At 38.3% G+C, this 72,089-nt stretch overlaps 1 protein-coding gene across 2 annotated transcripts; it reads right to left on the reverse strand.

Annotated features, from left to right (window-relative positions):
* Positions 1–30,122: 30,122 nt before the first annotated feature.
* On the reverse strand, positions 30,123–59,913 carry LOC125246145 (cytolytic toxin-alpha-like). Of its 2 annotated transcripts, XM_048157009.1 has the most exons (6): positions 59,873–59,913; positions 48,283–48,375; positions 46,355–48,079; positions 31,764–31,871; positions 31,303–31,431; positions 30,123–31,207 (listed from the first exon to the last, which is right to left on the reverse strand). In XM_048157009.1, exons 2-6 carry the CDS (start codon positions 48,371–48,373, stop codon positions 30,930–30,932), a joined length of 2,331 nt encoding a protein of 776 aa, XP_048012966.1. In that variant the 5' UTR covers positions 48,374–48,375; positions 59,873–59,913; the 3' UTR covers positions 30,123–30,929. The 2 variants fall into 2 exon arrangements, with proteins under 2 accessions (XP_048012966.1, XP_048012964.1); XM_048157007.1 differs by lacking the exon at positions 59,873–59,913 and having other exon boundaries at positions 48,283–48,452.
* Positions 59,914–72,089: the final 12,176 nt, after the last annotated feature.

A 72,089-nucleotide genomic window follows, 5' to 3' on the forward strand; every position in this document is an offset into this window, starting at 1 on the left:
TGTTGAGATGGGTCCAACAAATGAAGAGATTTAATTATAGCTAGAAGTGTTAGATGGAAACTAATGCAAAGTTCTCAAGCTTTAGCAGTAGAAATGTGTTAGAACTTGAAGAATGTGTTGCAGTCTGCAAGAGGTGTTGCAAGGCAGGCTGCAACCAAACTTTCTATTTTATGCTTTGCAGCTTGAGCTCGCTGCAACAGGAAACTGAATTTATAAGGGCTGTACTTCTATGTACAGATAAGGAACTCTGTTATATATATTGGAAAACATGCATCAGAAGTTTGCCGCACCTCGGGCGAAGATTTTCTTGCTGTTATGTTTTTATTCTGAATTGTGTCATTAAAACAAAGCCATTGTATTTGGTGATTCGTAAAACTTCTCTACAACAAGCCTCAGAGTGAATTAACCTATTATCAAAACCTGAATTTAAATGAATTCCAACAAGCCTCAAGAGCACTGGATCCTGACAGAGCTGATGTGGACTCCACCTTGAAATCTCTAATTATCGTGCAATGTTCTCAGTCCAAACAATCAGAAGGTAAGGCCAAATCTTTTAATGCTGAAAAAGAATTGTAGATATATGTGTTTGATAGATTAGTGATTGAGGGGAGTAATAAATACAACAATATCCATAATGGAACCAAGTGAAGACACTATATGAAAAACATCAACAGATTCTAAATGAGTCTGAGCTTGTATCAGTTTTATTAATATTACATAGGCTACTTCGATGGCATATATCATGTTTTAGTGCAAGTTAAAGAGCAACAAAAACTTTTTCCACAGTTCTGTGAACAATTTTTGAGTTTCTGTTATTGACAGAGGTGGGAATGTCTGTGTGTGTTCACCCAGAACACCCTATAAACCACACACACACACACACACACACACACACACACACACTATCAACCACATTCTCACACACACACACACACACTATCAACCACATTCTCTCACACACACCCTGTCAACCACATTCTCACACACACACACACACACACACACACACACACACACACACACTATCAACCACATTCTCACACACACACACACACACACACACACACACTATCAACCACATTCTCTCACACACACCCTGTCAACCACATTCTCACACACACACACGCACACACACACACACACACACACACACACACACTATCAACCACATTCTCACACACACACCCTATCAACCCCAGGTAAAAAGGAAATATATTTAAATTGCGCTTTTAGACATATAATAATAGACTTAATATATTTAAATTATACTATACTAAGTGCATATTAAATAAGGATTTTTTAAGCATCTTTGTAAAATTGATTTATGATGCATTTCAGAAGTAGCCTATTACAATTACAGTTTTTTTTCGATTGCTAAACGACAGTGAGCACAACTGGAGCTACATGTGCAAAACTCTAACTACAGTCTGCACTACCAACAGTCACCTGAGCTAAACAGTTAACACATGACTCAAAACAGGCTCAGTGCAGCCAAACACTATGCACAACCCTCACTGAGATAACACACACTGTCACTCAGAACACACTGAGAGTAAAAACACTAGCATCAAACACCAACACAGAAAATACAAACTTTTCATCTTTACAGTTTGAACAATTTCAGTGACTTCATACAAAGTAATATTTTCTTCAAAGAAAAGAGTGACATTCTTTCACATGATTTATTTACATTTTTAGAACATAACAGTTCTTTAAGGTAAATGAAAATGAGCAGTTTGCTTCAATAGTCTGTAGTAATTTACGGAATTACAGTAATGAGAAAAAAAAGGTAGAAACTAAAAGTACATACTGTAATTCGAACTAATAATTGAGGGGCTAATCCTGCAAAATTACAATCAGCAGTGTTTGAAAGGCACAAGGCTGAAATCTATTCTGTTTTGAACGTGTGGGTCACAGTTTTGACAGCAGTGTGTTAGCATTTGAACAAAGTGCTGTAAATCCACAGTGTTGTGCAGGTTGTGGTTAAAGTCATGGGATAAGTGTGTAGAGTTTTGAAAACTGTGTTCAAGCAATGAAAAACGAACTGTTGGTAGTAGAGTTTGGTCCACATGACTGTTGTTTACTGCTGTAATATATGTAAATTATACTATACTGTGCATATTAAATAAGGATTTTTAAGACTGTAGTTAGAGTTTTGCCTATTACAATTAACATAGTAGACAACATCCTTCTGAGTAGTATAACCTTTTACAAGTACAAATAAGTAAATCTGAACTACATATTACAGATTTTCTCAATTGCTTAAACACTATAACCAGGCTTTTGAACTAAAATTTCAAAACCATAACGCCATTTATCAAAAAGCACACCCATATCCCTAAACTAAAAACACCATTCCCCTGTTTTGACACATGAATCAGATTTGTCACTGCAAAACTCTATACACAAATCCCTTCATTTCTCATTGCCTACACCATGTGGTCATTTAGAAAGCACTAGCATTCAATATTGTTCACTCAAGTCAGCGTAGCTTGAGCTCAATTAGCACACAGTTACCCATGTGGAAACACTAAGAGTCAAAATTTATCACACACCAATCAGAACCTTCAATAGAGAGATAAAAGAGTCAGTTCATTCAGTTTTGGAATAATGGATCCAGAGAGACGTGATTGAAAAGTTCGAGGACACCAGAGAGGAGGAGGAGGAGGAAGAGGATAAGCAAGAGCGGTAAGGAGTAGAGAAAGAGGTGAAGGAAGAGGAAGAGGAGGAGGACAAGGATGAGGATGAGGGGCAAGGAGACAAGGAGTCTCAGATAAAATTTGTGCCACTAGTTGACCATGTCCTTGTTCATGGTATGACTCTGAGGGAGGCTGGGCAATGAGTTCAGCTAAACATAAGTTGCTTCACCATCGCCTCGGTCATAAGAACCTACAGGGAGGAAAACAGGTAAGTGTACCTCAGTGTACTGTAACTTTTGAGTGCTGGACTCTGTTACAACACATGCATGAAACTGCCTTACATACAGATAGAGTTTCTGTCTGCTTCCATTTTGTAAAAAGGATGTGTTACAGTTACAGTAATCAGTACTTCTATCTCTGTAGGACACAGAGACGATGGAATGGAAGAAGCCTGACGAGACATTTCAGTTGATGTGTGCCAGGGGTGGATCAGGCATGCAAGAGGATTTTACCCCGCTGCCAGTACAGCCTGTGATGTTGATGAGATTCTCTGACCTGTCCCAGCCCAAAGATGTGATGCTGGGGCAGGAAATTTTTTGTTGTTGTTTGGTGTATTGTACAGTACAGTACAGTACATTAAAGGGATAGTTCACCCAACTAAATGAAAATGTGATGTTTATCTGCTTACCCCCAGGGCATCCAAGATGTAGGTGACTTTGTTTCTTCAGTAGAACATGATGATTTTTAACTCCAACCATTGCAGTCTGTCAGTCGTATAATGGGAGTGAATGGGAACTTGGATCAATAAGAGTCGAAAAACGTTGCATAGACAAATCCAAATTAAACCCTGCGGCTCGTGACGACACATTGATGTCCTAAGACACGAAACGATCGGTTTGTGTGAGAAACCGAACAGTATTTATATCATTTTTTACCTCTTAAACACCACTATGTCTAACTGCGTTCAGCACTTGCTTAGTGAGGTCTGATCGTGCTCTGACAATGACAGTGATGTCTCACACTCATTGAAGTATATGCGCGAGACATCACTGCCATTGTCAGAGCGCGATCAGACCTCACTAAGCGAGTGCTGTTCGGTTTCTCGCACAAACCGATCGTTTTGTGTCTTAGGACATCAATGTGTCGTCACGAGCCACAGGGTTTAATTTAGATTTGTCTATGCAAGATTTTTCGACTTTTATTGATCCAAGTTCCCATTCACTCCCATTATTCGGCTGACTGCAACGGTTGGAGTTAAAAATCATCATTTGTGTTCTACTGAAGAAACAAAGTCACCTACATCTTGGATGCGCTGGGGGTAAGCAGATAAACATCACAATTTCATTTTTGGGTGAACTATCCCTTTAAGGAATAAAAATGTGCAAATGTGTATACACATGTTCATCATGTGAAAAGTTCCTTGAGAGGGAGAACCACAAGTAACACAACTTATTACCATTTTTGTTTTTGGTTTTTGTAGTATTGTTTTAAATTTATCACACCGGTGTGTAAGACTATGTTGTAGTGTGTGTGTGTTTTTGAGGGCTTGTGTGTGATGTCTGAGGGTAAAGTTTGGTTTTTCAGCAGGAGTGAATGGTTTTGAGTGCAGAGCTTCATTTTGACCTGAAAATAGTATGTTTGGGGAATTGGGTGAGACGTTACGGATTTGTGTTTACTGTTCTGAGAATATGAGGCATAGTTTCAAGAAATGTGTTTAAGCAATCGAGAAAAACTAATTTCATGGCTATTATGGCTATACTTAATAATAGTTGACAAATGTTTATAATACATTATAAGTTGGTTGCAAATGTTAATTTTTTTTTCAAAATATTAAAATAGTGAAATATTGAATATATTAAAATTCTAAATATATACACGTTTAAAATATATTGCAGTAGGCCTACACATGGTTATAAAGTACATTTAAACCCACTAAAAGCTTAATCATTTTGCTATGTTCTTAAAGTACACTTTAATATTAAATTATACTTTAGGTAAGAGTTTTCTGTAAATACATTAATTTCACTAAAAGTATGCTTGTGTTAGCATATTTTTTTTTTAATTAGCAATGTACTTCTATTATACTTTTTAGAAATATATTAAAAGTATCTCAAAACAAAAATATGCCAAAGAATTCTGTCTCGGTGCTCTTTGGGTGCAAAGGATAGTTCAACTCGTAAAATGAAGGATGGTCCAAGACACTCAAATATTATAGAAAACTTTTTAAAAAGCCTTTATTTCATCATGGCTAAATATTAAAACAGGTGACAAGTACACAGTCTGCACACCTACGCGTTGCGGCTGATTTTGCCTTCACACCCTGACAAAGGAAAAATCAGCCGCAATGAGGTGTGCAGACTTGTCACCTGTTTTTATGTTTTGGCCATGATGAAATAAAGTTCAAGTTCAAAGTTCAAAGATTCAAGTATATTAAAAGTATGCTTGTGTTTAGCATGCAATTCAATGCATTGTTAATGCACTTAAAATAAGAATGCTGGGAATATAAATGTATTATTAACATACTACTTGCAATTCAAGTATATTTTTTAATACATTTAATATTGGGCAATTCCAGCGTTATGGACATGACATTTGGAGTCAAAACTTGAAATATAAACGCTCAAAGAATGCATTTAATAGCAACATATTGAACCTTCTATTTATATATTCATAATCCCTTACTAAAGGAGTCCAGATATTAGAAAAATATCAGTCTATACAATCGTTTTATATTTTAGATGAGGGAAATTTTTGGGTGACAACATATTTTTTTTAGGAATGCTGTGAATTAGGCTACACTGCGCAAACCAAAAGTAATACTGCCCACCGAATGAAGAAGGGTTGGCTCTCCACAGAGAATAAAATAATAATTTTATTTCATTTTTCGTGTTCGCATAAATGAGGAAAAAACAACGTTACGGATGTGACCGTTCTGAAAGCGGCACAGACTGCTTTAAAACTTTCACAGAGACCTCAAGCAGGCATTTAAACCACCAAATATTGAAATCTGGGATACCAGTATGTTAAGACTGCACAATTTATCAACTTTTTATTAAACTTTATACTCTGTATTGCACAAGGTTATGGATGTTGACAAAGCGTGTGCGTTTTTCAAGAATCACTTTAGAGACCATGATTTTCCTTCTCACAGAACTGCTTGCTGAAATACATTGACAAATATTAATGTTTACCATAAAGCAGTTTAAAATCGCGTGTTTTCCCCACAGTCACGTGAAACGATTGACGTACACTATTGTCAATCGCAATCATGTAGGTTTATGTTTTGTGTATGAATGATCACACGGATTTCGGCTAGATTTCATAGTTTAAAGCGGAGTCTTGAGTCGAAATGATCAAACTTTATTTCAAGTCAAAATTATTGCAGTCTCATTATTTTTATTTTGTCAGCTTGATCGCGCATTGTGATCAATAGGCTGTTCATTTTTTAACCAACAGGTAAAGCCGCGACATCCCGAGGGAAGTGTCCTACACTGTAAAAAATTACCGTGATTTTAACAGTAAAAGACTGTAAAAATGCTGCGGTGAAAAACTGTTAATTGGTTTACAGAAAGTTTCCATACTATATACGGTGAATAACTGTAATAGATCTAACGGTACATTTAATGTAATTTTACGGTAAAATACCGTTAAATTCACAGTTTTTGAAAGTGAAAAATAACAATTCATTGTAAAATTTACAGTGAAAAAACGTAAATTGACATTCCCACAATTCCCTGCGTGACACTTCACATTTTATATATTTTCGTTGAAATAACTGTTTCTTCTTAGTTTTTCTCATTTTTTTCTAATCAGTTATGTACATTAGGGTTTTATGTTACATCTAATGTTGTTAAATTAATGTTTATTGCATTTTTAAAATTTCATGCATGTTACCATGATGGTGTTTAGTGTGTGTGTGAATGACACTGTGTGCACCTTCTATATATTAGTATTGTCCTTCTCAGCTTGTGGAAAAGCTGCTTGTGATGAACTTTGATTCATCATGTGACTCTTATCACCACTGTGTTTGGTGACTGTCAGTGTATTATAAAGGTACAAAACAGATATTAGTACTTCATTAGGTTGGTAAATTAACATTATATCAGTTAATGAAATACGTTATTTTACCGTAAATTTTACTGGGATTTTTTTTACAGTGTACTGAAATCCAATGTTAAATATACATATTTAAAATGTAAAATTCACATGTAACTCCGTAAGTATGTTTACGGTTTGATGTCATTTTTACAGTATTATTCTGGTAACCACAGCTGCCGGTATTTTTCCGTAGAAACAACAGGATTTTTTTTACAGTGTATGAGACACAATGATCTTCTATAAGTTGTACTGTATCATATAGGCCTAACTTTTGATGTTCATATTTCGTTCTGTAACTGAAGATCGGTTCATGTGCACCTGATGCGCTTGATCTGCAGCTAATCTGTCACGCGCCGTAGGCTATTAAAGAGCGACATCTATTGTTTAAATTTTGTTATAAGATCGACTGAATTTGAAAGTTGAATCTTATATATATATATATATATATATATATATATATATATATATATATATATATATATATATATATGGCACAAAGAGTATTGCGATTATTGGATATGTTCTGATATATACGGTAAGCCTGAAACAGATCACAGCAATATTAAAAAGCAAGTCATAGGATAATATGAAGCGTCCGTAACGCTTATTATGGTTGTTCAGAGCAAAGTAGTTAAATGAATTGTTGATCCTAATAAGCATCAACATAATTTAGCTGTGCATATAAAGTTTCAAGTTATTTGCATTTATAATTGTTATATGACATAAACTTAATCTTTAAAACGTTACGGACGTGACAGAGCACTGAAGCGTCCTGACCTCTTTATTCCAGCCCTTATAAATTCATCAGGCAGTGCTGTTATGACGAAATGAGTGTATTTATTTCTCAGGCATGCCTCCATCTTTCTACACAATGCTTACTGTTAAAATAAAGTTTAAAAAGGGGGGTCTTTGATCCTTTTTTTGAAAGCATGAAATATGGTTGGTTGAAAATTTTATTTAAGCATTGTTGCTTACCACATATTATACTGTGGATAAACAGGGCAGTTTTCTTACTATTTCTGTTAGAGCACATTCATACAATATATTACAGACCTAAATAAAAAGGGTTTTGATCTTTTGGTAAAAACTTTTTTTTTTTTTTCATGGTAAAGATGACCTTTGTGTGGAATTGCCCTGTTATGTCTTTTTCACCTGGGACCACATACTCACATATACACACCTTATCAACCACATACTCACATATACACACCTTATCAACCACATTTTGCTATGTTCTTAAAGTACACTTTTAAATTATACTTTAGGTAAGAGTTTTCTGTAAATACATTAATTTCACTAAAACTTTGCTTGTGTTAGCATATATATTTTTAATTAGCAATGTACTTCTATTATACTTTTTTTTTTTTTTTTTTTAGAAATATAGGCTATTAAAAGTATCTCAAAAGAAAAATATGCCAAAGAATTCCGTCTCGGTGCTCTTTGGGTGCAAAGGATAGTTCAACTCGTAAAATTAAGGATGGTCCAAGGCACTCAAATATTATAGAAAACTTTTTAAAAAGCCTTTATTTCATCATGGCTAAATATTAAAACAGGTGACAAGTACACAGTCTGCACACCTATGCGTTGCGGCTGATTTTGCCTTCACACCCTGACAAAGGAAAAATCAGCCGCAATGAGGTGTGCAGACTTGTCACCTGTTTTTATATTTTGGCCATGATGAAATAAAGTTGTTTTTTTTTTCTTTTTTCTAAAAGATTCAAGTATATTAAAAGTATGCTTGTGTAGCATATTTCTTAAAAGTGTAATATTTATTACCAATGTACTTGTAGTATATTTTTTTAGAAATATATTAAAATGCAATTCAATACATTGTTAATGCACTTAAAATAAGAATGCTGGGAATATAAATGTATTATTAACATACTACTTGCAATTCAAGTATATTTTTTAATACATTTAATATTGGGCAATTCCAGCGTTATGGACATTGTCACGGCACACACGAAGACAAACAGGGTAGGTCCAATTGCAGGTATTTATTGGGGAAATCCAGAAACGTAATCCATAAGCCAGTCAATAGTCAAGAAATCCAGGTAGACAGTCCAAACAAAATAATAACAGGAACAAAACACAAAGCAAACCAAAACAGAGACTCAGGCAACATGAATGAAGACACCATGACAAAAACAGAGACAAACCAGGTATAAATAGACAGACACTAATTGAACAACACAAAACAGCTGGGTGCAATGAAACAAGGATAATGAGTCCAGGAGGTGAGTTATGGGTAATGTAGTTCGTGGGGTGAAAACCAAAGTCCAGGATGTAAACAGTCAGGGTTGGAGTACCCTCTGGTGGCAGACAAGGGTACTCCCAGTAATGATCGTGACAGACATGACATTTGGAGTCAAAACTTGAAATATAAACGCTCAAAGAATGCATTTAATAGCAACATATTGAACCTTCTATTTATATATTCATAATCCCTTACTAAAGGAGTCCAGATATTAGAAAAATATCAGTCTATACAATCGTTTTATATTTTAGATGAGGGAAATTTTTGGGTGACAACATATTTTTTTTTAGGAATGCTGTGAATTAGGCTACACTGCGCAAACCAAAAGTAATACTGGTCACTGAATGAAGAAGGGTTGGCTCTCCACAGAGAATAAAATAATAATTTTATTTCATTTTTCGTGTTCGCATAAATGAGGAAAAAACAACGTTACGGATGTGACCGGTCTGAAAGCGGCACAGACTGCTTTAAAACTTTCACAGAGACCCAGGGACGTGCACAGGAATTTTGAGGGGCAGTTGCTCTGACCTAAAAAAAAAGGGCACTCCCCTACCTATTTTTCTAATAATTCAACGGCCCGTCGTCAATTATTCCTTACTTGAATCACAGCTTAAATAGTGTTTTGACATCGACAGTGCATTTTACCTCAAACTTGCGTCTAGTTAACTTTCTAAAGTAGCAATCGTTTGTCGGGTCGACATTAACACACTGACAAAATTATATTCAGAATTAAAAATATTTTTATACCACTTTTTAATGTGTGATTGTGTAAAGGTTTTCACGAGATACCAACCTTTCGCGAACTTGCTTCCAACACTCGTTCTCATGGAGGCGCGGTGTGCACGGAGGGGAGGGGCTGTGCGCGCGCGAGTATATGAGACGCAGGGAAATGAAATGCAGCTGAACGTTTGCTCTATGAAAGACATTGACAAAGACGAAAACTAAGGACATTTAATCTATAATTTAATTTTATTTTAGTTAGTTTTGCCAAACACACGTTACAGTTTTGGTTAGTTATCGTTTTTTGTAATGCCTCGTTTTTATTTCAGTTAACGACGATGTTTTTTCCCACCTAGTTTTCGTTTTTTCGTTAACGATTATAACCTTACTCACCTTTCCGACAACGTTAAGTCGTCTCACCCGACAACCGCGACAATCTCCTTCTAGTGCCGCTCATGCAGGCTCAGCTCAGGTGCCGGTCGCGTGCAGCGCTGCAGCCACATAAACAGAGTTTGCCCTTCCCCTACTGACTTTCACTTTCGGACGGGTGCCCGAATATGGAAGTGAATGAGGCTTTGCGATTTTTATTTTATTTATTTATTTATTTTATCTAGGCCTACGTGAAATTCTGCATCCATTGTACGATTTTTTTAATTTATTTTTTCCACCTTGGAAGGGCAACGTGAGTCGAGAAGGGCATATGGGCAGTTGCCCGGGCAACCTGAGCAACCCCCCTGTGCACGTCCCTGCAGAGACCTCAAGCAGGCATTTAAACCACCAAATATTGAAATCTGGGATACCAGTATGTTAAGACTGCACAATTTATCAACTTTTTATTAAACTTTATACTCTGTATTGCACAAGGTTATGGATGTTGACAAAGCGTGTGCGTTTTTCAAGAATCACTTTAGAGACCATGATTTTCCTTCTCACAGAACTGCTTGCTGAAATACATTGACAAATATTAATGTTTACCATAAAGCAGTTTAAAATCGCGTGTTTTCCCCACAGTCACGTGAAACGACTGACGTACACTATTGTCAATCGCAATCATGTAGGTTTATGTTTTGTGTATGAATGATCACACGGATTTCGGCTAGATTTCATAGTTTAAAGCGGAGTCTTGAGTCGAAATGATCAAACTTTATTTCAAGTCAAAATTATTGCAGTCTCATTATTTTTATTTTGTCAGCTTGATCGCGCATTGTGATCAATAGGCTGTTCATTTTTTAACCAACAGGTAAAGCCGCGACATCCCGAGGGAAGTGTCCTATGAGACACAATGATCTTCTATAAGTTGTACTGTATCATATAGGCCTAACTTTTGATGTTCATATTTCGTTCTGTAACTGAAGATCGGTTCATGTGCACCTGATGCGCTTGATCTGCAGCTAATCTGTCACGCGCCGTAGGCTATTAAAGAGCGACATCTATTGTTTAAATTTTGTTATAAATGACTGAATTTGAAAGTTGAATCTTTTATATATATATATATATATATATATATATATATATATATATATATATATATATATATATATGGCACAAAGAGTATTGCGATTATTGGATATGTTCTGATATATACGGTAAGCCTGAAACAGATCACAGCAATATTAAAAAGCAAGTCATAGGATGTAATATGAAGCGTCCGTAACGCTTATTATGGTTGTTCAGAGCAAAGTAGTTAAATGAATTGTTGATCCTAATAAGCATCAACATAATTTAGCTGTGCATATAAAGTTTCAAGTTATTTGCATTTATAATTGTTATATGACATAAACTTAATCTTTAAAACGTTACGGACGTGACAGAGCACTGAAGCGTCCTGACCTCTTTATTCCAGCCCTTATAAATTCATCAGGCAGTGCTGTTATGACGAAATGAGTGTATTTATTTCTCAGGCATGCCTCCATCTTTCTACACAATGCTTACAGTTAAAATAAAGTTTAATTTTTTTGAAAGTATGAAATATGGTTGGTTGAAAATTTAATTTAAGCATTGTTGCTTACCACATATTATACTGTGGATAAACAAGGCAGTTTTCTTACTATTTCTGTTAGAGCACATTAATACAGTATATTACAGACCTAAATGGACAATTTAAAAAGGGTTTTGATCTTTTGGTAAAAACTTTTTTTTTTCATGGTAAAGATGACCTTTGCGTGGAATTGCCCTGTTACTTCTTTTTCACCTGGGACCACATACTCACATATACACACCTTATCAACCACATACTCACATATACACACCTTATCAACCACATACTCACATATACACACCTTATCAACCACATTTTGCTATGTTCTTAAAGTAAACTTTAATATTAAATTATACTTTAGGTAAGAGTTTTCTGTAAATACATTAATTTCACTAAAACTATGCTTGTGTTAGCATGTACAGTACAGTCCAAAAGTTTGGAACCACTAAGATTTTTAATGTTTTTAAAAGAAGTTTCGTCTGCTCACCAAGGCTACATTTATTTAATTAAAAACATACAGTAAAAAACAGTAATATTGTGAAATATTATTACAATTTAAAATAACTGTGTACTATTTAAATATATTTGACAAAGTAATTTATTCCTGTGATGCAAAGCTGAATTTTCAGCATCATTACTCCAGTCTTCAGTGTCACATGATCCTTCAGAAATCATTCTAATATGCTGATTTGCTGCTCAATAAACATTTATGATTATTTTCAATGTTGAAAACAGTTGTGTACTTTTTTTTCAGGATTCCTTGATGAATAGAAAGTTCAAAAGAACAGCATTTATCTGAAATACAAAGCTTCTGTAGCATTATACACTACCGTTCAAAAGTTTGGGGTCAGTAAGAATTTTTATTTTTATTTTTTTGACAAGAAATTAAAGAAATGAATACTTTTATTCAGCAAGGATGCATTAAATCAATCAAAAGTGGCAGTAAAGACATTTATAATGTTACAAAAGATTAGATTTCAGATAAACACTGTTCTTTTGAACTTTCTATTCATCAAATAATCCTAAAAAGAAATTTGTACACAAATATTTTGTACAATTGTACACATTAAATGTTTCTTGAGAAGCAGATCAGCATATTAGAATGATTTCTGAAGGATCATGTGACACTGAAGACTGGAGTAATGATGCTGAAAATTCAGCTTTGCCATCACAGGAATAAATTACTTTGTGAAATATATTCAAATAGAAAACAGTTATTTTAAATTGTAATAATATTTCACAATATTACTGTTTTTACTGTATTTTTTAATTAAATAAATGTAGCCTTGATGAGCAGACGAAACTTCTTTTAAAAACATTAAAAATCTTAGTGGTTCCAAACTTTTGGACTGTACTGTATATATTTTTTTTAATTAGCAATGTACTTCTATTATACTTTTTTTAGAAATATATTAAAAGTATCTCAAAACAAAAATATGCCAAAGAATTGCTGCACAGGATATGAGTTCCGTCTCGGTGCTCTTTGGGTGCAAAGGATAGTTCAACTCGTAAAATGAAGGATGGTCCAAGGCATTCAAATATTATAGAAAACTTTTTAAAAAGCCTTTATTTCATCATGGCTAAATATTAAAACAGGTGACAAGTACACAGTCTGCACACCTACGCGTTGCGGCTGATTTTGCCTTCACACCCTGACAAAGGAAAAATCAGCCGCAATGAGGTGTGCAGACTTGTCACCTGTTTTTATGTTTTGGCCATGATGAAATAAAGTTTTTTTTTTTTCTTTCTTTCTAAAAGATTCAAGTATATTAAAAGAATGCTTGTGTTTAGCATATTTCTTAAAAGTGTAATATTTATTACCAATGTACTTCTAGTACATTTTTTAGAAATATATTAAAATGCAATTCAATACATTGTGCTGGTAATATAAAAGTACTACTTGCAATTCAAGTATATTTTTTAATACATTTAATATTGGGTAATTCCAGCGTTATGAACATGACATTTGGAGTCAAAACTTGAAATATAAACATATTGAACATTCTATTTATATATTCATAATCAAATGGACAATTTAAAAAGGGTTTTGATCTTTTGGTAAAAACTTTTTTTTTTCATGGTAAAGATGACCTTTGCGTGGAATTGCCCTATTACATCTTTTTCACCTGGGACCACATACTCACATATACACACCTTATCAACCACATACTCTAGCAACACCCCAGCAACTGCATAGCAAGTGCCATAGCACCCATACAGGTCCAAATAAAATGTTCTAGTCAAAAACATATATTCTCTTCTGACAAACTCTGGCCTCAGATGACACATAAAACATAACAAATACACAGACTACTGCACTGCCCAGTGAACACTAGAGAGATCATACAACACTGTAACAAAAAATTGGGATTCAGGAATTATTTTGCATCTCAATGTCTACTACATAATACAAAGATAAATACAGCAATGAACTTCTGGGAAAAAAATATTTTAATTTTAATGTAAAGTGATCTTGCAGTAGGTGAAAAGCATGAGAAAATTATATACTTGATATGCACCAAAAAAAGAAAAAAGAAAAAGTAAATTCAGCATCCTCTGCACATTTGGCCAAATTTCATTACAGTATACACTACTATACCAGTATATTGGTCTTCTGACACAAGACTAGGCAGTAATTTCTTAATTCTGCAAAAAATACAGTACACATAAATAATGGCTACAAAGAAATTTGACAGTCACAAGTTTGAGGGTGTACAACATGTGCTCCAGTTTACTGTATACAGAAGAGTGAAATTTCCCTCATCTAAAGTACTGGTACTGAGTACTGTAATTATATGTGTAGGCCATGTAAATGATTCTTTCAGCTCTCTCTCAGATTTTGATTTTGTGTCATCTTTGTTTTGAGAACTGAACAACTGGTTTGGGAAACTGGGCCAACTGAATCACTTATAATGTGTTAGAAATCGAGAAAAAAAAAAAAAAAAAACGTTTATATACCTTACCCTGCTATTAGTTTCTGTGATCGGGATGTAATGCATTAGTTAAGCATTAATTAATGATTAACTTGTTCACAATTAAGCATTAGTTAAGAATGAACACACTAGTAATTAATGATTAACTTTACATTTCAAGGGTCCTGAATTATGCATTAGTTAAGCACATATAAACTAGTAATTAATGATTTACTCGTTCACAATTATTCATTAGCTCTGCATGGACACAATAGTAATTAATGATTAACATATAGTAGGGCATAACAGCCATTATTTACAAATTATTAAACATTTGAAATATACACTTATGCTATAAATAAACAAAAATAACCTAGTAATTAATGATTAACTGAATGTACAGTAAATGCCTTTTAGTCATTATCTACAACTTAATAAGCCATGTATTAATGTGTAGTGATGCAATTATATTTCTGTGCCATTCTATTAAGTTAACTGAACAATAAACTAATTGTTTAATTACTGCTGGTTTTCAGTTATAAATTGCTAAAATAGTATAATAAAGAAAATTTGACCCTCAAAGTGAAAGGTATATCCACATTAATTATGGCACTTATTGAGTGATATTCAAGTTTATTGAGAAGAAGTAGCCAATAATTAAGGCCAAAATGCCATTAATACAGTACTAATAAAGACAATTTGACCCGCTATTCTAAAGTGAAAGCTAAATCCACATTAATTATGGCTCTTATTGAGTGATATTCAACTTTATTGACGAGAATAAGTCAATAATTAAGGCTAAACGGCCATTACTAAGACAATTTTACCCCATATTGTAAAGTAAAAGTTATATCCTCAATGAAGGCACTTATTGAATGGTCTCATTGTTATACAAGTATTAATACATAACTTTTACAGACACAAAACATACTTTTTTTGTACTTTTGGATAAATGGTGAAAGATACAACATGTACGTATTGGCAACATTTAAATGTAAATATATTACGCTTTTACAGCAGAAATATTTAAAATATTTACGAATCTTTTATATCATAAAGATATCTGTATAATTTCCCTTTTACTGTTTTATAGATAAATGTTATATCCCTAAACCCAAACATAACCATTTTATAGAGAACATAATGGACATTAATATTTAGGAAAATGACAATTTAGTAACACTATATTGCATTAGAAGGATGTTTTGAGCCACTAAATCCACTCAAACCTCTAAACCATTTCTTAAAATAATGTAGTTATAAAGAAAAACATAGCAGGCAGAAAAGTGTAACTTAATCACAATAATTTCTTTATTAAGAACATGTCAAAAGCGATACCAGTAGTGGTCCGAATGACGATGTGTTGCAGTCGCAGTCCTCTCTGGTGATATATAATAGCTTTGTATCAGGTACAAGCAGAATTAAGTTATTAATCCACGAAAATGCTATTTTGCTTCGCTTCACTACCCTTCACTTCACTTCACTTCACGGAAATGTATATTCTTTTTAAGGTTTTAAAGTGTAGTTTTGTTTGCCGCTTTGAATTCTTTGAAATGAGTTTGCAGTGAAAGTCATGAACAGAGCAAAATGTTTTTACATTTAATCATTTTTAGTCCTGTCAATATTGTATGTTTCAGTGTCTGAAAACGTAAGTAAATATATGTGTTGTAGAACCACACTTTGCGTAAAAATACATTCTCGTGCGATTACGTTGCAGAATAACTAAAACCAATAGTAACCAGACCATATTCTGGTCAATAAACTTGAATATCACTCAATAAGAGCCATTATTAATGAGGATTTAGCTTTCACTTTAGAATAGGGGGTCAAATTGCTTTAATTAGTGTATTAATGGCATTTTGGCCTTAATTATTGGCTTATTCTGCTCAATAAACTTGTATATCACTCAATAAGTGCCATAATTAATGTGGATATACCTTTCACTTTGGGGGTCAAATTGTCTTTATTGTCAATTTATAACTGAAAACCAGCAGTAATTAAATATAACTACTAGTTTATTGTTTGGTTAGCTTAGTAGAATGGCACAGAAATATAATTACATCGCTACACAAAAATAATATATGGCTTATTAAGTTACTTATTCAATTAATCATTAATTAATAGGTTATTTTTGTTTATTTATAGCATAAGTGTGTATCTTCCAAATGTTTAATAATTTATAAATAATGGTTATTATGCCCTACTATATGTTAATCATTAATTACTATTGCGTCCATGCTGAGCTAATGAATAATTGTGAACGAGTAAATCATTAATTACTAGTTTATATGTGCTTAACTAATGCATAATTCAGGCCCCTGAAATGTAAAGTTAATCATTAATTACAAGTGTGTTCATTCTTAACTAATGCTTAATTGTGAACAAGTTAATCATTAATTAATGCTTAACTAATGCATCATTCTGGACCTTTAAAATAAAGTGTTACCAGATGTTCTTATTAATTTCATGTTATTTCATCGGATGGCAAAAAGATCTTTATCCATGATGAAAGTGCAGTGGGGGGTCAAAGAATCAGCTCGCCAAAAAAATTACTAAATGCATCTCAGACATATTCGGATGGGATTACATTTCTTAGAGGACTTCTGAGGTAGCCGAGAAGCAGTAATTGGAAAAATAATTCATAAGTGAACTTGGCTGCGCTGTATGGCAAGCCGTTTTGATTTTTATTCATTCTCAGCATATGAATTCTTGATATCAACAATTCAATTTTCACTAGTAAAAACTATAATTCTTGATATCTGTAATCGTATTTTCACTATGTCACCATAGGCTGCCATTCAAATTCAATTGTTGATATCAAAAATTGATTTCTTACTAGTTGAAATACCAATTTGACATATAACATTCTACTAGTAGAAATGTGAATTTTTGATATCAAGAATTAATTAATTAATTAGTTGAAAAGTCACTTCTTGATATCAACAACTGAATTGCTTCTAATAAAAATGTTCATTTTTGATCTATGAATTTTTTATGATATCAATATAATTTCAGATATCTAAAATGGCTTTCTTACTAGTAACAATCACATTCATGATATCAGAAACTAACACTGTCACTAGTGACAATCAAAAAATTAATGGTTTGACTCCCAAAGAACCGGTTCATAAGAATCATTTGTTGCAACCATCATGCAACAATGCTAACATTTATATTTTATTCTGTGATAATTCTGGGGTGGCAAATCTTTTTCATAGGGTGGCAGTTGCCACCCCGTTAGATTCGCCCCATTTAAATATATTTTAGATAAATTAAGGTTGAAACAAAATATATTTTCAGATTCAAAAATATATTTAATTGAGCTTCACTGTTTACATATATATTTAAAATATATTTTGGCCAGATAAAATAATTTTTTCCCCGTATCTGTTGGTGTCTAGTCACACTGTCATAACATTTCCTTTTCGTATCATTTTAAAGTGGTGTCTCACCTGGGTCCTTGCGTGTATTCGGTATGTTAAGAAATGAAGTCGTCTGGTAAGGTCTTCAGTTGAAGTATGAAGCCAACTGTGTTCTTTGGTCATATTTATACCACTGTCGCACCCACAAAATTGCACACACACACACACACACACACACAGAGACAGAGGTTTGTTTTGCTATCTTAGTGAGGACATTGCATAGACTACAACTGATTTTATATCAGGTCAATGATATTTTCTATCCCCCTACACCACCCCTACTCCTAAACCTACCCATCACAGAAACATGTGCACATCACTATATTTACAGTTTTTCTCAATTGCTAAAACGCTAAAACCCATTGGCTGAACAAAGTTCTCAGTTGCCTGACCTCATTTAGCTAATTGTGCGGTCTGTTGTCAATACCTTAAACCATTTCACATGGTAAAACACAATTTGCAGATCGCACTTTGCAAACTCTAAACACATTCTCATTCTCAAAACACATTCTGCACTCTAATGCACGTCATCCATACTGGTAAACACAAGTGGCAAGAATCTAATACAAATAGAGAACACATGTCATTGATTGAACACAACCACTCAAAATTGATGTAACCTTTTACAAATGATGTGACACAACCAATATGAGCCAGTTCAGAGAGCAAACAGGTTGTTGAAGGTGGGAAGGAGAAAGTCTGAGAATGGATAGAAGAAACAATGTGAGAGGATGAGGACGAGTCCGTATGTGAGGTGGACGACGATAAGAAAGAGGAGGGCGGCAAGAAAGAGGAAGAAGAGGAGGAGGAGGAGGAGCAGGAGGAGGTGGGCAAGGAAGAAGAGGAGGAGGAGGAGGAGGGCAGGCAAGAAAGAAAGAGGAGGAGGGCAAGAAAGGAAGACGAGGAGGGCAGTAAAGAGGAAGAGGAGGAGGGGGTGAGGAAGAGGAGGAGGGGGCGAGGAAGAAGACGAGTAGGAGGAGGAGGGCAAGAAAGAGTAGGAGGAGGAGGAGGAGGAAGAGGAGGAGGGCAAGAAAGAGGAAGATGAGGAGGAGGAGGAGAAGGAGGGCAAGAAAGAGGAAGACGAGGAGGAGGGGGCAAGAAAGAGGAGGAGGAAGAGGAGGAGGAGGAGGAGGAGGGCAAGAAAGACGAAGATGAGGAGGAGGAGAAGGAGGGCAAGAAAGAGGAAGACAAGGAGGAGGAGGAGGAGGGCAAGAAAGAGTAGGAGGAGGAGGAGGAGGAGGAGGGCAAGAAAGAGGAAGATGAGGAGGAGGAGAAGGAGGGCAAGGAAGAGGAGGAGAAGGAGGGCAAGGAAGAGGAGGAGAAGGAGGGCAAGACAGAGGAAGACGACGAGGAGGAGGAGGAGGGCAAGAAGGAGGAGGAGGGCAAGAAAGAGGAAGATGAGAAGGAGGGCGAGGAAGATGAGAAGGAGGGCGAGGAAGAGGAGGAGGAGGAGGATGGCAAGAAAGAGGAAGATGAGGAGGAGGAGGAGGGCAAGAAAGAGGAAGAGGGCAAGAAAGGAGGAGAAGGAGGAGGAGAAGGATAAGGAGAAGGATGGCAAGAAAGAGGAAGATGAGAAGGAGGGCGAGGAAGATGAGAAGGAGGGCAAGAAAGAGGAGGAGGAGGAGGAGGAGGATGGCAAGAAAGAGGAAGATGAGGAGGAGGAGGGCAAGAAAGAGGAAGAGGGCAAGAAAGGAGGAGAAGGAGAAGGAGGAGGAGAAGGAGAAGGATGGCAAGAAAAAGGAGGAGGAGGGCAAGAAAGAGGAAGATTAGGAGCAGGAGGGCAAGTAAGAGGAGGTGGAGGAGGAGGAGGAGGAGGAGGGCAAGAAAGAGGAAGATGAGGAGGAGGGCAAGAAAGAGGAGGAGGGAGCGAGGAAGAAGACGAGTAGGAGGAGGAGGGCAAGAAAGAGTAGGAGGAGGAGGAAGAGGAGGAGGAGGAGGAGGGCAAGAAAGAGGAAGATTAGGAGGAGGAGGGCAAGAAAGAGGAGGAGGAAGAGGAGGAGGAGGAGAAGGAGGGCAAGAAAGACGAAGATGAGGAGGAGGAGAAGGAGGGCAAGAAAGAGGAAGAGGAAGAGGAGGAGAAGGAGGGCAAGAAAGGGGAAGACGAGGAGGAGGAGGGCAAGAAAGAGGAAGACGAGGAGAAGGAGGGCAAGAAAGAGGAAGACGAGGAGGAGGAGGAAGGCAAGAAAGAGGAGAAGGAGGATGGCAAGAAAGAGGAGGAGGAGGAGGAGGGCAAAAAAGAGGAAGATGAGAAGGATGGCGAGGAAGATGAGAAGGAGGTCAAGAAAGAGGAGGATGCAAGAAAGAGGAAGATGAGGAGGAGGAGGGCAAGAAAGAGGAAGAGGGCAAGAAAGGAGGAGAAGGAGAAGGAGGAGGAGAAGGAGAAGGATGGCAAGAAAAAGGAGGAGGAGGGCAAGAAAGAGGAAGATGAGGAGCAGGAGGGCAAGTAAGAGGAGGTGGAGGAGGAGGAGGAGGGCAAGAAAGAGGAAGATGAGGAGGAGGGCAAGAAAGAGGAAGATGAGAAGGAGGGCAAGAAAGAGGAGGAGGGGGCGAGGAAGAAGACGAGTAGGAGGAGGAGGGCAAGAAAGAGTAGGAGGAGGAGGAAGAGGAGGAGGAGGAGGAGGAGGGCAAGAAAGAGGAAGATGAGGAGGAGGAGGCCAAGAAAGAGGAGGAGGAAGAGGAGGAGGAGGAGGGCAAGAAAGACGAAGATGAGGAGGAGGAGAAGGAGGGCAAGAAAGAGGAAGACAAGGAGGAGGAGGGCAAGAAAGAGTAGGAGGAGGAAGAGGAGGGCAAGAAAGAGGAAGATGAGGAAGATGAGGAGGAGGAGAAAGAGGGCAAGAAAGAGGAAGACGAGGAGAAGGAGGGCAAGAAAGAGGAAGACGAGGAGGAGGAGGAGGAGAAGGAGGGCAAGAAAGAGGAAGACAAGGAGGAGGAGGGCAAGAAAGAGTAGGAGGAGGAGGAAGAGGAGGGCAAGAAAGAGGAAGATGAGGAAGATGAGGAGGAGGAGAAGGAGGGCAAGAAAGAGGAAGACGAGGAGAAGGAGGGCAAGAAAGAGGAAGACGAGGAGGAGGAGGAGGAGGAGGATGGCAAGAAAGAGGAGGTGGTTGAGGGCAAGAAAGAGGAGGAGGAGGGCAAGAAAGAGGAAGATGAGAAGGAGGGCAAGAAAGAGGAGGAGGAGGATGGCAAGAAAGAGGAAGATGAGAAGGAGGGCGAGGAAGATGAGAAGGAGGGCAAGAAAGAGGAAGACGAGGAGCAGGAGGGCAAGAAAGAGGAGGAGGAGGAGGAGGAGGAGGAGGAGGAAGAAAACATGAAGGAGAAATATTACATTTGTTTTGAGATTAAAATGTACTTCTCCCTGAGAACTATGTTTTGAACAATGTGTTTTCTGTTTTTTGGTGTATTGTTTACTGACTGCTTGATAGTGTATATCATTTTGATCACTTTGTTTATATATATAGTGCTTGAAGATGAGGTTTTCTGTTTAATGGTTTCAGAAAATGGAGCAAGGTTTCAGAAATTGTGTTTTAGCAATTGAGAAAAACTAAGAAAAACAATAACTTTTATTGTGAATGAATGACACAGAAAGTGAGCGCCGCACTCTCACTTTATAATCACAGCAGCTGTCAGTCAGTGCAGTGCAAGATCAATGATTTCAGCTCACTTGTAAAAACACACATTTTATTCAATTAATATTACTAATGTGCACAATAAATATTTAATTTTTGAAGCTTTTTTTCACATAAAAGTGTGAAAATGTCAGACACGGGACACAGAGGTAAGTGAAGGTAATATGGCAGGTTTATTGTAAACAGCAAGAGATCAAAGACGAAGGAGAATCCAAGTAAGCAAATGTATTGATGTGAAAGTCTTTGATAATGTCTTATCTTTATACTGAAGTATTTTTTATGCTGTCTTACGTTTGAATAACTAAATTAATGCTATGTCTGACTATTTAAAGGCGCTCTAAGCGATTCTGAGCGGAGTAACTTCTTGTTGACGTTCGAAGTGTTGTCAAACAAAACAGAGGCTAGCTAGACCCTTCCTCCTACTCCTCCTGGCCCTCCCCTCCGTGCTTCCTGAAACAGTCATGAACGCGCATTTAAAATGTAAGTAGCTTGCGTATTGACGCTGCTTTTCGGTTATTGGCTGGAGCATGTTTATTATGTTAAGTGGTCCAGGCTGCACCAGTTTGTTTTTATTGCAGTTTTCGGAGCTTGTGGCGACTACAGAGGCCGCGTTTTTTTACAGTGTGTTCAGGGGACAGGCAGCTCGCGCATAGTGAGGAGATGTTTGCGGTATGTGACAAAAAAAAAATTGGGCCTAAAAACGCGTCAAATCGCTTAGAGCGCCTTTAAGTGACTATATTCTGATTATAAACTAAGTATTACACTAAAGATGCTCAACACACCAGCAAATTCATACATCTCACCAGAAGTTTTCGAGCTGGTTTATATTATTGCGGAAATTCTAAAGAACGCTCCGTGCATATAGTCAATTGTGTGATGAAATCTCTTGAATCTATCAAGTTCTAAGTAGAATTTTACATTCATAATAATGTATTTATGGTTTAATATGGGTTTTATCCGAACCTATATTGTGTGTGAATGTTACATTTAAGTTTAATACGAGTCATGTTGTTAATTGTTTTGTGAGTGTGTTATATGTGTGATTTTATTTAGTTAATACTGTAATGAGATGGTAATTCAGCCTATCGCTGTCTTAATCTGTCTTATTTCTCTTTGAAATAAGCAAACTGAAGGTCAGGTTTTTTTGTTCCTGGATATTCAGTTGATGGCGAGCCCCCCACAGATCTGGACACTAGATTGACTGACTGAGTAGGCCTAAAACAATATATCTGAGTAGGCCTAAAACAATATATCGTGAACTCTGTTTTCTCCAATTTGAGGTGGGATCACTGCTCACTTATTTTTTCTCCTTTTTGTTGACTGAAACGGAGTTAACTAATTTCTTGGATCATTTAAAGGACCATTTTTTTTCCTCTATTGTGCATCCACGCAATAGGATTGAACTTTCTTAAACTGTTTTCCTTCATTTTTTTTTCTAAAGAAAACCGAACAGAAAAAGAACAGAACTATGTGAACTAAGTCTTTATTGACTTTGAGAAATATAACTGATTCACATTGTGATTTTGTGCTTATACAAATTTCATGGATGGATGTGAACAAATTGATTTGACATACATATAGATATATAAGTGTGTTTTATTTAAAAGGTGCACCTATAGTTTTTTTAGTGTAATCTAACTTTTGTACTATTTCATGCCGGTATATTGTTCATCCTATTGTTGTTATCTTTATCTTTGATTGCTCCTCTTGGTTGTTTACAATTTTTCCCTTATTATCTACCATTTCAAATAATAAATAACCAGCTGGCATCAAAAGAAGCTCTGATTATTTTATCTGCACAAGTCTTTAATTACATTAATCACAGGCTCCATAGTCGAACCTAACTGGTCCAAATAACATTCATAGTTGCACTTACTATTTAAATCATTTCAAATAATATTCATTGTGCAAACAGTGGCCTGTTGCATGAAACTGACCCAGTCGAACAAACTCTGAGTTTCAGAGTAGGTTCAGAGCTGACAAATCCAGATAAATCCAAACTGGTTAAGATCAGGATCAGGTGTTGGACAATGCTCAATATAAACTTTCTCTGTCAACTCAGGTTTAATCCAGAGTTTGCGATTAACTCTGAAGCATGTGCACCTGAAAGTGTGACGTGCATCAAACAGCCAATCACACGGAACATGCAGAGTGCAAAGATTCACTTCTCGCGAGAGAGCCACGCAATTCACGTATCTTCTGAAGATTATCGTCATGAAAAATATCATGCAATTAAATGCATTTACAAGGCAGGAATAAACACTGCTGCAGTGAAAGTTTGAGAAGACAGCTGAAAGAAAATATCTGACTATATAAATGCATGTGAATCAAAGAAATAAGCCTAATAACTTTTAATAATTTATATTAGATTCACAAAGAGCTCAAATGAATACATATAAGCTTAATTATTTTAAAAGTTTTATATATCGATGCATGTATTATATTAATATCAATTTTTAAGCAAAGTTAAATATTAATTGTCAAGTAATATAATAGTTATATGAAAATACTATTGTATGAATTATACATTAATTCATATAAAATAAATATAATAAATAATTAGCAGCAAAAGATGAGCAATTTTGTCTCTAAAATGTTTTCACTATAAACTGCTTTAATTTGGAGCGAGAGATACAGGGGGAGTGGCTTTATTGTATCAGATACGTGTCACTTTACTCACAGCTGATTGGTCCAGTTTGGGTTTGTGATCTCTAACCCAGAATAAAACCTGCTCCAGAGCAGGATAGCCATGTAGTGTAAGTTACCAATGAAACCCACTAAAAACCAATCCACCTTCATAAGCCCGAAAAACCAGAGACTGCTCAAACTAATCTTGAACTTACCTGGGTAGAATCTGAAACTGGCTTTGTGCAACAGGCCACAGGTGTTACACTCGCCAGACGGAGAAAGCTTTTTTTTTTTTTTAAACTGATTGGTTCTGATGTAGCGTCTGAAGACCATCTTCCGAGAGCTTGCTGAGGTTGCTGCCCAAATGCTGAAAGAGTGACTGGGAAATGTTTTGCTGTGATGCCTGACTGTCGGAGAATGGATTTGAGGTGTTTTTGGAACCAAAACCATGTAACGGGTCTGTTGGAGTCATCTATGAATAGAAATTCAAAAGGGGATTTAGGCTGAGAGCTTCTAGATGGGAGAGCTCACGGCAGCGCCAATTGATGTGGTACAGCGTGATTTGGAATGACTGTCCGGGAGAGCCCACATAGCCTCTGACGGGAGCAGCTCACGGCATGGAGCAAGTGGGCCCTACCGGCTGACGGTGGGATGAACAAAATTTGAAGCACCTGGAGGGAGAGCTCTCACAACATTCAATGGGAGTTCAATACTCACAGATTTGGATGGGTAAGCCTCACCTGTAGTTGACTTTTGCACATGGGCACATTAAGCGGAGGAGACAACACTGTTGCAGCAGTGAAGGCTGGCTGGCCGGAGCTCCTGAGGGAGCAGAGAAAATAACACTGTTGTGGCAGTGAAGGTGAGGTTAGATGGAGAGCTGAGCTCCTTCGGGAGCAGAGAAGACATAATTTCACTACTTGAGTGGATTGATGGTGTTAATTGAGGCGTATGTGGTGAGCTTGTAGGTTTGAGTGTGTGAGAACAAGCTGGAGCTGAAGAATTCTGATAAGGGTTCATTGAGCTTCTTTGGTGTGGAAGCGATATGACCGAATATAGTTCTTAAAAGCCTCTGGCAACCAGCCACTGAGAGTTTGAATCTGATGCTGGGAAAGGCCTTTTTGAGCAGCTGTGGTTGCTGCACATATGCAAATGAAAGACTGAAAAAGTGATCTGGTGAGATGACGAGCTGGGGTGGAAGATAGGCAGTCTGGTCCTGCGCCGCTAACGGAGGCAGCCTCACATTAGGGTCACGGTTGAAGATGTACTCTGGGGACAAAAAGAGAGCTTGAAACTGGTGACTGGGCCTACGCCGCTAGTGGAGGCAGACTCATGCTAGGAGCTGTAGGTCACTGGTAGGGAAAAGGTTAGAGGCAGCTGAAGGAAGGGAAGGAAGTGTTATCTGGGCCTGTGTCAGTAGCGGAGGCAGTCTCACGCTAGGAGCTGCAGGCCCTGGACAAATGGGGAGTGTTAGAGACAGCAGGATGAATGCCTGAGATGACTGAGCTTGCTGGTTCAGGGGTCAAATCTGTGTTCATTCCCAGCAGCACAGGTCATTCTGTTCTTACAGCAGGAAAGACTGGAGGAGCATCTCAGTTCAGTTTATATGGAGCACGTCCTGAGGCCTGTTCTATGAAGACATTTTCAGTTTCTACTCAGGTAAGTATGAGATTAGTTTGAGCAAACTCTTGTTTTTCAGGCTCCTGTAGGTGGGTTGGTTTTTAGTGGTGTTTATCGTCATGATATCTTACGGCTAACCTGCTCCAGAGCTGGTTCTGTTCTGGGTTAGAGATCGCAGACCAAAACTGGACCAATCAGCTGTGAGTAAAATGACATGTGATGAAATAAAGACACTCCAAATTACAGCAGTTTACAGTGAAAGCTAATTATTTAATATATTTACATTATATGAATTATAATTATTTATAATTCCTATAACACATTCATATAATGATTACATAAATTGGCAAATTAATATTAAACTTTGCATGTATAAATATAATACATATAAAATTAAGCTATTAAAATAACTAAGCTTATGTGCTTTTGAGCTCTTTATGAACCTATATAAATTATTATTTAACGTTCTTGATAAACTCTTAAGATCAGTTTCCTTTCTGAACAAAAAGACTTACTGTAGGCTAATGCTGAACATGATTGAGAACTGGTTGTCAGACATGAACTAAAATAAACCCTTTGAAATGACCTCGTTTCAGGTTTTCAGGTAATCTGCGACACTTGACATCAGACTGAACAACCGAAGCATAATCTGGGCCAAATCCTCATCTGTGTTATCCAGCTAGCTAATATTAACAAATAATACAGACAACAATACAGAACACATCAGAGAAACCAAACGCTTCAGCTGAAAAACATGCAACTTGAATGGCTTCACAGCACTGAGACAAACGGATGAGAGACAGTTCTGTCCTGATCTGAAACTCTTTCACACTGACCCTTCGTGACCGAACATTGTGTCTTTCTCCTATTTCTTGTTTTTTCAATCAATGTTTCCATTTTCTCAAGTCCCCAGAGCTTTTATCTATTAAAGTACTTCATTTCTACCATAGACTACAGCAGTCAGAAGACTTCAGATTCATTCTTCCACGTTTAATGGTGGTTGACAAAACAAGGTTTCTGCCACCTTCTGGATTGGAGTGTGAATCTTTCTCTCTCATATGCTGCATAATATTGCTTCAGTTTCAAGTTTTACACTAATTAAAAGAAAATGACCTTAATAGGTTATATTATATTATTATTGTGTTTCTTTGGTCTGAGTCTGTGCCTCTCAGTTCGTCTCATTTGAGAACTGGGAGGATTTGCCTGAAGTCAGTGGACCGAGACTGCCATCTGCTGGTGACGCACTACATAAATATGGGGCACAGCTCAGTGTTTTTGTAGAATGACATTATTAAAAGCTCATTCTGCTTATAGATGAGCCATGATGACAGAATTGTTGTGGAGGGATGTGACCGGTGGTGTAGCCAGCAGTGTTCGCACAGTGAGGTCTGGTCTGGTCGGTCGCTGAGGTCAGTGTAGGTCTTCACTGCGGTAAAGGGCTGTTGTAGTCTTTAATGAATGCAAGACCACCCTCTGACCTGAATACAGACTTATTAGCTGTAAATAGCATGAACATAGTGACATAAGTGAAACCTTTTTTTTTTTTTTTGGGTCAGGATCCTGGACACTCTTGTCACTTCCAGCAGCCTCAAAACACTAAAAACCATTTCATGATTTAATTGTTTTTATACACTGAATCTTTTTCTGTGTTCACCGCTGACATTTCTGTTTGGTCTTTTGCATTGATAAATCCTGTTAAATCATTATATAGAGCTGTACATTAGAGTGATTTCATTTGGTCACACAACATTTTGTAACACTTTCTACCTCCCTTTTTCTTAATCAATGTCAATGAATTAAAGGTAATGTAGTGATTACTGTATCTCAACTGTATTAATTATCGTATTAATTACTGTATCCACTTCATGAGAGAGTGCAAGCTCTTTTGAGTACTTATAGTTCAAGATTAATTAATCCCCGCTGTTACAAGGAGCGTTTTAGGAAGTCTTTTTTACAAACCGCTTTTATATTGTACAACCAGCGTTATACAAGATGATTGAGTATATTCTAGGACTACTTGGTTGTATATAATCATAATGCTTTGCGAAACTGATACGGGAGGAAAAGTGTTGTTGTGAATGTTGTTTATGTTTTCTATCTATTTATTTATTGTTGTGCTGCTGTGACATGTAAATTTCCCATAAGGGATTAATAAAGTTTATCATCATCATCATCATAAACATGATATTTCAAAAAGATTGTGGTGCTAAACTAGTTTAAACCAGACTAAGGTTTGGACACTTGTCAGGTCAGTGCAGGCGATCAGCTAAACCATCTAGAAACATCAGCAGCTAAACCATTAGTTAAAGGTGCCCTAGATTCAAAAATTGAATTTATCTTGGCATAGTTGAATAACAAGGGTTCAGTACATGGAAATGACATACAGTGAGTCTCAAACTCCATTGTTTCCTCCTTCTTGTGTAAATCTCATTTGTTTAAAAGTCCTCCGAAGAACAGGCGAATCTCAACATAACACCGACTGTTACGTAACAGTCGGGATCATTAATATGTACGCCCCCAATATTTGCATATGCCAGCTCATCTTCAAGGCATTAGACAAGGGCAGCCAGTATTAACGTCTGGATCTGTGCACAGCTGAATCATCAGACTAGGTAAGCAAGCAAGAACAACAGCGAAAAATGGCAGATGGAGCAATAATAACTGACATGATCCATGATAACATGATATTTTTAGTGATATTTGTAAATTGTCTTTCTAAATGTTTCGTTAGCATGTTGCTAATGTACTGTTAAATGTGGTTAAAGTTACCATCGTTTCTTACTGTATTCACGGAGACAAGAGCCGTCGCTATTTTCATTTTTAAACACTTGCAGTCTGTATAATTCATAAACACAACTTTATTCTTTATAAATCTCTCCAACAGTGTAGCATTAGCCATTAGCCACGGAGCACAGCTTCAAACTCATTCAGAATCAATGTAAACATCAAAATAAACACTGTACTTACGCGATTAGACATGCTGCATGATGAACACTTTGTAAAGATCCATTTTGAGGGTTATATTAGCTGTTTGAACTTTTTTTATGTTGTTTAAGGCAAGCGTGAGCTCCGTGGGCGTGGAGCACCAGATTTAAAGGGCCACACACCCTGAATCGGCTAATTTCTAATTATGCCCCAAAATAGGCAGTTATAAAAATGAATTAAAAAAAAATCTATGGGGTATTTTGAGCTGAAACTTCGCAAACACATTCAGGGGACACCTTAGACTTATATTACATCTTTTAAAAAAAAGTTCTAGGGCACCTTTAACAGTTTTCAATGGCTTGTGTGTATAAGTATGTATAAGACCACTAAAGCATGTTGCATATGATAATGTTTATGATTTATAATGTAACATAAAATGTATTATTAAAGGATTAGTTCACTTTCAAATAAAAAAATCCTGATAATTTACTCACCCCCATGTCATCCAAGATGTTCATGTCTTTCTTTCTTCAGTCGAAATGAAATGAAGGTTTTTGATGAAAACATTCCAGGATTATTCTCCTTATAGTGGACTTCAATGGCCTCCAAACGGTTGAAGGTCAAAATTACAGTTTCAGTGCAGCTTCAAAGGGCTTTAAACGATACCAGACAAGGAATAAGAGTCTTATCTATTGAAACGATCGGTCATATACGTTTTAACCATAGACGTTCGTCTTGAACTAGCTCTCTTCTTCTTCTTCTCTATTTTAATTCCGGCAGTGTAAACACTGCTAAGTGTATTACTGCCCTCCACAGGTCAAAGTTTGAACTAAACTGTCATATAGAATTTGCTAGTGCAAGTATATAACAACTGCCAACTGCTGTTGCTGAGTGTTTTACTGTATTTCTGTTTCTGTTTTCAAGTCAAGTGTAATTTTGTATCTGTTCACTTTTGGATTCAGTAAAACTGCACTTGGGTTCACATTCAACTCTCCTTCAGTGGACGTTCATCACAGGTTGGTTGCAGCACAGATTTTTCACACAAAATCAGGATCTAATTGCAGCAGTCTCTATTTGTTAACAAACTCAAAAATAGTAAAACTACTCGATACAATCAGATCTCTCAAAAAGTATGAACAGAACAACACACTTTCTTTGAAGATGGAACAAAGACTAATAGAAAATACTTGATGCAATGAGGAGATCCAGGTCAGATGATTGAATTGATTTTATTGGTTAATAAAATATAATCAAATAATAAATGATAGACATATTGATTTAGAAATGATAAAAATGCTAATTTAATAAAGAAAAATTATGATAAAAGAGTAACACAAACAGTTAGAAATCAACTTCAAAATCCAAGTATTATCTAAGTAAAATGTTAGTAAAAATCTTAATAAAAATCTTAGTAAGATCTTAACAAAATCTGAGTAAAATATTCTTGCCAAAGGAAAAATATCATTTGTCGAGATCTCGCTGAATCAGAATGCCAAAGAGCAAAATTGAGTCATGATCGAGAACATACAGAAAAAGAAGAAGGTTCTTGATCATTGCCTCGGCCATGCAGTTTATTTCTGCAGATGAAAATATCATGTACTTTAACACCACATTATTTGCACATGTCAAAGGAAACACTCAGAATGCATACGTGTGCAGCAGAATGAAAAAACACAGGTCAACAAGGACAGTTCAAGAAAGAAACAATGTACTTTTGTCATAAAAGAATGATACACATAAAACAATAAATGATTTGTTATGATTAAAATATAACTGATTAAATGATTGTTAGTAAAATAAATATTCATCCCAATACTCAATACTATATAAACTAATCCAAACCAAAGAATGAAGCAGATGCAGTGCATTAATCAAACAAGTAACTATGGAAACAAATGCTAACAAACACGTTCTTAAAAGATGGTGTTGTTTTGATCAAAAAGAGTAAATGTTCATTTTAAAATAATTCGAAGCTGGTTATTTTGATGTTTCAATGTTTCATTCTCACCAAACAAAGACTGGATTAAGTAGCCTGATATTTGACCTTAACCTGTAAACCCATAACATGTTGCATAACTGTTCTGTTTGTTCCCATGGTGTATTTTAATTAGATGGCATTGATAAGAAAACCACTGAACACTGTGACATTATCTTGATCCCAGATCCATGAGTTCTTTAGGAGTACCATATAGACTCGATCCCCTTTCTCCAACCGCAGCGTTAAGGCATTGCCTCCGTTCTCTGTATGACATTGACTCTTGTGATGTCCTGTTAATGCTTCTTGCTTTCCATTTCTATACAAGGCCAACCATGTTGGATTTCCAACATGACAATGGTAGGAGAAACTGAAATAATAAACTCCTCGTACCGGTGCTGTGAAAATCCCTGTTAAAGAGTGAGACAGATCTCCATTAACAGCTGTAGACATAAATTATACAAAGTGTGTAGATATTGTTTTCAGCAGTGTGGATTAACAGTACCTGTGGCCGGGTTGTAGGCATCACCAACATTACTGTAGATTTTCTTGTAAATCAGTGTTGTATCTGCGTTTACTGGTCCAAAGAGACCATTTAATCCTAATGCAGCTGAAAATGCCACCTTTGGTTTGTCTAAGAGAACACATACAGTACCTTCTTAAAAATTGAAAATTGGCCCAGTAGCAATGAAAACAATTTATCTATAAACCTTTTTGAGATACATTTACATTAAAAATATATATATTAAGAATATTGGAGTATGTATTACAGGAAAATACTATTTCAGCCTTTCTAATTCAAAATTTCACATTTAATTCAGTGTGATACATGCCATTTCTTTGAAATGGTTCACTATCAGACACTGCTAGGAAATGTCACAAATAATTGCACAATAAATCCTACACCAATTGTTCTTCAGTGAATATGATATTACAGCACATCGGTCTTAAAAACACTAGTCTCACCTCGGTTTTCCTTTTGGAGTTTCTCAATCTGAGCTTCACTGTTAGCAAGTCTGGTTTCCAGAGCTTTCAAGACTTGGTTATCTGTGGCTTCAAGTTCCTTTAGTATGTCTGTGCATATTTTCAAAAGAAAAAATGTTTGTTTTCATCTTTAATATCAAGTAACACACAGATTAATTATAATCAAGTACTTCACATGTACTTTAGTATGTTTGATGTCAAAATAAGTGTATGCCCTATTATTTAAATCATGACAAAAGATTATTAAAACATGATGCTTTATGGTGAAACCTTTTAAAAGTGTTCTTAAGTTGTCCTTTGTCCTGTTTCTGGTTTTGTTTACAGGATCCTGACAGCTGTGCTCACATATTCGGTTTGTGTTTTTGGATCCTGACTTTTCTGTCTAGGATGGTTTCGGTTCCTGAATCAAGATCCGGATGTTCATGCTCCATGTTGTGTCTTTTATTGTGAGCACATGGTTGTTGTTGGCAGAGGCGAACTGACACTAAGTGGGGGCCCCAGGCAAAATTAATCAATGAGGCCCTTCTAAAAGATTTTTTTGTTAAAATATCTTCGTTACCTAGTGACGTAATTATACAACATATAACGTAGTCAAAACACATAGCAGAACAAATTGTGTATTGTTTACAAAATTAAAGTGCTTATTTTTTGCAATGACAGGATAATGAGTCCGGGAAGTGTGTTATGGGAAATGAAGTCCAAAAGTGTGGTGAGGAACAGTCCAGGTTGGAGTGCCCTCTAGTGGCAAATTTGGGCACTCCAACTGGTGCTCATGACAACTAGTTGATATTTATTTATATTGATGTGTAAGAGGCTTGCCCCCTAAATTGATTTTCCAGTGCATTTTTTTTTCTTTATGAATAACTTTATAAAATAGATGTTTCAAAAATAAAATCAATAGAAAAGAAACTTAATGATGGCATACTTTTAAATATTACATTAAAACCATCAGTAGGTGGCAGTAAATCATAGTCTTAATGAGCGAGTCATTCATTCATTCAGTACGAAGCAACTAGCTGTATTTATGAATGAATCATTAAATGAATGACTCTCACGATTCGTTCAAAGCTGCAGAATTGTTCACGAAACACTGATGTGAGCTGTTAATAACAAATAATCGCTAAATTGTAATTTAGACACGTGCATTTTCTGTAAAGTTGCTTTGAAAAGAAAAGAATATTGTGAAACGATTTTGTAAAAGATCTGTATTAATATCCTTAAGTCAATTATCTCAATCACTTGCTGTCCTGTTTCCTCTTTTCCTCATCTTCTTGCTTTCTTTTTCGCTTCTGCCTACCAGACGGATATGTCCTCTTCATGTTTAATAAATGGAATTAGGTATTTTAATGTAAGTAAGTGCTGCGGCATTTTGAAAGCAGCAGCAAAAGCATAAACAACGTAACGAGAGAGGGGACCCCTAAGGGGGATGCAGAGATGTCGCTGCATCACTGCGTGTTATATTGATATTAACATTACTGATTGTTTAAATTATCAGCCCTCGGGGGCCCCCTCAAAATGCGGGGCCCCAGGTAATTGCCTGTCTTGCCTGCCCTATTGCTACGCCTTGTTGTTGGTTCCCTTGTCATGTGTTTGATGTATTGGCGTCTGCGCTGTTTGAGCACATGGCTCATGAGTGTTTGATTGTCATATTTGGTATGAGCACATGGCTTCTCAATATATAAGTTGGCCAAAATTTCTAACCGTCTCATCATGCTAATGCAAAGGCATGTGACAGCGATTGTGGCCATCAAATGAGGACAGGAAACGACCACATCCAGAAATTCTAAAAATATGCTCACTGTCCGCTTGCTGTTTTTAGGGAAATGCTCTTTCAGTACTGAAGAGCACAGGGGGAACTGGTCTATATAGATCAGAGGTCGCGTTAACTGAAAAGTTTCCATCATTGACAGATTTTTTTTTTTTTGCAGTGACGGAAAATCTGAAAGCTGTTCAGTATTTTGACAGATTACACTGAGTGTCTATTGTAACTTGTAACGGTAATTCTCACCCCTGTCCACTTGGTGGTGAGTACACCGCGCGCACCACAAATTTCGAGACGGTGCGCGTGCAACAGCCCATGCACAAGCAGGAAAGAAGAGTCCACTAGGTGGCAATATGCACAGTACTGAGCACAATGTGCAGTCGTTGAAGAAGAGTGTGTAAAGAATGATTCAAAAATAAGAGGAGTAAACTCAAAAGCATGCCTTCTCCATCGTTTTTGATTCCTGTTCTCTTGGTGTATCTTCTGAATTATGTTGCAAAGATGGCTGCACTATTTTTCTTCTCCGATCCTGCCTAGCAAATGTCCGGTTGTCTGGTAATAGTATAGAAAAAATTGCACCGCGCATGTGTCGAACTCTGTCATCCGTGCACATCCTTGGTTTAGTATTCTTTGAAAGACGCGCGGACGCGGAAAGTGAAGTATACCCAGGGCTTTAGTAATATTCAATATTAAAGGATTAGTCCAATTTTAAATAAACTTTTCCTGATAATTTACTCATCCCCATGTCATCCAAGATGTTCATGTCTTTCTTTCTTCAGTCGAAAAGAAATTAAGGTTTTTGATGAAAACATTCCAGGATTATTCTCCATATAGTGGACTTCAGTGGAGCCCAAACGGTTGAAGGTCATAATTACAGTTTCAGTGCAGCTTCAAAGGGCTTTAAACGATACCAGACGAGGAATAAGGGTCTTATCTGGAGAAACGATCTGTCATTTTCTAAAAAAATACAAATGTATATGCTTTATAAAAACAAAATATCACGGAAACCAGAAGTACATTCAAGGCATTCTTCAAAACGCTTACGCTGTATGTCCTCCGCCTTCCCTATTCTACTTACGAAAAAAATTAAACTGGCACCGCGTTCCTTCCGTAAATAGAATAGGAAAGGCATAGGACACACAGTATAAGCGTTTTGAAGAATGTGGAAATGGGAAGTACGTTCAAGGCGAAATTTTGTGTTTATAAAGCATAAACGGTTGTATTTTTTTTCGAAAATGACCGATCGTTTTGCTAGATAAGACCCTTATTCCTCGTCTGGTATCGTTTAAAGCCCTTTGAAGCTGCACTGAAACTGTAATTTTGACCTTCAACCGTCTGGAGTACACTATAAGGAGAAAAATCCTGGAATGTTTTCATCAAAAACCTTAATTTCTTTTCAACTGACGAAAGAAAGACATGAACATCTTGGATGACATGGGGGTGAGTAAATTATAAGGAAAAGTTTATTTAAAAGTGGACTAATCCTTTAAGGTGGATAGGATGGATAGTATGCACATTGGGATGCAGGGATTGTTTACAAGATGTTTTGTCGATGTCTTTCCGCTATTGAAACACTGGTTGAGCGATTACATGAGAGTCATGATACGGATTTTGTTGTACTGTATCTTTCAATATATTTTCTGATGTTCAGTCATGTTTATTTCATTCTCTAACCATAGGCGAAGCATGTGTAAGGCTGTTAACCTTTCCCTGGCAATGGGTAAAAAAATAAAGGGGGCTTGGCCCTATAACCAATCACACATGATTCTGTTGAGCTTACAATAGGTTGTTTGCACATGACGTCACAGCAGCAGCATAAGTGAGTTTGGAGGGCAGGGACTGATTTTTCTATATAGGAATCCTATCAACAACTCAAAATTCGTATGTTTTGCGTCGTTTATGGTTGCTCAAATCGATAAAATCGAGAACCCAGAAGGTGTTTATATTGTTTACATAACTTTTTTATAACTTATATCGTTTTTTAACTTTAAAAGTTGTCAACTTTAATAGCGTTTTGCATCAGCTGATACTGAAATGAATATGGATATCTGCTTACCTTATTTGTTTTTGACTTGGTTAAATATCCACATTCTTCATGGTATCATTTGCAGGGAAGAGAAGCTATTTTATCCCATTGAATGGTAATTTGGTGTTTTCACTTAAGTTTTGTAGTATTCTGTTCACAATGTTGATCTGGTTACCATGAGAACAGTGTCACGCGCTGCTGCTTCAGCCATCATATGATAGAAAATGTCCAAATAAATAAATGTTTAACAAGCTGACAGAAGTCGATTCAACAACAAAGACAACCCTTTCAAAAACACTCAGCTATGTGATTATTTTATTGAGTGATAGGGAGTGGGTTCAGTCAGTGACATTATTAGATTTGATATACGGCGTCTTCCCGTCACCTCCTCAACCTGCAAATAGTGTTGTTTTTGGCGGCCTGTTTTAATTTTAGTTTTAGTCTAGTCTTTGTGTCAAGCTGCCATTTTAGTTTTTATTAGTTTTAGTCACGTTCATACTCTTTTTAGTCTAGTCAAGTTTCAGTTGACTAAAAGTCTGAGCATTTTAGTCTTATTTTAGTCAGAATTATCCATGACTATTTTAGTCTAGTTTTAGTCGACGAAAACTGATGACATTTTAGTCTAAGTTTAGAAAAGGTAGGTATCATTTGATAAAACACTTTTTATTGTTTTAGAAAATATAAATTACAAATTACATTTGGATATTTTCATGCTGAAAAACTGCTGATAAAAGACCTTGCATTCTACATTTAATTATAGTCATCGTCACATGACCAGCATTTACGTGGCGTTTTGTCTCGTTTTCGTCACGTGATAAAGGTTCGTTGACCATGATATTTAGTCTGAATTTTCGTTGACGAAAGCAACACTACCTGCAAAGTCCAGTTTTTTCTTTGAACGATGATGTGAGCTCCTGTTGCAATTCTCGATTCAGCATAAATGACCTACAATGGCGACATTTTTCACAATCACGACAGAAAATCAAAAATACTGTCCTAACTTAACTAGTAGAAAGGCAGTGTGATATAAACAAACCCAGACTAGAACTGAACGCGACATGACGGCAGCTTCACATTCTCTATATCTACCTCCTTGATGGCAGGAAAGTCTTTCAATTCAGTGGAAAATTTTCACTGCTTGCCCTCCACCGGTATTTTGCACGTCACCAGAACCTTGTGATTGCAATTATTGCAATGACCAAGCCATTCAGATTAGTCATCACTGAAACGCCGGAGTTTTGTTCAGTGCGCGAGCTGAACTCTGAATTCTAACTGAATTCTGCACTCTTGCTAATGCTCTCAGTCTCATCATAAACAGATTTGGTGATTGTGCTCTTGAGAGCGTCGAAACTAATGTAAACAGGTTTTCTATTTACAACGTATTTTTGAGCAATGTAGCCAATCACAACCTTAAGGCAGGCATACACTGTGCGATTTTCGTCCGATTTTGAGCCGAATTCTGACTCGTGCGACTCTTTTTTAAAATCGGGCCGATTTTCAGCTTTGTCGTGTGTCGTGCAGTGATCGTGCAGTGTACACGGGGAAACGAGTGGCGATAAACCTCTCCCGACTGGCAATCGCATGGTCGGATGAATTTCTGGCATGTCAGAAATTTGGTCGCCCCTCGTGAGGATATCGCACAGTTGAAGCAGACCTAAACCCTGTGTTTTTCCCCTCACTGCGCCTGTGCGAAAAAAGAAATTAAACCAATCTTCAATGCAGCAAGAAAGAAAATGAAAAGAGGGAGATCTTTAAGTTTTGTAGCTATTAAACTTGTGGCCCGTATGTAGTGGGTGAAAAAATGAGAAGTATTTCGTATTAAACAGGTTGTTTTTGAAGTGAAGCTGCTTTTCATTGACTGATTATTGCAGTCTCCTAACACATAGGCTACTGTTAATAATTTTAATTATATGCCTTTAATTCATTGTATAAATGTCTTTAAATAATTTTCAGTGAGGAGTAATTATAAGCTAATCAAATCTTTTATTATCCTCGCAGCGCGTCAGTTATGCGGTGATGCGCTATAAAATATTGCGGGCCAAATGAATTGTAATATCAATTTAATATTAAATAGGCCTACCCTATACTACTACTACTACTACTACTAATAAAAATAATAATAGGCTAATTATTATTATTATTATTTAATATATGAATTGGAAATGCTAAATCCTCTTGATATCCATAGCTGATGCTTTTGACGATATCTCTGGAAACATATTGTCAATCAGCGCATCCCAGTACGTGGGTTTATCGTGCATATTTCAAACGCATAGTGTGAGCAGTCGAGTCACCTCTCGACCATCGGACCGCATAGTGTGAGCACATAAATCATGCATTTTGGTTCTCCATCGCACGCGATCTACTCGTACAGTGTGAGTTGGTAACCTTGCTGAAATCGCACAGATATCGCACAGTGTATGCTCGCCTTTACTTGATGATATCTTGAACCAGGGGTGGCGCTAGGGGTGGGCTAAGGGGGCTGGAGCCCCGATTGTTTTCCCAAAAGCCCCGAATCTTTCAGGTTTGAGGTTTCTTAACAGTGCTGTCAAAATATAATTTTTTAAAACATATCTCTCTATTAAAATATGTTAAACAATTCAATACCGCTTTTCTACAGTATCCATACACCAATAGCGCTTTCTCTCTTCTCTCCGACAGCGAGTTCACGCACACCGCAGCTGAACACAGACACGCTTCCTGTCACTCACTCAGAGCAGCAGCAGGTCTCGAGACTCTCTTTCGGTCCGGTTGGAGGGATTTTGTTATGATAAAACAGCTGATATGACAACTTTAGCACATTTATCAGCTATAAATTCATTCAGTATTTCCCATTAATGACCCTGTGCTGTCGCCACCGTTTCATAATGAACTGAAAATTTAAAATATACTACTGCCAACGAACTAAAATCGAAACCGTCATACGGCTTTGTGCCTTTATAAAACACTTTATAAAGACAGCGATTAAGTATATATACAGTCTATCTGTGCTGCGTGTTTTAAAGAGAAGTGCACACTTTTGCTCACGCGATCAGCTGGTGATCTGATCAAAATAAAAGCGCAAAGGGTTTATCTTAGAAATTAGTACAAAAGTATTGTAATTTCCCTATTGTGTAAAGTAACTAATAAAAATTGTTACAGTAGGCTACTGTCATATGAATAATTATATAGGCCTAAAACATTATTATATTATTGTAATAATTGTTTGGTATCCTAAAACACAATGTAGACTGAGATTCTATATCACAACTAAAAATATGTTTGAGCCCTCTTTAATGTCCAGGTACAAGTCAAAGCTGTTTCTTTGTTTAATTTGCACACTGTACATGGGTTGAAGCTCTTAATTTTGAGCTTCCAAAGTGCATCAGATTGATGTATTTAACCTTAAAATGTACAATATTTTCTTCCGGGGGAACATGCCCCCAGACCCCCCTAGATGAGGTACACAACCATCATAGTTTTACAGTGGGAAATAATGTACATTCTATGAACTTTACTCAGATTTGGGCTAAGCCCCTAAAGTTTACAATGTCTGGCTCCGCCCCTGCATAGATACAATATAGCCTACATGCGATAAACCTAAAATAAATAAATAAATAATAACGTTAAACAAATGGTGCAGCTTGCAATCTACTCCTCCTTGATTGTCTTGTTAAGATGATACTGAAGTGCGTTCCAAAAGAATAGTTTTTTTTTACCCCATACACCCTTCATGCCTTCGAAGCTCTCACTCCGGAGGGTAAACCCTCTGAAGGGATTAGGGCATAGAGATGAGCCCTTCTGAATGGAACGCAGGGTGTGTTTCAAACCGTGTAGCACGCACACGGCAGAGAGGGAGAGGGAGCGAGAGACCTTGCGTGTGTGTGCTAGTGTGCGTGTGTGCGAAGCGCATGTAAGACAGAGAGTATCCTGATTGGCCTGTTTCGGCAAATCAACCAATTAATTGTCAGTGTGGGCGGGCTTTTATCTCTTCTCCCGAACTAAATTAATGAGTTATGTCTATCTAGAAACAGGAGCACCATGGCAGAGGGAGAGTGCCACAAAAAAAAAAAAAAAGTATAAGACACATTTTACGGCAGACTAGACGAATGTGTACCCCTGTCTTATAAGTGTCAAACATAATGACAGTCTTGCTCGCTGCACTATTTGTAACAGCAACTTCAGCACTGCCCATATGGGTTAAATCACTGCAAAAGACATGTTGAGGTGAGTTGACAAGTTTCATTTCATGTGCATATTATTCAGGCTAGTTGCCAAGGCTACATGAAAACAACAAACTCCTTAGACCTGTTCAAAGTTGCAATGGAAAATAAATAAAAGCAGTTTACATAAATAGTATAAGCAGCTTATATAAATAGTAAAAGTAATCTACATATTTAAACATGATTAACGAATAATTGCATAGGCCTATAGCGTATAGAAATAATATTTTATGCTTTTATATCTTTTAGGGATCACAACATATTAAGGCATAAAAAAGGCATAGGAAACAGGCCTAGGCCTACATGTAGGCTACATTTGGTGTGTATGTAAATAGTTACTTCATTGTTCTGTTATATTCAGCTGTATTTCGGTATACAAGTAAAGTCATGTTCTGTGGTGAAATGTCATATCCTTGTCCTCCTACCTCCCTGAAATAACTTTTTGCAGGTTGGAATGTCTGATATTTATTCACAAACTTATAGGATAAACAAATAGGCCTAGGCTATGCATTTATTTACGCGATCACGAAAGTGAAAGTAAATGCAAGGGCGCATTCAAACGCGATTTCAATACCCTGCATTTTGAAAGCGGCTCCCTGAAGAATACAAATATCTCTCAATATGAAAGCTATCTTAGGCTGGGCAGTGTAGTTGTAACCATCTCTTAGCTCTGTATCAAAGAAAAATTTGGTCTTATTTGCACTTTGAATATTGAGAGAGTGCGATTATGGTTGCACTTATTGTAAAGTGTTACCATAAAAATGAATAACAGTTTTCTCTTAATCTTATTAAGTACAAACAATAAGGTTTCATTTGTTAACATTAGTTAATGCACTGTGAACTATCATGAACTAGTTGATGTTGGTTAATACATTAATGTTAATAAATGAGACCTTATTGTAAAGTGTTAACATTTTAATTTATACTGTTTTTATTATATGATCAGTTTGTGGAAAGGAGTTCAGTTAGGAGGTCTAAAGTTGTAGAAGCTCATAAATCATGTACAGTAAGGTTTGAAGAGACTGAAATCATACAGAAGAGAAGTCAGTCAGTTGAGTTAGTGGCAAAACCTTTTACAGTACTTGAGTATTGTTGTCTTTTACTGCATGTGATAATTCATACTCAGAAAGTAGAACATCTCGGTTACAAAGGTAACCCTCGTTCCCTGAAGGAGGGAACGGAGATGTACATCGGACAGACCGATGAATAGGAATCTCGCTAGAGAGGCCAATCTACTTCGAGTGTAACTAAAACAAGCCAATGCACATTGGCATGCAATCATATGCATCAGCTGCTCTCCTCGCAGGGATGTACGTCTCCGTTCCCTCCTTCAGGGAAAGAGGGTTACCTTTGTAACCGAGACGTTCCCATTCAGTCGGTCACATTCGGCGTACATCGGACAGACCGACGAATAGGAATCCCTACCAAATCGCCACAGGAGCTGCCCTCTTCCAGCGCTCTGTTGTAAGCCACCTGAACCCCCTTGCCTGAGGACGGTGGGACAGGGCTAACAGAGAGAGTCGATCACTGCTGTTCCCAAACCCATTCAGTGAGACTATTGGATAACGCTGGGAAAGCGTAACCTTTCGTTAGAAAAGGAACGCTGCGGAAGCCACATCCTTCCCCGAAGGAGTGGAGAAGTATGTATGGACTAACCTTGTAGGTTGTACAACATATGGAAGAACTGGGGTGACTCCAACTCGATGAGAGATGGGTTCTCCCAGAGGGAAAGACACAGGCTTCGTTTAGGAGCAACCATGGAAAAACCATATGGGATCCCTGTAGGGTCACACATATGGAACCCAGCCTAAATCCGGTTCTCAAGGATGCAACGGAGTATAGGCCTGCCGAAGGGTCACTGAAGTGCTGAAGTGCTCGAAGCACCAGAGCGAGGTCCCAAGAGGGTATGGAGGGAGGTCGAGGAGGATTTAACCGTCTCGCCCCCCTAAGGAACCTGATGACCAGGTTGTGCTGACCAACAGTCTTGCCATCTATGTGGTCGTGGTAAGCAGAGATAGCAGCAGTGTGGACTTTGAGGGTGGAGGGGGACCTATCTGCACAGCCCCCGGGGCCAGCTGTGTGCCAGTGCGTCTGTCCCGAGTGTTCCCTCGGTCAGAGAGTAAAACAACTGGCAGTGAGAGGTTTCTGGTGAGGCAAACAGATCTACCTGAGCCTCTCTGAACTCTCTCCAGATCAGCTGGACCACCTGGGGGTGGAGTCGCCACTCTCCCGGCAGTGCAGCTCATGAGAGCTCGTCGGCCGCACGGTTGAGCACACCGGGAACATGAATGGTGCGAAGCGACCTCAGATGCTTCCGACTCCACAGAAGGAGATAGCGGGTGAGTTGCGACATGCGACGAGAGTGTAGACCACCTTGATGGTTGATGTACGCAACGGTCGCAGTGTTGTCCGTACGGACCAGTACATGCTTGTCCCGTAGCGGCCCTTTGAGGCGGCTCAGAGCAAGGCACACTGCAAGCAACTCGAGGCAGTTGATGTGCCACTGCAGATGGGGTCCCATCCAAACCCCTGAAACTGCAAGCCCGTTGTACGGCACCCCAGCCGGTGGTTGAGGCATCTGTGAAAACCACAGCATGCCGGGACACCTGTTCTAGGGGCACTCCTGCCCGAAGAAACAAGGGGTCCGACCACGGGGCGAAGGCCTGGCACTCCTGAGTGATTGCCACCCGGAATGTGCCGCGTTGCCACGCCCATCTCGGGACTCGTCCGTGAAGCCAGTGTTGAAGCGGTCTCATATTAAGCAGACCGAGCGGTGTTACAGCCGCTGCGGCCACCATATGCCCCAGGAGCCTCTGAAAGTATTTCAGTGGGACCGTTGTACTGCCGTTGAACGTATTCAGGCAGTTAAACACTGACTGAGCATGTTGCTCTGTGAGGCGTGCTATCTGTTCGACCGAATCCAACTCCATACCGAGAAAAGAGATCCTCTGCACCGAGGCGAGTTTGCTCTTTTCCCAGTTGACCTGAAGCCCCAACTGACTGAGGTGTCTGAGCACCAAATCCCTGTGTTTGCACAACTGATCCCGAGACTGTGCTAGAATGAGCCAGTCGTCGAGATAGTTGGAGGATGTGAACACCCTGTTCTCTCATGGGAACAAGGGCTTACTCCACAAATTTCGTGAAGACGGGGGGAGACAGGGCCAGCCCGAAGGGTAGGACTCTGTACTTATATGCTCGTCCTTCGAACGCGAACTGCAGGAATGGCCTGTGTCACGGAAGAATCGAGACACGAAAGTACGCGTCCTTCAGGTCGATCGCTCCAAACCAATCCTGGGGACGGATGCATTCTAAAATGCGTTTCTGCGTGAGCATCTTGAACAGTAGCTTGTGAAGGCTCCGATTCAAGATTCGCAGATCCAGGATAGGTCGTAACCCACCGCTCTTCTTGGGTACAATGAAGTAGGGACTGTAGAACCCTGACCTCATATCGGCTGGAGGGACCGGCTCCATCGTGTCCTTCGCCAATAGGACTGCGATCTCTGCATGCAAGATAGGGGCATCGACATCTTTCACTGTAGTGAAGAGGACGCCCCTGAACTTGGGGGGACACCAGGCGAACTGAATCGCATAGCCGAGCCTGATGGTCCGAATGAGCCAGCGAGACGGACTGGGGAGCGCTAACCAGGCTCGCAGAGACTGTACAAGCGGGACCAAAGGGACCACCGGCGTACCCGCAGTGGGGCAGCGAGGTGGAACGCAGGGACGCGGCTCGGGGGGCTCTTTGCGAGGCGGCCCGAAGTGGCGTCACAGTGTGCTGGGCAACACTTACCTGGTTCCATGGGTGGACAGAGGGAGCAGTCAAGGCTTTGGCTACCCGCTGCTCGCTGCTATCCGTTGGCGAAAGAAGAGGGGGATGAGAGTGGTGAGGTTTTTCTCCTCCCGCTGCTCTCTAAGCCCTCTTCAGACCTGGAGATGGAGGAACTGCTCTTTTTTTTTTAAGTTTGGGTACCGCTGGCTGTTGGGCCAGCGGCGGAACAGAAACAAACCCAATAAAAGGATTTACCACCCGGCCCTCCTCCGGGGGGTGGAAAGAGCAGGCCCACCCATCTCTGGGTTGCCCGTCTCAGGGGTGATTTTCTCACCAACCACTTAAACAGCAGCAGAGACGGGAGGTGTCATCTCCCCGCAATGGACACAGTAGAGCAGGCTGGGCCGGAGTTTTTTTGCAGGGGACGACACCCTTGGCGATGAGCAGACTAAGGGGCGGCCCAAGAGGAACTCAATGGTTTGTCATGGGAAGCTCCCCGGTCTGCTACTAACTGAGGAGAACTGCTGGGCTCAGTCATCGACAGTGTCACCGAAAAGGCCACCACGTGAGATGGGAGCGTTGAGAAAGCATTTAGCTTGACAACTTCTCACACCTCACAAGGTAAGCCAGGAGGCGCTTCTGGACCACTGAGGTGGACATCGTCTGGCCGAGGGCCTGCGCCGTGACTTGATCACGGTTAGTCAACAAGCACAGCTCAACCCTGGCTCAGAACTACCCTCATGCATTAGAGTGCCTTGGCCTCACATGCAGGGTGGGTGTGGTCTGTGTACAGCCACCCCATCCAAGAGGGCAGTGAGAGAGGAAAAACTATGCAGATTTTGGCACTCTTGGCATTCCATATTTATGGCACCAATATACCTCCATACTGCCAAGTTTTCCATGCACATCCAGAATACCTGGGAAAGCATGGCTGTAAACTCTGAATCTGAGTCAGCCTAAGCACACACCATTACAGTGGGCAGCGTCACCCTCATTTCCAGAGCATAACAGCACTCTCTCCGATGCTGCAATCGACGTCTGACCCTCAGCTGGAGCTCTGAATGAATGCTAGGTTCCCCTATGAGAAGGACCAACAATCCAATCCAGAAACTGCACAGCTTGCAATGCGCAAGAGAGGGAGGGGCCCTAGGGGGTTGGTTCCCCGAAGGAACCCCTCAACCTCATGTCACCCAAGCCATATCAGCAAAGTAGACCTCTTCTGGTGCACCAGAGAGGGCGCTACAATGGAGATTAGGCAAGGGAGCTGCAAAAAGCCATCTTGTCTCGTCTCATGAACTCAATCTCAAGTCTCGTCTCATCTCGTGAGATACCCGTCTCATCACACCCCTGGTATATACCTCAGAAAAGCCATTCATTGAATATAAGCTTATAGTCAGCAGCAAGAAAAATAAAACAAACTATTTAAAACAAAACGGATTAGAAACTTAATTATGTAAGCATAAGTATTATAATATATAATAAAATGGACAAACTGGGGGTGTGTAATCAAACGCATCGTTTTCATTTTGTTCTGGAGACTGAACTCGTGCTCTGCTGCCACACTAGAGCGTGCTCACCACCTTCTGGACAGGAGTGGGAATTACAGTTACAAGTTACATCAGCCTCAGTAATCTGTCAAAATGACGGAGAAAGGCTGCAGATTTTTTCTGTCACTGCTAAAAAAAAAAAATATCCATCAATGACGGAAAATTTTCGGTTAACGCAACCTTTGAGATTATATATTATTACACGCCACACTACCACCGGTGACACTCCACGACCGCAATGGTGCGGTTGTCATGCCGACCGTCACAGCCCTAAGTGAGGCATACAGTTTAATAAGTAATTTAGCACTTTTCTTATTACTTGAATATCGGATCGGTATCGGCCGATACTGAATCCCAGGTATCGGAATCGGTATCGGAAGCGAAAAAGGCGGATCAGTGCATCCCTACTTTCTATCCTAAATGCTTGTCCTGTAAATTTGTGAATAAACATGTTAACAAAAACAGAGCCTATTAAATAGCTTATTATCATTAATATATAAAAATTAAAATGATGAGTAATAGATTATGACAGAATTTTTACGATCCTGTCCATCAAAATGACAGACAATGTGGGAGTCTAACGTGACCTCTGATATAGATTTATAGATTCACAATGAACTTCTGTATGCTTTGCATTTATTATGAATAATTAATAATGATTATTATTAAAGGATATAAATGATGAGATTTGCATTTGTTAAAGGAAATAAATTATTTAAATTAATCAATCATTTCTTTTTCAGCAATGACTGAGGTCTTTCTGCAGAAATGCCATGATACAGTGGGCTTAAGAGTCAACATTTTGTGTTTTAAGTTGATTATCTGTTGTTTGTGTATGTTTCGTTTTAATTATGCGCCATTTATTCATTGTTTTATTTTATTTTTATGTTAGCTATATTTTTAAATGTCCTATTGGTTTTCATACAGAGAAATGTATGTTTCAATTGAAAAAATTCAATTCAAGTCTTTGTATTGCTTATTGTGAATTCATATGATTAAGTACAATAGCCTACATTTGACATTAAATACATAATATACTCTGTGTCTTTAAGCACTATTTGTAAAAACATGAACGAAGGAAATAATATGTTCATATACAGTCAATTGGGAAACACTTTACAACATGTTACACATTTATTAATAGCCACATCTGTTAGGAAATATGGTTGTCAATAATTGACTGTGTAAATAACTGTGAATGAAGTAAATTATATATATTTTTAAAAAGATAAAGATTCATGCAGAAAAAAGTGCATATGACACTTACCTGAAGCCGGTATGGAGCCGATAGTGTCACTGGCTTCACTCACTCCCACTTTACCCACTATCCTGTAACGGATCAAGTACTGCTTTCCAAACTCCAGTCCAGTCAGAGTAAAGTCTTCATCAGATGTGTTTTTGACAAGCCACTGTTCCTCAGCATCAGAATCTGCATTTACCTGCTGGTACTCCACTCTGTACCGCACAGTTTCTCCAGTTGGGGACTTCTGCAGTTTCAGGGACACACTGCGCTTCAGGACATTCTTCACTATTGGTGGGGGAGGCTTCGACACGAGCTGGAACTGTGTGTCTGTCAGCTTCCCTTTTTTATACAGATAGATGGAGGAGCCTGGACTGAATGGATCAGAGATGGCAGAAATAATGAATCTGTATCTCTTTTCATCTTTATTAGCCTCTGAAAAACTTTTGAAAAGAGTTAAGTTCTCTCTTATCTTTGAGATGACATCAGGATAGTTGATCCACTTTTTGACAGATGTTAACATGCTAGAACTAATTTTCATTGCCACATCTAACTCTTTCAACTTAGCAGATTCCACAAACTCCTTCAGGGTTGAAAGATACTGGTCTTCATACTTCAGAGATGTGAAGGTCAAGCAAACCACAACATCAGTATCAGGATCAAGGAGGATGGTGTTGAGACGGTCTGAGTCTTCAGTTAGGATTCCCTCCAGCACCTTGGTGTGAGAACTCAAGAGGTTAAGTTCAGACTTTGCATGATCCAACCACTGGTTAAGCATGTCAGGTTTAAAAGGGGAGCTGTAGTGGATCTTCAGGATGTCTTCCAATGAATTTTCCTCCTTTTCTCCTCCTCGTATAGCAGGCAAGACCCTAGCCAGTGCTTTCAGGATCACTGTTTTGTAAATGCTAAAAGAGCCCTGAAATGAAGAGAGCCTCTCTTTGATGTCTCTGAAAACATTTACCAGTGTATTTCTGAAGAGGTCGTTGCATGTCCTCTCTGCTTCACCCAGCTCCTCGATTACATCTTCAGTTTTGGAAACCAGACTTGTGCTGATTTCTCTCTTCAGTTGAGCAGCTTTTGTATCCAGTAGAGAAAGAGGATAGAGCCAGACTTTTATTGGAACTGCATTCTGTGGATCCTCCCTCAGGAGAACAGGGAGTTTCTTGTACACTTCTACAGCCTCCATGTAAGTGGTGGGGCTCCTCTCAAGGCGGACGTCACCATAAAATGTGCAGGCGATGCTCTCAACCATCTTCTCATGACCATCTGACATTTTTAAAGCTCCTTGTCCCTCAATAGAAAATCCAGGAATCTTCTTGACCATGATATTCAGTTCTCCCTCAATCTCCTGCTTGTTTTCCTCTTCTGAAAAGGTCCGGTCAAACACCATGAAGGCTTGAGCTCCGTACAGTACAGCTGTGACAACATGAGTTGCAGTTTTCTGGTCAAAGACCTCAGGGTAGATGATCTGGCCCAGGTGAGTCATAGTGAGCTGTTCAAATCTGGAGGTTTCTCTGTAATACATTGTAACTCTGGACTGTTGGTTTGAGGATTTGGTATCATGCAGAAACTTGGCAGATCCTCCCACCTCCACCAGCCCTCCCAGAAAGCTGGCCTTCAGTGAAGCACTCAAATCCAGGAGACTGGATTTACTAGAGAGAGAGTCGGAGCTACTGAACTTCAAATCTGTCATGAGCTTTAGACGACTATCCAAATCTTCCCTCAGTGACTTCTTATCCCACAGAGTAACACCTGAAATGAAAAATGGCTTCAACAAATACATATGAGGGCGCAATGTACTGTTGAAGTAATGCCAATTTTGTATTTATATCACAGCTAATTTAATATTTGGGTGCTTAATTTCATCTCAAAATGACCACACATGTACTGTTTTGTTGATTCACTTTTGGGTGAAAAAGGGAATAAAAATTATTTTAGTAGGTACCATACACCACCTGGAATGAAGGTGTCCTTGCGGCAGTCATAAAGCATACCAGGAAACAGAGGTCTTCCTAGAGCTGCAACTACAATGTGCTGTGATGCCATGACTGCAGTAAACAACAATGAACAATGGAGATATTTATACATTTGATGTTTAATAATGACTACTTTATCATTCTAAAATTATTTTTACTTCTTACTGATTTCATTAGTTCTCACATATTGAATATTCTTTAAAATGTAATCTAATTTGGTGTTTATAAAAAATCCAAAACAAATAAAGGCATAAATTCTTCCTTCACTGAATGCAATCATTAAATTATTTCTAACCATTGACTGCGGTGAAATTACATATGCATCTGATTAGTTTGAAGAAGTTTTTGTTGTTGTTATTGTTGTTGTTGTTATTTTTTGTTCCTAATGCAATTTGAGTTGAGATTTATTTTCAAACATATTTCAAAATAGACAACAAAATTCGCTAAAATATACAGTACAGTCCAAAAGTTTGGAACCACTAAGATTTTTAATGTTTTTAAAAGAAGTTTCGTCTGCTCACCAAGGCTACATTTATTTAATTAAAAATACAGTAAAAACAGTAATATTGTGAAATATTATTACAATTTAAAATAACTGTGTACTATTTAAATATATTTGACAAAGTAATTTATTCCTGTGATGCAAAGCTGAATTTTCAGCATCGTTACTCCAGTCTTCAGTGTCACATGATCCTTCAGAAATCATTCTAATATGCTGATTTGCTGCTCAATAAACATTTATGATTATTTTCAATGTTGAAAACAGTTGTGTACTTTTTTTTCAGGATTCCTTGATGAATAGAAAGTTCAAAAGAACAGCATTTATCTGAAATACAAAGCTTCTGTAGCATTATACACTACCGTTCAAAAGTTTGGGGTCAGTAAGAATTTTTATTTTTATTTTTTTGAAAAGAAATTAAAGAAATGAATACTTTTATTCAGCAAGGATGCATTAAATCAATCAAAAGTGGCAGTAAAGACATTTATAATGTTACAAAAGATTAGATTTCAGATAAACACTGTTCTTTTGAACTTTCTATTCATCAAATAATCCTGAAAAAAAATATTGTACACAAATATTTTGTACAATTGTACACATTAAATGTTTCTTGAGCAGCAGATCAGCATATTAGAATGATTTCTGAAGGATCATGTGACACTGAAGACTGGAGTAATGATGCTGAAAATTCAGCTTTGCCATCACAGGAATAAATTACTTTGTGAAATATATTCAAATAGAAAACAGTTATTTTAAATTGTAATAATATTTCACAATATTACTGTTTTTTAAATAAATGTAGCCTTGGTGAGCAGACGAAACTTCTTTTAAAAACATTAAAAATCTTAGTGGTTCCAAACTTTTGGACTGTACTGTATTTTCAAATATATTTTCATAAATATATTTTCTAACAATATATGTTTTGGCCATTTTCTGTACATTTTTAAAATATTTTTTTCAAAATATATTTTTCAAAAGCATTTAAAAATATATTTTGCCCTACATATATTTCAATCCAAGAAAATACATTCACATGTCACATTTGAAGAAAAACTTTTATTTGTTGTCTATAACGTGAACATTTGAATAAAAATCAGCAAGGAACATACTTTACAATGTTCAAAAAATTACAACAATATATTCAAACAAATGGAATTTATTTGCTTTCAAGAAGTCTCAGTTTCCCCAGTTCAAAGCCTCTTTGGACACATTTGGAAATCTCTTCTTGACTGCAAGACAAAAAATCACAGTTATTATTATTATTATTATTATTATTATTATTATTATTATTATTATTATTATTATTATTATTAACTACATGTTTCTAGTGAATTTTCCTTTCACCAAGGTTTCCTCATCAAGGACACTTCTTCTCTCTCCACCACTTTCAGTTTTGCTCTTTGGTCCTACAAAAGACAAAACACAATAACCGAACATCTGTACAGGTACAGAGGGCATGCACTTTGTTTTCTTTTTTGTTGTTGTTGTTTTCTAGTTTTGGATTTCCTGATATGTTTGTTTGCAAACAATTTCAGTGTTGTAAACAATTTCAGGTTTACTGGATTTTAAAGACATTTAATGGCCATATTTTTGGACAATACAGTTAAGAAACTAATGATTGAAACTAATAATTAGCCTTTTTTTTACACTACTGCATTGCATTTTCAATTTTACAAATGAAGGGATAGTGGAATATCACAATGGCACATTCACTTAAGCTAACTTAATTTAAAGGGATAATCCACCCAAAAACAGAAATTATCTCATCATTTACTTACCCTCATGCTGTTCCAGATGACTATGACATTCTCTTTTTCTGTGCAATACAAACAGAGATTTTAAGAAAAATAATCCATCTCTGTGAGTTCACGCAAGAAGGTAAAAAACCAAACAAAGTGAACATGACTGTAATACATATGACCTCAAGTTGACAAATCAATGTCTTCTGAAGCGAAACAATAGGTGTGTTTGAAGAAAATACTATTATGTTAAATTTGTTACACTACCAGGGTTCCTACACTGTAAAAAAAAATCCTAATTTTATGGAAAATAACTGATTTTTATTACGGCCATTTTCATTTCTTTTAGATTATACTCAAAACTCTGTAAAATTACAAACAATTTATGTAAATGAACAACTCAGCTGTTTTTTTTTTTAAGTATTATGACATTAATAAAAAATTACAGTAATTCACATTTTTTACAGAAAATGTACTGTATTTTTATACAGTATTTTTTCTGTTTTCTTAAATTACAAACAAATGTATGTAAAATTACAACAATAACTAGTAATTAAACAGTAACAAAACAGTTAAATAATAAAATGGTCAAATTAAATGAAAGTAAAATATCCTAATTTAAATAAACTGAAAAACACCGTTATTTTACAGGTACAGTGGTGTGAAAAAGTGCTTGCCCCCTTCCTGATTTGTAATTTTTTTGCATGTTTGTAAAAAAAAAAATAAAATTAGGGACAACATAATCCAAACCCACATGGCCCTGTGTGAAAAAGTGCTTGGTTAAATGTGTTGAATGTGTCTTGTTAGTAACAGTTCAGGATATCTGTAAAACAGTGTTTTGCACTTTATTTAAATTAGAATATTTTACTTTTAATTTGAAGCTTTTTGTTTGGCAGCTGTAGCTGATGGTCATTGACCTTTTTTTTTTTTTTTTTACAATGTACACATCTTCCATTTCAAAATTTCATATTTTTCCAGACTCAAATTTCTAAACCTCTCCACATAGATTTTCAGACCATATTTAACATAAATGGTTCATACAGCATTATTTTCAGCTTTATATTTGGTATATAGTACAGTCATCTGTAAATATTTTTATTTTCTCAGGGATTTTTTTCATTGATTTTTGTCACATGAGAAGCTTGTTTCATGCCCTTAAGAAATTATTGTGCACAGGAATTTTTTGTATGCTTACGCATTACAATTTCTAGTTTTATATATACTATAACCTATTTTTTTTTTTGTGCATCTCTGCCATCTTAGTATGAAGAAAACGAGAGCATGGATGCACATGAATTAATACAGATTTATTTTACTCAAAATTTGGCTTTCGTTAGGGTAGTACCTCTAGTATCAAAGCCTAATGTCCAATTTAACACATCCTCTGTGGCAGCAGAGAAATCATGACATGAAATGAGCTGATAGCACAAAACAGCTGTATGCATTGTCCTATGTGCCAAGTTCAAGGGTCTATAAAAAAGACTGGTACTGGTACAGTCCGTTTTGATGCCAGCAGCACAGGCAATAATGTCACAGCCATGCTCACACTCACAGCTGCATGTAAACATTTTGTTGGCTTCTGAGTGAAGAAGACACAAAGATCGCAATTTGTAACACTTGTAAGGCCAAAATAAATCATGGGTGAACCAGCATGAAAACGTTGAGAACAACAAACCAAATTATACTCTAGTTTTGTCAAAAATATAAATATTTCGATACATGTTGATACTGAAATATCTGAAACGGTTCCAATACACCTCTTCTGCAGTATTGATACACAGATACCAGCTGCGCGTTCTCGCTCTCTTCTCTCCGACGGTGAATTGACACCCATCCGCCTCCTCTCCCACACTCGTCTCAATCTGTGTGGTTTTTGAAGCGTTGACCTTAGGGGTCATACGCTTGCACTTACAGAGATTGGATTATTTTCTAAAAATCATAATTTGAAAGAAAGTCATATTCTAAGAGTATTTTCATTTTTGGGTGGAGTATCCCTTTTTCTAGTATTATCATAAACAACTAAACCATAAATACAAATTCTGTAATTTTATATTTAAATTCAACATTTGAATTTCTACAGTCTTTTAAATTCTGTTACTTTCATGTTTATTACTGTGCAGCTGTTTTGTATGAAGTGCTACAGAAATGAAGATGACTTGACTATGAACTGTATATACTGTACCTATGACTTGTGGTCAGAGGTTCTCCAGCACAGTTGTTGGGCTGGTGGGGCAGACAGCATGTGGACAAAGAAGCATCTTGACAGATGGGTTTGGACCCGAAACAGTTCCAGACAGACAGAAACAGAGACAGATATTAACAAAGACCCAAGTGCAGAGAACATATCAATTCATAAATTAAAAAAATAAAATCAATGTGACCAATAATTAAAAAAAAATAATAAATAACTTTTTAAAGTGTTTCATGATCATTCTCACCTTGTTGCTGATGCACAAACTGTCTCTGCTTCTGCTACTGAAAATAAAACGTTTTTTTACAGTAATGAATGACACATGTAAATCTGTAAGTGGTGACAAATAAGCATCTTTTGTTACAAGCGACTTATTGAATCACTCAACTGGCTCAACTGGTTTATCGAAAACAACTTGTCATTCAGCAGAAAGAGAACAAAAACAACAGTAATATATAGTAACTTAAGCTATATTAATAAAAAAAATAAAAAAAATAGAACATTAGTGAATGAAATGCTATTAATGCCAAAGAATATGCTTGAACTCTAATAACGAGCAAATAACGTGTGCCGAATTAACAAGTTAAGCAAACATTTAAATTTAGCAAAAACTTACAGGCTCCACTATCAGTCACAGGATCGATCAACAACAGCAAGAGGCACGGTCTACCAAACACTCTACCGCTGAAAGGTAAAAAAATATTAAACAGTTTTTGTGTGTAGCGTTAGTTTTCGCTAAGTGTCCAAATTAAAAACAACTAACCTTAAAAAAAAAAAAAAAAGAAAAAAAAATCTTAGATCACATGAGGGGCAAATGAAACAAACAGGGCATTAAATTGACAAATAAAGTTAAAAAACCTTGACAATACAAAACATTATACATCCAAAGTAGCAATTAACATTACATATGTTAAAAACGATGACTAAAAATAAAGTTATAGCTCTTACCTTTTCCTCCAAGAACGCCCGGTTGACTGGTGATCGTTGTTAAGAGATTTTTGGTTTCCGAAGGCAGAGCATACATGAATATTCATGAGTTTCCCAGACATGCGATTGCACATGCAACTGATAATTTTAGTTCACATTGTATCTCGGCACATTAGTGGATTATTCCATAAAGATAACTATATTCTCAGTGTCACGGCGGACTTATGCCTAAAGTAAACAGCAGAACAACCTTTAGCTATTGTCTACAATGGGTTCAGCTCGTGCTCTTCCTTTGTATCTTGCGATGTAGCAATAAATGTGTCTGTTGACATAATTTTTTTATAACCTACAGACTACTGACGTGATGAAACATTTGTTAACGTACCTGTACATTCTCTGGTTTTCTGAAAATGTTGCTGAAACCATAGGTGCCGATCAATTTTTCATTCGTTAAATCAATGGAGAATATCTCGTATTTTACCGTGGGTGCTCGACCAAAAATACATTTTCTCCATTGACCAATGAAAACTGGTCAGTTGACCAATGAACCAATGAAAAATCAATTGCAGCTTTCAGGCATTATTATCTTCACCTTTTTATAGTTTATTTTAGGCTGTTTCTATTATGTTATTTTAATGAAAAATGCCAAGTAATGCGCAAGCACAAATCTTTCAGCTCACAGAGTCCCAGGCGGATTTCCTTCACTCTCGCACTCAACTTGATGCACGCTCAAACTCAAACTCTCTTCTTGCTCTTTCTCTAGAATGGTCTTCTTATTGTAAGTGCTTATTGTAGGCTAAATATGTATTTATTGAATTATTTTATTTACTGAGCCACTACTAATCATTAGATATCAGTGAGAGTGTGACTCACGACAACACTCGAGGATAGAATGTGCTTTTGTTTGGTTGGTAACATAGCGTATTTTGCTGCACAGATAGCCTATAATGCAAATGAAACATCCAGTTGACAATAATTTGTGTTAGATAAGAAGCGATCTGCCACTGGAATGTGTTGTTTTTTTAAATCATGCCACTGTTATCGGCAGCAGAACTCTCTTGTAGCTTGTGCAATCTATCTTCAATCTATCGCTAATGGTGTTGCAGCAACTCTCTATTCTTTCCAGCGAAATCATTAATAAAATGTCCCTGCTCTAGAATCTTTATATACAATCATTGATGAACATCTTTGGTCTTATTGAGAAAAGAAAAGAAAAAAACTAATCGAGGGCTGATTAGAACCACTGATGATTAGAACCTGGAACATCTGAATCGTATTGTGAACTGCCACATTAAATTTTTTTGGAGAAAAAAAAAGTCAAAACATATATCACAAATCCTCGAATAAAGATGGGATTATGGCCTTGATTTGCTTTTGATTACTGGATGCTTGGTATAAAAGTGTGATTTGTGAACATATGATGTGTGAGACAGTAATGATATTTTGTTTTTGTACAAAAAGATGGGCCATGGACTTGCCAACAACAGTTAGCTAGCAGTCCCTTAACCCTCTGGGGTCTGAGAATTTTTGGGGCCCTGGAGAAGTTTTGACATGCCCTGACATTTGTGTTTTTTTCAGTTATTCATAAACATATTCATTGAAAAAGTGTCATTACACTGTATTCAGCACAAACTAGGCTACCATAAAATGTGAGCAAATATATTGAAAAAACATCTCGGGTTACGACTGTAACCCTTGTTGCCTGAGAAAGGGAGCGAGACACTGCGTCGGTAACAACACTTTGGGGAATTCCTCCCAGCGTAGCGCATCTGAAGAATGAATGACACTATTCCAATGCTGATTGGTGTTGCGTCATGACGTAACATGTGACTGCATACACGGAAGCTACAAAGGGACGCCGGCACACAACAGAGTTAGCTTTTGCGATGAAGCAAGCCACTCCCAGGCATAAGGAGGTGTGGCAAAGAGACGCAGTGTCTCGTTCCCTTTGTCGGGGAACAAGGGTTACAGTCGTAACCCAAGGCGTTACGACTCGCACTCATTGTGTAAGTCAGGAAAAAATGGTAAACCCCCTCTATGTTGCAGGAAGCGCTCATCAAATTTACTTCTGACTTGCACTTCCTGGCTTTCTTGTGGCCAGTCAACATTAAGTTTGGCCACAGCACGTGTTAACACATCAACAAGCTCCTCACATTCAGGTGAATGCAGTGGCGAGCTCTCCACCATTTCACATGCCTCGATGCCGAGCACGTCTAATTCCTCAGAATCAGACGGCTCAAGCATCAGGTTCTCCTCCCGTATGGAAGAAGCTGCTAGGGGGCGGGCTTCTGCACAGTGAGCGGGAACATCAGAACTGCCAGACGAGGACTGAGAATGTGCCGCAGCAGTCTCACGCCCTCCTGCCAATTCCATCTACGAGCCCCATGATCTAAGCCGGCGCGCCACCTCGGCGGTCGCGGGACCTGAACCGTGGGGCTTGCGAGCCTGGCCGGCCTCATCAAACACAGCCAAGCGGGAGCGCAGCACTCTGATCGGCAGAGCTTCACAGTGCACACAAGCAGCTCCCTCGAGAGCTGCCCGGGCGTGCTGCACTCCCAAACAAAGCTAACTCTGTTGTGTGCCGGCATCCCTTTGTAGCTTCCGTGTATGCAATCACATGTTACGTCATTATGCAACACCAATCAGGATTGGAGTAGTTTCATCATTCTTCAGACGCGCTACACTGGGAGGAATTCCCCAAAGTGTCATTACCGACACAGTGCGAGTTCCCTTGAAAGGGAACAAAAACTTAAGTCACTGAAATAAGGCCAAAAAAATATATATTATATATGTGTTCAAAAGACTTCTGGATATTGGAGGTTGTAGACTAGAGTTTTTACTTCAAAATTATGTAAAAATTATCCTGCCTACTCGTTCATATAATACAGTATATTGATTTAGATTTTGTAAGACACTTTTTGTCAAGAAACACAGTATGCGTGAAGGCATGAATCTTCATGAATAGTGCTGTGATTCACACCTGAGAATACAAAAGATCCACATAATAAGCTCTTTCAGTCGTAGGTAGGCTATGTAAAAAAACACTCTGTGATCATGCTGATAACAGGATTAATGTCCACTCTTGACAAAAAAACATGATTTTTGTGATCTCATGCATGCACATATTATTGCACATCATGTGAAGAAAATTTTGTATAGGCCTATCTTAAATTACAGTACCAGTCAAAAGATTGGACGCCTTACTAATGTTTTTAAAAGAAGTCTCAAGTCTCTAACCAAATAATGGTTTTCTATTTTAATATACTTTAAAATATAATGTATTTCTGTGATGCAAACCATCTGAACATTCCTACCTCTATGGCATTTCATATAGGCTACTATATTTGTTATATTATATAGCCTAAATGTTAATGTGCAGTTGACAAACTATACATCATTAAAAAGATCTAAGACTCAAGCTTCACATTTTGACCACTGTTTTACTCTTAAAATCTCATATTGATAGTGATTTCTTAATATGCTTAAAAGCATGCACATTTGGAGAAATATTGATGGATTTTCATATGTTTATGTCAATTTTCTATAGAGAGGAGTAATATCTATTCAATATTTATTGTCATCACTATGAGCGCTGGATACTGTCTTTTCAATTCATTCTTGCAGCCGGAGGGCGCTCTGTGCACCTTTAGTCCACAAATGAAGAACAGGCATATCATGTGACATTCCAGGAACTAACAGAGGCTTCCAGAGATCGGTAACCTTGGCTACACATGCAGATAGACACTTTTGAGGATAATAAATACACAATTGTGACAATGTATACATGCATTGCCTCAGAATTTGCATCTGAATAGCGCTCGCTCTGTGGGCGTGGCCGCATTAGCGAATAATGAGCTGAATCACGGACTTCAGATATGGCTCATTTTTCATACAGATTACATAAACAGAGAATTTTTGTTTTCAATTTGACTTACACAATTTAAAACCTGAAATTTCAACGTTTATTTAGACAAAAGTCTAATTTTTTTGTGATTAGTATTCACTAAGTTACACTTTATTTTCTGAGAACTATCAGATTGGACTTCCTTCAGAGGTCACGCATAGGTCGAGGTCACAGACGAGAGATCACGCATCAGGTTAGTTTTCTTTATTTTGCAAAAAGCACAACATTTTGTTTTTACTCTGAGTGTACACAAATAAAAGGTATTCCACAGATTAAAATGGTGTATAACTCTTAATTGTATGTGCAAAATTGACAGAGTATTTTTAGTCTCTTTCACACTGGTAAGAAAAAAAACAGAGGTGGTATTGCCAGTGCTACCTCAGACTCCAGAGTGTTAATATGAAAATATGACACAAATGAAAGCTATTATTAGATTAAAAAATGAAATTTTTAGTCTTAAAGATTTTGACAGTTTTACCATTCTTTGAATTTTAATGACAATTTTTTATCGAGCGCAGCGTTAGCGCAGCGCAGCGTCAGGCCACGTAGGCATAGTGCTGCGACCAGCTGACGCGGTCAGCTGTCAAATCGCTCCAATCACTACCATTCTCCTATTAGACATGGGACATATATACGTGGCATTGCTGCTCGGTAAGTATGCTCAAACTGCTCACAACCCTCTTTCCATCCCTCCCTCCCGTTTGTATTCAGTAACGGCGGCCTTGAATCAGTGTGTTTTCGGTAGATTTTGTATTCTATTTATCATTGTCATGGTAAATTATTGTGTTTGTGGAGGTTGCACAAACTCCAGCCTGTCAGGACATCAAGTCCAGAGGTTTATTAACAAGAAAAAGGACGGTGTTATCTTCCGTGCCTGGGTGTGTCTTGTGCAGGTGAAGACACGGGACTTCACTTCTGCATAGCTTTGATAAACGCGTTCATTATAGACCAGAGGATTATCATCCTGGCAATATGATGTATAAGACATTGTAATACTACTGTAAATGATGATATTAAATGAATAAACTTACACGCGATGCTTCTTCACCGTTTTTACGTGAAACGGTTTCAACACTGATGAGTACAAATTATGTTCACAAATGCACACAGTCTCACACTCACACAAAACAGTTTTGAATTAGGTGCTGTAATGTAACTCCAATTTTATTCATGAAATGTACATTCAAGTTTACTCAACTACATACTCACAACGTCATATGCATCCTCACACTATCAGTGAATGTGCGCGTAATAAACTCATAGCACACAATTAATAAATAAAGGATAACATGTAACACTGCAGTATACTTTCTGTGGTTTGGCCGGCGGTGGGAGATATGATGGTCACAGAGATGCAACTCGACATGAACAAAACATGACAAAACATGAACTGTGCACCGTAAGTCATTTTTTATATACATTTGCTAACTACCAAATCAGTCGTGATGACAAACGTAACGTTAGTGTGGGCGGATATTAGGCTAACAAGTGTGACATACGTTTAAGTTTATTAGTTTCTGTTCTGTTTCTGTATTCGATACTCCTAGATGACCAATACTAGCTTTGCTATTGCCTAATACATGGTAATAATCTGTATAATATTGTGATCTGACCAGAATCAATAAACTTGAATATCACTCAATAAGAGCCATAAATAATGAGGATTTAGCTTTTACTTTAGAATAGGGGGTCAAATTGCTTTAATTAGTGCCGTATTAATGGCAGCTTGCCAAAAAATTGATATATGCATCTCAGACATATTCGGATGGGATTACATTTCAGGAGTCAACTTGGTTGCGCTGTATGGTAAGCCGTTTTGACTTTTATTCATTCTCAGGATATGAATTCTTGATATCAACAATTCAGTTCTTGATATCAAGAATTACATTTCCACTAGTAAAAACTAGAGTTCTTGATATCTGTAATTGTATTTTCACTAGTGAAATGTTACCAAAGGCTGCCATTCAAATTCAATTGTTGATATCAAGAATTGATTTCTTACTAGTTTAAATACCAATTTCACATATCAGAAATAAAACTCTTACTAGTAAAAATTATAATTTTGATATCAATAACTACATTACTACTAGTAAATATGTGAATTTTTGATTTCAAGAATTAATTTGGCATTAGTTGAAATGTTATATTATATTTTCAGATTCAAAACTATATTTAATTGAGCTTCACTGTTTACATATATATTTAAAATACATTTTGGCCAGATAAAATAAATTTTCCCCGTATCTGTTTGTGTCTGTTCACACTATAATAACATTTCCTATTCATATCATTTTAAAGTAGTGTCTCACCTGGGTTCTTGCGTGTATTCAGTATGTTATGAAGTCGTCTGGTATTAACTTCAGTTGAAGTATGAAGCCAACTGCGTTCTTTGCTCATATTTATACCAATATCGCACCCACACAAACACACACACAAACCTACACACACACACACACACACACACACACACAGTTTGTTTTGCTATCTTAGTGAGGACATTGCATAGACTAGAATTGATTTTATGTCAATGATATTTTCTATCCCCCTACACCACCCCTACTCCTAAACCTACCCATCACAGAAACATGTGCAAATCACTATATTTACAGTTTTTCTCAATTGCTAAAACACTAAAACCCATTGGCTGAACAAAGTTCTCAGTTGCCTGACCTCATTTAGCTAATTGTGTGGTCTGTTGTCAGTACCTTAAACCATTTCACATGGTAAAACACAATTTGCAAATCTCACTTACACTTTTCAGCAAAACTCTAAACACATTCTCATTCTCAAAACACATTCTGCACTTTAATGCACGTCATCCATACTGGTAAACACAAGTGGCAACAAATAGAGAACACATGTCATTGATTGAACACAACCAATCAAAATTTATGTATCCTTTTTCAAATGATGTGACACAACCAATATGAGCCAGTTCAGAGAGCAAACAGGTTGTTGAAGGTGGGAAGGAGAAAGTCTGAGAATGGAGAGAAGAAACAATGTGAGAGGATGAGGATGAGTACGTATATGTGGTGGGCGAAGAGGAGGAGGAGGGCAAGAAAGAGGAAGAGGAGGAGGAGGAGGGCAAGAAAGATGAAGAAGAGGAGGAGGAGGGCAAGAAAGAGGAGGAGGAGGGCAAGGAAGAGGAGGAGGAGGAGGAGGAGGAGGAGGAGGGGGCGAGGAAGAGGAGGAGGAGGAGGAGGGCAAGGAAGAGGAGGAGGAGGGCAAGAAAGAAGAAGAGGAGGAAGAGGAGGAGGGCAAGAAAGAGGAAGACGAGGAGGAGGGCAAGAAGGAGGAGGAGGAGGGCAAGAAAGATGAAGAAGAGGAGGAGGAGGGCAAGGAAGAGGAGGAGGAGGAGGAGGAGGAGGGCAAGGAAGAGGAGGAGGAGGGCAAGAAAGAAGAAGAGGAGGAAGAGGAGGAGGGCAAGAAAGAGGAAGACGAGGAGGAGGGCAAGAAGGAGGAGGAGGAGGGCAAGGAAGAGGAGGAGGAGGAGGGGGCGAGGAAGAGGAAGAGGAGGAGGAGGAGGACAAGGAAGAGAAGGAGGAGGGCAAGAAAGAAGAAGAGGAGGAAGAGGAGGAGGAAGAAGAGGAGGGCAAGAAAGAGGAAGACGAGGAGGAGGGCAAGAAAGAAGAAGAGGAGGAAGAGGAGGAGGGCAAGAAAGAGGAGGAGGGTAAGAAAGAGGACGAGGTGGAGGAGGAGGAGGAGGGCGAGAAAGAGGAAGAGGAGGAGGAGGGAAAGAAAGAGGAAGAGGAGGGCAAGAAAGAAGAAGGGAAGGGCAAGAAAGAGGAGGAGGAGGAATAGGAGGAGGGCAAGAAAGAGGAGGAGAAGGAAGAAGAGGAGGAGGGCAAGAAAGAGGAGGAGGAGGAGGAGGAAGAAGAGGAGGAGGGCAAGAAAGAGGAAGAGGAGGAAGAGGAGGAGGATGAGGGTAAGAAAGAGGAAGAGGAGGAGGAGGGCAAGAAAGAGGAGGAATAGGGCAAGAAAGAGGAAGACGAGTAGGAGGAGGGCAAGAAACATGAGGAGGGCAAGAAAGAAGAAGACGAGGAGGAGGAGGAGGAGGAGGAGGGCAAGAAAGAGGAGGAGTTATCACAGAATAAGATATAAATGTAAGCAGTGTTTCAAGTACTGCAGTGGTGCTTTAATGTGATGACCTAAAAAAGACAGCGTAACGCAAAATAATGGCAAGAAAACACGTCTTTCAATAAACTGCATGATGGTTGCACGCGCACGCAGCGCGCCCAGTGTAATCAGCTTCATTAACAAGTGACTCTTATGAACCGGTTCTTCATGAGTCAAAAACACAGCGCAGCCAAGTTCACTTACGAATTGTTTTTCCAGTTGTTCATGAAACGGAAAATTACTGCTTCTCGGCTCGCTCAGAAATCCTCTGAGAAATTTAGTCCCATCTGAATATGTCTGAGATTAATTTATTCATTTTTTTCTCCCGCTCCTCTTTCATCATGGATGAAGGTCTTTTTGTTATGTGATGAAACAATAACATGAAAACAATAAGAAGATCATGATCATAGAAACTAATAGCAGAGTTAGGTAAGAATCTAAACGTATTTTAGTTTTTCTCAATTGCTAACACATTTAGTGATTCAGTTGGCCCAGTTTCCCATTCGTTCAGTTCTCAAAACAAAGACACATTTCTCAGAACGTTTAAAATGTCAACATTAGATTTTTAGTGTCTAATGTTTAGACAACATTTTTTTCTTTTTCCTTTTTCTTAACTGTACTGTAATTGACAGTAAAGGCTACTGTATTGTGGTGAATTTGATTTGGTCAGAAAATAATATGTTTCAGTTGATGTATAGTTTCGAGATTGTGTTTATAGTTGTGAGAAAATGTTGAAGGCTGTTAGCAATTGTGTGTTAGCAATCAAGAAAAACAATAACTAGACTGAAAAGTTTGAAAGACAAATTTGTGCTGGCTTGTCATGAAGCCAATTTAATGTCTTGTTTTAAATAGTTTGGTCAGTTAGGCCAGAATAGATAGATGTTTGCTAAAGTTTTGTTAGTAGATTCTGGGTGGTTTCTTGGCTCTTGGCATGCAGTTGCTAGGGTGTTTCTAGAGAATGTGGTTGACAGGGTGTGTGTGTGTGAGTATGTGGTTGATAGGGTGTTCTGGGTGAACACACACATACGTTCCCATCACTGTTAAAGGATTAGTTCACTTTCAAATGAAAATTATCCCAAGCTTTACTCAAGCCATCCTAGTTGTTTCTTCTTTCTGATGAACACAATCAGAGTTATATTAATAAATATCCTCCTGATGAATCCAATCTTATAATGGCAGTGCACAGGGGTCACGAGTTTGAGCTGAAGAAAGTGCTTCCATCCTCATCCATCCATCATAAACATATTCCACTGTAAGGAACCCCACATCGGCCCAAAAACGGAATCAGACGCCCCCGGGCGAAGGTTAACGCGTGTATGCCTTTTCAGCGTCTCTGAATGTTAACTTAATTTCACTCGTTTAATCTAACTCCAATTTCAAAATATTATTACTCTTCGGTTGTGTTTCCAATTAGAAATTAATCATTTGTTATGTATTAATTTAGATGTTTGATTATTATGATTACCTTATACCTTCAATTATTTCGTTCACTGCAGTCCCAGTATAGCTTTAGAAAAGTCATTTCGGCCGATTGAATGCTCTTCCCGGACACAAACTCGTCAGTTCTGACCTTAAACATTGGATGCAGGGTAAATATCTACCTTTAAGTCGGTCGCGCTCTGCTTACTCGTAACAAAAAGCATAGTTTATATATTTACGAAAACTGCAACTTATTTAAGGCAGTGATAGTCAGAAATCGAAATAGATTTAATTGACGTGCCCCATCTATTAAACCTTCCATATGATCAATCCTGAACACAGATTTGAGGTAATACCTTCGCTTTGATCTACTAGAAATGAATTAAGAATGTTATTCTCCATTGATTAAATACCTTACTTTGTTAATACCTTACCCCCCCCCACACACACAACACAAACACCATCCCTTCCCCCTGATCCCTTCAAGTCATTGAAACTTCTTCAAGATGTATAATGTAACTTGTATATATATATTGTTTTTCCCTTTCATGTTTGGTATCATTTTAAATGTCTCAGTGCGATTGGTAAAATGGTCTCAATTTCACAGCAGTCACTAGTTTTATGAAGAAGATTGAAAACTAAGGAAAATTCTGTCCTCTTTTTGGGTGGTGTCTCTTCTCCTCTCCCCCAAAACAGGTGTTGGTGCAGTAAATATTTATAGCCCTTTTGTTCTGGTCTGTATATAAGGTAAATTGCAAAGCAGTCAAGGGGGATCATTCTGTAGCCAGAGGCCCCCACAGAGATGGATGAATGTCTGAAGACACTCACACATCACTGTATGTATATGCATTTCTTTGAGTAATCGATGTTATGCATTTATTATTTCTGAATTGGCTTCTAATTGTCTAACTGTAATGTAATTGGCATGATACATTTTTACTTGACAAATAAAATGTTATATTTGGTTTATTCTGTATTATTCTTAATTCATTATTTCTAGTAGATCAAAGAAGGTATTACCTCAAATCTGTGTTCAGGATTGATCATACGAAAGGTTTAATAGATGGAGCATGGGGCACATCAATTACAGTGGCGGCTACTGGTCTGTCAGAGAGGGGAAGCTCATTTTCGGCCTACATCATAAAATTGTCTATTTATTTAAAAGTAAATTCTGCCCTACGTTCCTTTTCAAGAAAATGGTCTGTGACCTGTCGTACCAACTAGGAGTCTTTTCAAGTGACTTGACCAGTGTCCTCTCAATGGCCAGCAGAGCTAGGCTGCTTAAACGGCCTTGGCCCATTGTGTTTCGGGTGTAGGACTTGAGTCGCTTTAAACAGGAGAAGCTCCTTTCTACACCTGCAGATGTAGCTTCAATTGTTGCCACTAATGAGAACAGTTTACCCTGCAAGTCCTGTTACCCTGCAAGTCCTGATCTGAATACAGGACTTGAAGTTCTGACCTCAGTCTTCCTGAATCAAAGTGATGGCCATAACTTTTCAGGACACTTTGGAAGGCCTCCTCTGAAAATACCTGTCTCATGTCATCAAATTTCCCTGGATTGACTAATTCTAAGAAGAGCATGCTTTCCAAATTTGAAAAACGTCGAGGAATCTGCTCCAAGATGTTATCAAGGATGGCCATGTACAGATTTCTGTATCGCACTTGGGGATCCTGCAATTGGGTCAGACGGCGCTTTCTCATGGGCTCATCTCGTGGGTCTGATGTGAGATCTGCTGTTTTGGCATAAATGGCTTGGAAAGCCAAGTTTGTGTACAACATGAACACAAACTCAAAATCCTCCAGTTTCCTCACAAAGCCTTTGGCACAATCCAGTGTATCATCATCCATTGTTGTATCTGCAATGATTTTCTCAAATGTCTGCAGGAGGCCATCATAATTGTTTGCCACAGTGCTCACTATCCGTGATGTGAAATTCCATCGAGTAGGAGCATTTCTGGGCAACCTTGAACAGCCTGCAGACTCCAGAAAAGATGTCCTCTTTGTGGATTTTGAAAAAAAATGTGGCAAATCCAGAGAGTGATGCAAAAAAAATTCTGCACTCAGGCAAGCATTTAGCCCCCTGTGACAGCACCAGATTCAGTCGGTGTGCATAGCAATGCACAAACATTGCACTGGGGGCTATTGCTTTCACTTTGGCCTGCAGACCATTGAGATCTGAAGCCATGACAGCAGCCCCATCATAGGTCTGTGCCACAAGCTTGTCCTTAAAATTGTAGCCCTGCATGTTCTCATTTAATATTTCAAAAACGGACTGGGCATCTCGCCCCCCCGAAACATCAAAAAATCCAATAAAGCGCTCCTGAAATTTTACCTGCACTATCCACATAGCGAACAATGACAGAGAGTTGGGCACGGCAGGATATATCAGTTGTTTCATCCACCTGCCATCCAAAAAAGGGAGCATCCTGAATTTCATCTCTGATCTGATCAGAAACGGTGGCTGCAAGAGCAGAGATCAAATCATTTTGAATAGTATGGGACATACCAGAAAACACAGTTGAGGACTCGAATTGTGTGGACAGGACAGAGTCATATTTAGCTAATGTTTCTGTGAACTCCCTGTAATTCCCCTTGTTGGATGATTCACTACTCTCATCATGTCCCCTAAATGACAGCTCCTGCCGGCCAAGCAAGGATGTCACATCAATAAGGCGGTTTAGGAAGGCCCTGTTTTGTTTGACTATTTCATTATGTTTAGCCACTTGAATGCGAGCACCTTCATTTATTGCATGCTCAACCCTGATCCTGCCCATGCAACTTAATCTTGCACATGCACTCACATGTTCATTGCTCTTTTCATGTCTTTTATATGCCCTGTCAAAGTTAGACAGATCTCCAAACCCCACCTTTGACCAAACAACACATCCGTAAGATGGTTTCATCAAGAGGCATGGCCAGCAGTACATTTTATTTGTCACAGCACTTCCAGTCAGCCAGCTAACTTTGTCATACCAGGAGAGCTGAAAAGACCTGTTATTTTTCCCTATCTTTTGCACTAAATCAATCTTAGGTGTTGATCTGCCCTGCTGTTTAATTCTAAGTTTTTCCTCGTAAGGAACACTTTCAAATGGCTTCGCCAAAATCAGGTCGACAATATTAGCACCGTCTGCCATCGTGCGCAGTTTCACCCACGACGCTAGCCTAGCCTACTAACGTTATATGAATGAATGAATGAATGAAGGAATGAATGAATGAACGATCTAAAAAAAAAATATTAAACTCTGTAAAACTGAAACAAGGAATGTGGTGTATAATTGTGTGAAATGTATGATGAAAATCAAGCAATTTCGCCAAGCAAATATCAAAGAAATAGGTTGCAGCAGTTTTTATTTCGACTGACCTTGAGAAATCCGCGATGGGACTGAGCGCGAATAGCTTCAGTGATTCCTTGTAGTACAGAATCGCTGTCAGTCAAAAGGAGATGCAGTCTTTCGACAGACCCTCCAATCATCACGCAGAAGCTCGGAGTCCGGGCCAGCCCACTCCCCATTCACCCCCAGAGACGCTGAGCGTCCGTGGGCGGGACATAATCGCAGCGTTTATCCAATGACCGTCTAGTTTCGAAGCGCTGAAAAAAAACATTCAAAGCAGCCCCATTGAAGTCAATGGACACTGGGCTTCAATAGGGAAATGCACTGTGACGCTGCGGGAATGTATGAGAAGGAAATCGAGTCAGCCGACCTGCTATATGTAACTGATTCTGAACGAACTCGTCTTTGAGATGAACGTTTTCTAACGCATTTTTAGTCAATAAAATGTTAATACAATAGTACATATTTGACCATTAATTTTGTGACATTATAAGGGAAGCCGAGCTTCCCTTGCAGTCTTAAAGAAATCGCCACTGATCAATTAAGTCCATTTCGATTTCTGACAATCACTGCCTTAAATAAGTTGCAGTTTTCGTAAATATATAAACTATGCTTTTTGTTACGAGTAAGCAGAGTGCGACCGACTTAAAGGTAGATATTTACCCTGCATCCAATGTTTAAGGTCAGAACTGACGAGTTTGTGTCCGGGAAGAGCATTCAATCGGCCGAAATGACTCTTCTAAAGCGATACCGGGACTGCAGCGAACAAAATAATTGAAGATATAAGGTAATCAGAATAATCAAACATCTAAATTAATACATAACAAATGATTAATTTCTAATTGGAAACACAACCGAAGAGTAATAATCATTTGAAATTGGAGTTAGATTAAACGAGTGAAATTAAGTGAACATTCAGAGACGTTTGCACGGAGACGTCTGAATCCGTTTTTGGGCCGATGTGGGGTTCCTTACAGTGGAATATGTTTATGATGGATGGATGACGATGGAAGCACTTTCTTCAGCTCAAACTCGTGACCCCTGTGCACTGCCATTATAAAGATTGGATTCATCAGGAGGATATTTATTAATATAACTCTGATTGTGTTCATCAGAAAGAAGAAACAACTAGGATGGCTTGAGTAAAGCTTGGGATAATTTTCATTTGAAAGTGAACTAATCCTTTAACAGTGATGGGAACGTCTGTGTGTGTTCACCCAGAACACCCTATCAACCACATACTCACACACACACACCCTGTCAACCACATTCTCTAGAAACACCCTAGCAACTGCATGCCAAGAGCCAAGAAACCACCCAGAATCTACTAACAAAACTTTAGCAAACATCTATCTATTCTGGCCTAACTGACCAAACTATTTAAAACAAGATATTAAATTGGCTTCATGACAAGCCAGCACAAATTTGTCTTTCAAACTTTTCAGTCTAGTTATTGTTTTTCTTGATTGCTAACACACAATTGCTAACAACATTCAACATTTTCTCACAACTATAAACACAATCTCGAAACTATACATCAACTGAAACATATTATTTTCTGACCAAATCAAATTCACCACAATACAGTAGCCTTTACTGTCAATTACAGTACAGTTAAGAAAAAGGAAAAAGAAAAAACATGTAAATTCAGCACATTTGGACAAATTTCATTACAGTATACAGTACAATAGCAGTAGTGGTTTTCTGACACAAGACTATATCCCTAGGCAGTCATTTCGTAGTTCTGCAAAAATACACTACACATAAAAAATGGCTACAAAGAAAGTTGACAATCACAAGTTTGAGTGAGTTACAACATGTGCTCCAGTTTATTGTACATAGAATAGTGAAATTTCCCTCATCTAATGTACTGGTACTGTGTACTGTAATTAAGTTTAAAACACTCTCTCTCAGATTTTGACTGGTGTGTCATCAGTTTTGCTATCTAATGTTGACATTTTAAACGTTCTGAGAAATGTGTCTTTGTTTTGAGAACTGAACGAATGGGAAACTGGGCCAACTGAATCACTAAATGTGTTAGCAATTGAGAAAAACTAAAATACGTTTAGATTCTTACCTAACTCGTTTCTATGATCGGGATCTTCTTATTGTTTTCATGTTATTGTTTCATCACATAACAAAAAGACCTTCATCCATGATGAAAGAGGAGCGGGAGAAAAAAATGAATAAATTAATCTCAGACATATTCAGATGGGACTAAATTTCTCAGAGGATTTCTGAGTGAGCCGAGAAGCAGTAATTTTCCGTTTCATGAACAACTGGAAAAACAATTCGTAAGTGAACTTGGCTGCGCTGTGTTTTTGACTCATGAAGAACCGGTTCATAAGAGTAATTTGTTAATGAAGCTGATTACACTGGGCGCGCTGCGTGCGCATGCAACCATCATGCAGTTTATTGAAAGACGTGTTTTCTTGCCATTATTTTGCGTTACGCTGTCTTTTTTAGGTCATCACATTAAAGCACCACTGCAGTACTTGAAACACTGCTTACATTTATATCTTATTCTGTGATAATTCTGGGGTGGCAAAGTTTTTTTAGGGTGGCAGTTGCCACCCCGTGCCACCCTGATAGATCCGCCCCTTGCTGAGGTTGCTGCCCAAATGCCGAAAGAGTGACTGGGGAAGTTTTTTGCTGGGATGCCTGATTGTCAGAGAACGGATTTGAGGTGTTTTTGGAACCAAAACCATGTAAACGGGTCTGTTGGAGTCATCTATGAATAGAGGTTCAAATGGGGATTTAGCCTGAGAGCTTCTAGATTGGAGAGCTCACGGCACATTTTGATGGGAGCGCCAGTTGATGTGGTACAGCGTGATTTGAAACGACTGTTCGGGAGAGCCCACATAGCCTCCGACGGGAGCAAGTGATGCAAGTGGGCCCTAACGTCTGACGGCGGGGTGAACAAAATTTGAAGCACCCAGGCGGAAGAGCTCTCACAACATTCAATGGGAGTTCAATACTCACAGCTTCGGACGGGTAAGCCTCGCCTCTAGTTGACTTTTGCACATAAGCGGATGAAATACCACCGCTGCGGCAGTGAAGGCTGGCTGGACGGAGATCCTGAGGGAGCGAAGAAGATGACAATGCAGTGGCAGTGGAAGCAAGTTGGGATGAAGAAACGGAACTCCTGCGGGAGCAGAGGAAATAACACTGTTGTGGCAGTGAAGGTGAGGTTAGATGGAGAACTGAGCTCTTTCGGGAGCAGAGAAGACATATTTTCACTACTTGAGTAGATTAATGGTGTTAATTGAGGCAGATATGGTGAGCCTGTAGGTTTGAGTGTGTGAGAACAAGCTGGAGCTGAAGAATTCTGATAAGGGTTCATTGAGCTTCTTTGGTGTGGAAGCGATATGACCGAATATAGTTCTTAAAAGCCTCTGGCAACCAGCCACCGAGAGTTTGGATCTGATGCTGGGAAAGGCTTTTTTGAGCCTGCACCTAAGCAAACGAAAGACTGAAAAAGTGATCTGGTGGGATGACGAGCTGGGGTGGAAGATAGGCAGTCTGGTCCTGCGTCGCTAGCGGAGGCAGCCTCACATTAGGGTCACGGTTGGAGATGTAGTCCAGGGACAAAAAGAGAGTTTGAAACTGGTCACTTGTCGTACAACCTCTAGTGGAGGTAGACTCATGCTAAGAGCTGTAGGTCACTGGTAGGGAAAAAGGTTAGAGGCAGCGGAAGGAAGGGAAGGAAGTGTTATCTGGGCCTGTGTCAGTAGCGGAGGCAGTCTCACGCTAGGAGCTGCAGGCCCAGGACAAATGGGGAGTGTTAGAGACAGCAGGATGAATGCCTGAGATGACTGAGCTTGCTGGTTCAGGGGTCAAATCTGTGTTCATTCCCAGCAGCCAGGGCTTGACATTAACACCAAATGCGGGTAGATTTCAGCTGTGGCGGGTAAGACAGCCACTCCCACTAGCCACTTTGGCGGGTTGAATATAATTTCAGTTTACAGCCAAATGATCGTCGAAGATCGTCGTAGCACAAAATTACAATCCAATCACACAATTCGTTATTACGTGCAGTTTTGAAGGAGGAACAGGCGGAATTGCGCTGAGTGACACACAACAGAAGCGCTCTCTCGCGTGCGCTCTCTCTCTGTTGCGCGCGCGATCAGTTCTCCTCGCGCCCGAATAGTCAAATACACGTGCACACAGATGTCTAAATGTCCATCGTGTGGAGTATCTCGCGTGAATACAGTGGGTTATGGCTTAAGTGGACGTAACGGTGGGTAATAACTGAATATGCGTCAGTTACGTCATGATTCAGCAGCCCAATTAAATAGGCTACCTTTCTGTCATTAATGTTAATCAAACAACAAAATGTTAAATAAATGTAGGCTAGGCTATATGTTAAATAAACTACTGTATCTGAAAAAAGATTATTTTATTTACTATTGTTTTTGTAATTTGCTTCTTTGTTCTTGTATATAGCTAGCCTAACACAAATAACTTATCAAATTTCTCATATTAGCCTGCTCATATTGTCCACCTCTTGCCCACATGTAGGCTACATACAGCTGATATACATGTAGTTTGATTTGGGGTCAGTCTGCATTTAAAAGTTTGAAAGGGTTTTAAATCTTCTAAATCAAGTAAAATGACTCAAAATAAAGTAATTTAAGCATAACAAAATCAACTTTAAAGGGGTACTTCACCCCTGGAAGATGAATGTATTTAAAATTGGTCATTTATGTAGTAAAATGTGAAATTATTTTTTGAATTTGGAGCTTTCTAGACTGAAAAGGCAGAAAATGTATTTTTGACTAATGTGGATGAAAGACAACAACTCCAGAATGCACTTGTTTTGCTGCCCTTGCGAGGCCACGCCAAACCACGCCTATCGGTTACAGGCGGCATTACCAGGAAAATTCAAACAACTAGGCTTGCTTTGTTACATATTAATTCTATAAATCGTGAGTTACACATTTACAGCGAAATGGTGCTAAATTTCTTTGTACCTGGATGTACACCCAAAACCAGGAAAGGACAAGTAAGTTTCCATCATTTTCCGATTAAGTTAAAGATTTGGAGCGATGTAAACAGTGGCTGCGGGCCATCAAACACCCCAAGTTTGGAGATGACACCGTTATAGAAAACCTAAAAAAATGCAGAATATGTAGTCTCCATTTCAAGCACGAGGACTACGAACCAAATATCCTTGCAATGAAGAGAACCATTCTGAAGGACACCGCGATACCATCGATATTCACTTTCCCAGAGGACGAACAGCCTGGGCCATCTGGTACTAAGCGTATTCGCCTAGAGGCAAGACTCGCTGATACTAGACTCTATTTCTGATAACACAGTAGCCTATATGTAGTGTTGTAGGTAGCAGTAAAAGTGCAAACTTAGCAAAGTAGCGTTAGATAGACAATTACATATAAGTTGCATATAAGTTGACTGTTATCAAAGTAAAGCCACTGTTCTGTAAAACTGAGTTAGTCTATTTATCTATTTATGCTAACGTTACCACAAAAGCCTGTTGCTGTATTGGTTGAGATGACTGCAGAGACCGATAAATTTGCGAGATGAACCACTGATGTAGTGCAGACTATAACAAAATAATGTTAATTACTGTAAGCTTAAAAATATAATTGACACCCTCTTTTGATAAAATCTTTGATCTATGTCCGTGAGTAACCTC

Source organism: Megalobrama amblycephala, linkage group LG14, assembly GCF_018812025.1.
Source record: "Megalobrama amblycephala isolate DHTTF-2021 linkage group LG14, ASM1881202v1, whole genome shotgun sequence".
Taxonomy (NCBI): Eukaryota; Metazoa; Chordata; class Actinopteri; order Cypriniformes; family Xenocyprididae; genus Megalobrama; species Megalobrama amblycephala.

Coding starts and splice junctions, on each gene's coding strand:
- LOC125246145 (XM_048157007.1), bottom strand. CDS start 48,415: ATGTATAAATATCTCCATTGTTCATTGTTGTTTACTGCAGTCATGGCA. Junction 48,080..48,282: donor CAAGGACACCTTCATTCCAG/GTGGTGTATGGT, acceptor TTTTCATTTCAG/GTGTTACTCTGTGGGATAAG. Junction 31,872..46,354: donor CGGCTCCATACCGGCTTCAG/GTAAGTGTCATA, acceptor AAATATGCACAG/ACATACTAAAGGAACTTGAA.